At 36.1% G+C, this 62,736-nt stretch overlaps 5 protein-coding genes and 4 long non-coding RNA genes across 14 annotated transcripts; 5 read left to right on the plus strand and 4 right to left on the minus strand.

The window, feature by feature from the left end:
- Nucleotides 1-5,381: 5,381 nt before the first annotated feature.
- Nucleotides 5,382-6,856, minus strand: LOC118438811. Its single transcript, XR_004837074.1, has 4 exons — nucleotides 6,655-6,856; nucleotides 6,484-6,572; nucleotides 5,790-5,869; nucleotides 5,382-5,657 (listed from the first exon to the last, which is right to left on the minus strand). It is a non-coding gene; the product is annotated as an uncharacterized LOC118438811 (long non-coding RNA).
- A 2,609-nt stretch (nucleotides 6,857-9,465) lies between these two features.
- Nucleotides 9,466-11,393, plus strand: LOC118438796. The gene is made up of 2 exons (XM_035859546.1): nucleotides 9,466-9,648; nucleotides 10,306-11,393. The coding sequence occupies exons 1-2, from the start codon at nucleotides 9,562-9,564 to the stop codon at nucleotides 11,005-11,007; spliced, it is 789 nt and encodes a 262-aa protein (XP_035715439.1). The 5' UTR covers nucleotides 9,466-9,561; the 3' UTR covers nucleotides 11,008-11,393.
- Nucleotides 11,394-15,995: 4,602 nt separating this feature from the next.
- Nucleotides 15,996-19,300, plus strand: LOC118438815. Its single transcript, XR_004837076.1, has 2 exons — nucleotides 15,996-19,039; nucleotides 19,135-19,300. It is a non-coding gene; the product is annotated as an uncharacterized LOC118438815 (long non-coding RNA).
- A 90-nt stretch (nucleotides 19,301-19,390) lies between these two features.
- Nucleotides 19,391-29,113, minus strand: LOC110859571. Its single transcript, XR_002548876.2, has 5 exons — nucleotides 28,840-29,113; nucleotides 27,339-27,435; nucleotides 26,431-26,510; nucleotides 21,164-26,298; nucleotides 19,391-21,068 (listed from the first exon to the last, which is right to left on the minus strand). It is a non-coding gene; the product is annotated as an uncharacterized LOC110859571 (long non-coding RNA).
- A 694-nt stretch (nucleotides 29,114-29,807) lies between these two features.
- LOC118438789 lies at nucleotides 29,808-32,185 on the plus strand. The gene is made up of 2 exons (XR_004837064.1): nucleotides 29,808-30,059; nucleotides 30,948-32,185. It is a non-coding gene; the product is annotated as an uncharacterized LOC118438789 (long non-coding RNA).
- A 10,800-nt stretch (nucleotides 32,186-42,985) lies between these two features.
- Nucleotides 42,986-47,020, plus strand: LOC118438757. The gene is made up of 9 exons (XM_035859480.1): nucleotides 42,986-43,499; nucleotides 44,032-44,081; nucleotides 44,197-44,329; nucleotides 44,895-44,928; nucleotides 45,154-45,345; nucleotides 45,925-46,095; nucleotides 46,169-46,334; nucleotides 46,431-46,443; nucleotides 46,756-47,020. The coding sequence occupies exons 1-9, from the start codon at nucleotides 43,417-43,419 to the stop codon at nucleotides 47,018-47,020; spliced, it is 1,107 nt and encodes a 368-aa protein (XP_035715373.1). The 5' UTR covers nucleotides 42,986-43,416.
- Nucleotides 46,486-52,157, minus strand: LOC110859527 (gastrula zinc finger protein XlCGF26.1). Of its 5 annotated transcripts, XM_035859530.1 has the most exons (8): nucleotides 51,928-52,155; nucleotides 51,838-51,860; nucleotides 51,523-51,755; nucleotides 50,998-51,285; nucleotides 50,464-50,738; nucleotides 49,650-50,037; nucleotides 48,797-49,162; nucleotides 46,486-47,781 (listed from the first exon to the last, which is right to left on the minus strand). In XM_035859530.1, the coding sequence occupies exons 3-8, from the start codon at nucleotides 51,740-51,742 to the stop codon at nucleotides 47,489-47,491; spliced, it is 1,830 nt and encodes a 609-aa protein (XP_035715423.1). In that variant the 5' UTR covers nucleotides 51,743-51,755; nucleotides 51,838-51,860; nucleotides 51,928-52,155; the 3' UTR covers nucleotides 46,486-47,488. The 5 variants fall into 5 exon arrangements, with proteins under 5 accessions (XP_035715423.1, XP_021964182.2, XP_035715422.1 ...); XM_022108490.2 differs by having other exon boundaries at nucleotides 51,838-52,157; XM_035859529.1 differs by lacking the exon at nucleotides 51,838-51,860.
- Nucleotides 52,158-52,760: 603 nt separating this feature from the next.
- On the plus strand, nucleotides 52,761-55,253 carry LOC110859562. The gene is made up of 4 exons (XM_022108530.2): nucleotides 52,761-53,116; nucleotides 53,552-53,648; nucleotides 53,727-53,818; nucleotides 54,628-55,253. The coding sequence occupies exons 1-4, from the start codon at nucleotides 53,042-53,044 to the stop codon at nucleotides 54,856-54,858; spliced, it is 495 nt and encodes a 164-aa protein (XP_021964222.1). The 5' UTR covers nucleotides 52,761-53,041; the 3' UTR covers nucleotides 54,859-55,253.
- Nucleotides 55,254-55,365: 112 nt separating this feature from the next.
- LOC118438812 lies at nucleotides 55,366-59,036 on the minus strand. 2 transcript variants are annotated; one of them, XM_035859573.1, is made up of 4 exons: nucleotides 58,820-59,036; nucleotides 57,654-58,160; nucleotides 56,866-57,063; nucleotides 55,366-56,166 (listed from the first exon to the last, which is right to left on the minus strand). In XM_035859573.1, the coding sequence occupies exons 2-4, from the start codon at nucleotides 58,150-58,152 to the stop codon at nucleotides 55,817-55,819; spliced, it is 1,047 nt and encodes a 348-aa protein (XP_035715466.1). In that variant the 5' UTR covers nucleotides 58,153-58,160; nucleotides 58,820-59,036; the 3' UTR covers nucleotides 55,366-55,816. The 2 variants fall into 2 exon arrangements, with proteins under 2 accessions (XP_035715466.1, XP_035715465.1); XM_035859572.1 differs by having other exon boundaries at nucleotides 56,821-57,063.
- Between the last annotated feature and the right edge of the window lie 3,700 nt (nucleotides 59,037-62,736).

Raw genomic sequence — 62,736 nt, forward strand, 5'->3', positions numbered from 1 at the left:
GGGTCCCACCAAAGATAACGATAGTTTGTCTTCACGATTTTTTTATGGAGGATTACCTTTGTTCCTCATGTTCCCCGTGTAAAATCAACGTCGCAATTCCTAGTCGATGGAGCAAAATAAATAAGGCCTCAATTCCGATTTTTTTAAAGAAAACAAAAATCCATAATCAATCATAACTGGTACGCAGGTTGAAACTCTTCAAAATCACTATCTATCCACTCATGTTGAAATATACATACTTTCTGATCAGTTCGGGCTTGTTATTATGTACCAAGGAGAAGGAAAATTTTCAGAAGCTAAAATCCTTGCGATGAAACAATCGATATGTAAAGAGAAATGTGAAGAAGAGTAACAGAGAAAGATACCATTACCCTTTGCAGAGTTTTAAGCTTCGATAAAAAAGCAAAAAACAGTTGCAAATAGATAAACGCAAAGAAATAAATTCTTCGTTATACGCATTAGACGAAAATCCTCATTCCAATTTATGCTATATACATGACTGGAGATACACGCATTGTAGGAGATTCGAATTCGATTGCTTGAACGTCAAATTTGGAACATATAGCTAGTGCTCGGCGCGAGACGAGACTATCTCGAAAATTTCGAGACGAGACGAGATACGAGACGAGACGAGACCAACTTTTTCGTCTCGAAAGATTTCTGGACGAGACGAGATCGAGACGAGACCAACGCCATCTCGTCTCGACAAATCTCGGTCGAGACGAGACCAACGCCATCTCGTCTCGACAAATCTCGGTCGAGACTAGACGTCTCGATACATCAAAAATTTAGAAATTTAGCAGCAAATTCTCCGTCCTCTAGCCTTCTGCAAGGAGCGAGCAGCTTGGGGAAATGCAGTATCCTTCAAAAATTTTTTTAGAGACAATAGATAAAACGAATAATTATGATCAAAACTTTAACCAGTTTGCAAATATCCTGATTTTTACGTAAAAGACACTCAAATATGACACTAACTATATAACTCCAATTATAAATTGTATATACTGCGGGTAACGATTCCTTCGTATCCATAGCCCAAGTATTCTATGTATATGTAGTAACATAAGCTATGACGGTTACGAGTCATTCAGGTATTTCATGTTAACCTTCGTAAGCTCGTAACTACGTTCATAAGCCTGTGAAGATCAGCTTACGAACCAAAAATTTGACTTACTGGGTAAAAATCATATACAAGAGATATTGGTACGTATTGTCAAAAGCTCGTAAGGTTAGTAAGTTTACGTGTTTACGTACTAACGAAAATTGACGTGAAATGACTCAATGCAAGCGTCGTAAAATTTTGTCGTCCCGTTACTAGCTTACGATTAAGATTTATCCTTTATTTTTTTGTGTAAACTACTAGTATGTAGTTTACTATATAAGGAATACAAGGCCAATTATTAATATTCTAAATATTTGCAGTTTGTGTATTTGTATTTTGTAATTATCTGAAGAATACAAAAGATATTTTGAAAAACATGGATGAATGTCGAGACATCTCGTCTCGTCTCGACCGAGACGAGAATCGAGACGAGACGAGATGACAAAATCGTCATCTCGTCTCGTCTCGATTACTTCGTCTCGAGTCACTTTCGAGACGAGACAAGGCAATCTCGTCTCGTCTCGTCTCGTGCCGAGCACTACATATAGCGTTCGTTTTGAACATAACAAAGCCAGTGAGATGAACTAAATTCACATCGGGAAAGTTGCCCAAAAAAGGAGGTCTCTGACGGGAAAGAGGCGAGCACCTATGAAAGCATCGAGATTTCTGCAATCGAGATGAAAAATTTGTTAGGACATTTGACAAAATTTTATTACAAGTGTGGACTTTATGTGTAAGACTTCAGTGTCAGATTTGAACACGATAATGCTCGAGAAATGGATTTTAAAGCCGACCCTAAAAGAAAATTGACCCCGCGGAAAGACACGATTGATTTTTCTATTTAGCAGACATAGTATAATTGTATTATTTACAAATAAAGGTACAAATACATAATCTATTCTTTCAAAATAGCGACTTTTCAGGCACCTTTTAATTTTTTCTTACCTTTCAGCGTTATCGATACATATAAAAAATACGGAACATATTTCCCTCTGCTAAATATGAAATACAAAATACCTGTTTTGTAAATATTGGTCAAATACGAAATATATATTTTGAATACATACAAAATACATTTTCAAGTACAACACAACTTTTTAAAAACTTATATTTCACCAGAAAATTTAACAAAAGCCAATTATGTGTAAATGTTGAAATCGTTAAAATATATGTCCAATGAATAAAAATTTTGTGGTCACATTTACACGAATGAAATTATATCACGAATTTTACAGAATTTCCATACATATCTATCCCCAATTTCCAAATTCAGGTTTCACATTCCCTCATAATATCCTAATCTGACAAACTAACATGAATTTTATCAGGCAAATTTACAGGAAGAAAATATACAAAAAGCAAGCCATGAGTAGAATTGAAATCAACAGATTCAACCCCTATGCAGAATTCGCTCATAAAGCTACCACGGAAACATGCTATCTGAATCAAAATAAATAAACCGTTGCCAAGCGAGCCATCTCGAACAGGGAAGAGGAAGGAACCGGGCAAATAAATACTTTTAAAACCAACACCACTATCGAGAATTTGTGGCTAAAGCTGCCGCATAGTTGCAAACGTACTTTTTCGCCAGAAAGGAAACGTTGCCAGGGTAGCTCAAGAAGGAAAGAAGAAAGACACAACCAATTACTTCGACTTTTCCGGAATGGAAGCAAACGAGTTTAACCTACCAATCTTCTTTAGGGAAACCGGCGACGCCGGACTCACTTAAATAATTAAACGGTTTAAGTCAGCAAGTGAAAAATGGACAACCCATGGGCCCTTGATTTTTGGACAGAGATCACTGACCTCACAACAGACCCATACACAAATTGTGTCGTTTTAGTAGCTTGAATTTTCTTACGATGAAAATGATGAAATCGGTTCGTACTTTAATTCAGGAGGACGTAATTAATTGACAGCCAAGAAATCGCATCACAAAATGTAATCCAGTAAGAGCTGATGTAACTCAACTCTTTGCAAATGACTGAAGCCTGGTCGTATTTTAGAATGACATAGAAAGCTACACCATTTTTATGCCATCGTTCAAGGGAAGTAATGTCTGAACAAAGATAATTTGACGAAAATATATATCCGCCCCTTGCTAATTACATACTATTAAAAAATTGTTGTCATCAATCTGATCTGGTCAATGTACGGTTAAAAGTTCCTGCATAGGTCGCATATTTAAAGCGAAGCACATACATAATCTTACATGAAAACGAGCAATTAAGCAAGTTCCAAGTATTTCTTTCGGATAAGTGATCTTGGCAATCATGGTAATTACTTCGAATTAAGAAGGGTCTTCAGAGCAGGATTTTCAGAAAAGGTTGAATAAAATTAATAAACTCATTTAAATATAATTGACTCTCACAAGTTAAAAATTTCCTATTTTCGTCAGGAATTGGCCGGAAATTTCAGAACTAAATTCAGATTGACTCAATTAACGTGAGTGTCTATTTTGCTTTATAAATCTTTCCTACTAAATATCGCTAATATTTTTTTCTGTTTTTAAATTTAGCCTTCAAATTTTAGTCCTTTGTATTCTAATGATTACAACTAATTATTAGCATTAAATGCAGACTAAATATATCACCAGCTGCAAAAATACATGCCCGAGGACGTACAGTGTCGGACAGATGTCTACGTCCACATAGTCGCGTCAATTTCATTTTCAAATTGTCACTGAACTACTGAACCAATTTTCATCATTGATATATCAAATTCTCACAAATTTAACGTAATTTCATAAAACATATGAGTTATTTCTGAAAATTCTGGGAAAACTGAGAATCATAGTGCAGAGCGAGAGAGGATGAAATTTGAGCGGACAAAAGTGTACGTCCACTTCACTTTAATTGTCAACAACAAAAATCTCTCCAATTTATAAAATCAGGTAACTTAATAAATCTATCAATAACATATGCCGCATTAATTTTTAAATAATTTTCTTCCAGAAAAATATGATGGCGTCGACACGCAAGGAAATTCCTATCGCTATTCGAGATCTTGTCATTCAGGACTGGAAGGGTGGACAAAAAGGGGGCTGTCGCAGAGACAAATATGGACCAAGTATAAATTAGCAAGGACAACCATCCAGACAATCATTAAGAACTTTAAAGCTAATGGTTCAGTCCAAAACAAGGTCAGAAGTGGTCGAAAACCCATTTTGGCTCACCGAGAAGTACGCCACGTGCTCAACAAAGTCAACGTTACACCCTCACTTAGTGCTCCAAAGCTATCTACCGAGATCAAGGAGATGTTCGGCAAACAGGTTAGTCCTATGACCATCCAAAGAACACTGAATAAGGGAAATTTGAAATCCCACAGAGCAGTCCGGAAGCCTCTTATTGTACCGAGGAATGCAACCAAACGAGTGAAGTTTGCCAGAGACCACATTTCCAATCCACAAACATTCTGGGACATATTTTATGGACTGACGAGTCAAAGTTCAATGTCTTTGGGTCAGATGGGCGTCGTAGAGTGTGGAGATATCCAAAAGAAGCTTTGAATCCAAAAAATCTCAACCCCACAGTTAAGCACGGCGGCGGGTCGGTAATGGTGTGGGGATGCATGGCTTCAAGTGGGGCAGGAAAAATGGAATTTATTGACGGAATTATGGACCAATACAAGTACCAGGGAATACTTGACCGTAATATCCAGGAATCTGTTCGAAAACTTGGACTTGGACGACGATTTGCCTTCCAACAAGACAACGATCCGAAACACTCTGCCAAGTCCACCATGGAATACTTCAAGAAAAAAAAATTCCGAAGCTAGAATGGCCTCCCCAATCTCCAGACTTGAATCCCATTGAGCATCTGTGCGACCACATTGAAAGAGAAATAAGAAAACAATCTTTTTCAGGAATTCCGGGCCTTAAATCCAGAATTCGTGAAGTTTGGGAAACCATTTCTGAAGATGTGACCAAGAATTTGGTAAACTCAATGACTCGACGCCTTGAAGCCGTCCTTAAAGCGAACGGAGGCCCAACCAAATATTAAAAATTAATTGTTATAACATTCCTTATAAATTACAGTTTTTTTTGTATGTTTTCTCTGACTGGACGTTGACTTTTGTCCATCCAATTGTTTTCATTTTGAATTAAAATACATCTCTGGCCTAAAATAAATTTTTTAGCGGAAAACTAATAATGTGCTATGAAATTACGTTAAATTTGTGAGAATTTGATATATCAATGATGAAAATTGGTTCAGTAGTTCAGTGACAATTTGAAAATGAAATTGACGCGACTATGTGGACGTAGACATCTGTCCGACACTGTATACATTTTGATTATTTGACCGCAGATATTTTTGTGCAGGCTAAAATTAAGAATTTAAAATTGAAACGATACTAAAAGTTATGACTGATTTTTAGTACGGCTAATTTTTTTTAACGTTAGCTAATCACATTAATGGAATAAATACGTGTAAAAAATAATGATGGCCTTAAAATTCAGTTCCCACGCTGTCCAATCGTTGAAATATTTTCGGACGACAAACCGATTTTTCGTGTAAAGGACGCACTGATTTTCTTGAAGGGGTTCCATCCATATCTGTTAATGACAAAGCATATTTACAACCGTGTGAAATAAAATTTTCAATATGTATTTATCAATAAATCTGCGAAAAATATTTAAATGTAGTCAAAATCCAAAAATAAAAATATTTCGTTAGAAAATATGTACCTGCCAAGATCCATTAAATATAAAAATGGGTCGATTTTAAGGGATTGCCAGACTCATCTTCAGTTCTTAACGACGCTTTTCTAAAAATAAATCAAACAATGCGTTGGTCAAAAACCCATGGAAATATTGAAAACTACTTAATAACTATACTGTAAATAAAGTTGCGTAAAATTAGCCGCATGAAGGCAAATTTTGCCGAAGGGTGAGCCAAAATTCAACAATTTTAAATAAATTTTAAATTTCCTACTACGAATTCTACACAACCAGTTGTTTCATTCCCAATTTTAGTCATACTTGTGCACATTTTACTACATATAATTCAACCAAAACAACTTAACGGCAAGATTAGTTTATTATAAAAACGAATATTTTTCAAACATAAATATGTGGACGAATTTTTACTTCATGCAATAGTCTTTTTAATGAACTTGTAAAATGACAATCAAGATTTTACAACAATTTACATACTTCTAATTCCGTGAGTCTTGGTTAAAAAATCTCCATTTTCTACTCTATGTAACGTGCCCCACTTTGCTATGAATATTTTAGTTAAACACGTAACTGTATTTTATCACAAATTTCCTATAATCTTTATTTGCTAAATTACGCTGAATAATTACGTAAACTCATCAACAAACCTTTAATAAGTTTCTTTTTAGCATAAAAATTGTTTCCGTAAAAATTAAATACTTACGATTTTCCGCTAATCTCCCAACCAATTAATAATGACGTAAGGAAGACGAATAATTAGCGAGTAGATTGAAGAATTGTGAATTTCGACGCCTACATAAATACAAAAACCAATTTACATTTACAATCAATTGAATACTACATAGACAAACGGAATCAAAGGAAAGTTCCTTACGTGAAGTCATCATTTTTGCAATATATTTTTTGCAAGCCCCCAAAAACGCCGTACTTAAATAAGATGATCGATATCAAACGCAGCGGGTCTTGTACTGGATCACATTCCAATTATAATACCCTCTCCCCCCCAACTGATCCAATTTAAATTAATCTTATTCCATTAAAATCTTAGTTTTAAAAATCACAAAGCACTGATTAAAGTATGTAAAATGGGAAACGATACTGTGAGCAACACGAGATATGTAAATGATATCAGGTAATCAACTCTGTGCAAGGGGCCGTTCATGAATAACTTCAGTACTTTTTCCCTTATAGAATTTTGCTCTCTTCATCGCTTTAAACCCATGCAAGTAATTGACAACATGTGAACAAGGCAACCCAATCTTTACCAAATCGTGACATCATATCTGCGCGGCCCACAACGGCGACATAAAGTCAAAATCAGAAGGAAAAAGTTATTTATATCCGCTCCCAATCTTCTCGATTCAAAGTGTACAGAAATGCGAATGTGCATATTTACACATATGTATCGCGTCTAGGAAATGATGCAAATTCGCAAATTTTGGCACTTTCGGAATAAAAATTCGGAAAGTCAAATACGTCGGCTTTACTTATGAAAACCCATTCGACAATAAATTGATTTTTTAAATTTTAGTTAAAAATTAAACTTTCTAGAACTTTCTTTGAACTTTCTAGAAGTGCTAAATTCTGAAAAATGTTTCATTTACATGACATTATATACTGAACAGTCGTGCTACACATTTATGTATTTGATTTGATTTGATTTATTCACATCAAGCTTGATTTATAAAAATCTTGTTACGCTTGACGGCTAACACAAAAAAGTTTTACACAAATGTTTGTCACATGTATAAGAATTCGAGTGATAATAATATAATTTATAATTGTGACTTAGTCATAAAGAGCAGAATTAAAATTATATGTACATATATTTTAGGATAATAAAGTAGAGATAAATTCATAATCATAATTTAAGAACAAGGTTTTAAGATTTGTTTTAAAAAGTTTGAAGTTTTGTGTTTCCTTTAATTCAGTAGATAACCTATTCCATGCAATAGTAGTTGTGAAATGAAGACTTTTAGAACTCATGCTATCAGGATAAATTGTGTTTTATCCAAGTTTAATATCATTCCATTTTTGTCCATCCACTCAAGTATTGCAAGTAGGTCGGATTTGAGTTTATGAATAAGAGAGGGGAGCATATGTACCGCTCCCGCGATAACTAGCTGAGTATCGTCGATTTGGAATTTACACGAGAGTAGCTCAATCTTGGATTCATCATTAATAATAGTACTCGTCTCCAACATCTTACACTTCACATACGATTTGTAGATAATTGCTACACCGCCTCCTGATCCAGTTCTGTCTTTACGGATTATTTCATAACATTTAGGTGTCCTATTATTAATGGTGTTTGGTGATTAAAATGTATAGATGAGTTTCCTAGTCACTGTGTGTCCATGTGACTTCCAGGGTCGGAGTTTCTGGTTCTTCGCTGCTTTTGTGTTGGAAATTGAATTCCGGACGCGTGATCATCTGCCGGTTGCTTATGTGAGCTACGAGATCTTGTTTGTACTGGAGTCCTGGAGTTTTGTTTGAGTTCTTGTTGTTTCCTTGTGAGATCTTTTTTGACAGATATTTTGTCGAATTGGACTAATCCCTTTAGATTCTTGCAATTGTCCAGAGCTAACTGTCTTTCCGTTGCGCTACTAAAGCGTAGCCTGACCGGTCGTAGAGATGATGTGGTGAGCTGTCCTATCCTTTCATCAAGTTTAAGAGAGGTGTAAGAAGTGGGGTAGATGATTTTAAGAAGGTCCGTGAGAAGTTTTTGTCCGTCATTTGTTTCAGGGATCCCCATCACCACCAAATTATTTAGTTTTCGGATTTTTCTAATCTCCTCGTCGTATTTTTCTTCAAATTTCTGGAAATCGCTTTTAACCTCGTTTTGGAACGACGTAAGGCTCTCTTGCATAGCTATCTGGTTTTCAACAAGTTTTTCTTTCTCCGCCTCCATATTATCCAGTCGTTTCATAATGTGCGATTGTGTGTCTTTGACATCCTTGAATTGTTTCAGCATGGTTTTATAGATAAGGTCGAGATCTATCTTTTTAGGCGATGAGTGGGGGGAGGTTTGGCGATCTGGGCTTGTGGTCGGCATGATTACCAGTCGATGTGGGCCTGTTTCACAATATAAATTCTGTGCCAGTATCTTTTGACCAACATATTTGGAAGAGACGGGTCCTCTCAAAGGCAGGACATATACTTTAAGTAAGAGAACTTACTTTTGGTGAAGACTGTAATGGTGAGAAATGAAATTTTCCGTCCTCCTCCTTCTTTTTGTCGATTTATGTCGAATTATGATGAGTATGGCTATTAATTTTGTATTACAAATGATCAGGAAGGTTGGGGCTTTAAAACAATGTAAACGGTAATACTGTAGTTGCAGTTTAAAATTCTTAAAAATTATTTAAAACGGGAGAGCTAAGATTTAATGTGTTGCTCTTTACAACCCAGCTGCATATGTATCACCATTCCGGGTAGCATCATAAACATACATTTGCACTAGGGGCACTAATGATTTATATCCGTTGATTAAAGAGTGTTATCATGTTTTAGCAAAGCCACGCGTGGAGCCGGAGTTGATCTTGTTCTGAATTTTCTCCGGGTTTGGATTTCTGTGAGAGATTTGTCCCATGTGTAAAAGATGCTCAATTTTTTTCATACCACGCTATTCTCCACATGGAAGTAGATCGATAATCATGGATTCCCAGCTGCTGCTCATTTCCTAAATAATTTTTGTGACATTGGAGATACATATTTCATAGAAAATTTTACCATATTTTTATTTAAAAAATTGTCAACATCTCGTAATTGTCGTGTTATCATGTCAATCGTCATACTTGGTCGTGTAAGTGTGGAAAATATCTCAGATCCAGTGGAACCCGCACTGGACTTAAACTCCAATGTAGAGGTAAGCCGTTGTACATTACATTTGCATTTAATTATTTCCTAAAATTTCCAATATTTCCTGTTTAGTTTTGCTATTTGTGTATGTATGAAGAAACTGTTAAGATGTTTTCAGTTTTTAAACGTTGTAGGTATGTATTCACATTAACCTTTCAAAAATTGATGTAAACACATACATATTTGCACAAACTACCATAAATTTCATGTATTTCATAACTCGAACTTAATTCGGCTCGTAAATTTTGCAGAAATATATTTTTTACAGTTTGAGGATTCACGTCAACTTCGTAATATAACTGTAAACCTTTCACAACGCTGGAATGTTGCCGATTATTTTTTTGCTAAACATGCGAAGTAGCAGTAATCTTTCATAATATCAACTGTATATTTTTCAAAGTAGAATTTTTGTTTCTCATCTGAATTTCAAAGTTATTGTTTATTGTTTTTAAAATTCATCGCGTTTCTCGCAATCGCAACTTCGCATGTTGTGAAATACTTGGAAATACGATGCTTTCCATGTTTGAGGCGCTTACGTGAATTTCCACCAGACATTTTGTTGCACATGCATTAAAAGATTATTATGATAATTAATATGGAAATATCAAATTTTAACGGTTTTGATAAATATTAACCAGAATAATTTCTACATATTTATTTCTAGGATGCGCATCCCGAGATTGACTACTATCTCGTACAATTTGACGAAGGCCCCACCCCCCTCCAATTCTACTCGAACCTCTTCTCCTACACTTTCCGCACCCGGAACACAACTTGTGGCTTCCTAAAAGGCTTCTTCGCCACCTTAGCGACCATACCGTTCATGTGCTACGCTTTAATCGCTTCTATCGGCCAAAACCTGCGTGGAATCCCGATGTACTGCGAGGGCGAAGGTTCCTCCATCCTGACCCAAGTTTGCTTCACGATTCCACTAATTTTCCCCGTCCTCCTCACAATTCTGGACTATTTGATGTTTCAAACTTTTCGAAAACTACATGAGACTGAGGAACCTTTCTTTAACGAAAAAACGAGCATCATATTTCGTAGAGTGGCTCAATTTTTGCAAATTTGTCTGCTCTTAATGGCGCTCGGGGGTGTGGGGGTAGTTTCCCTGATTATATTTCGTACCTTGTCCTACTTCTGGGTTTTTGAGGGGGTCGATTTCTGCTACACGGGGGAGATCTTTTGGTGGAAAGTGGGGGCAGAAGGGGTGCTTTGGTTGGGATGTATTTTGGGAATTTGTGGCGTGCTAGCCGGACACAAGATGATTGATCGCAGTGACGATGTGGTGGACTGGATGGGTGTGCCGATTGATATGTTTGAACGGGAGGGGGAAAGAAGGGAGTGGCGGAGACGCGGGAGGTGATGGACAAGCCTACTTTAATAGTCTGAAAAAAATATGAAACGTTACCTAACAGATTGTTTTATATTCTGTCCCAAAAACTTAACAAACTCAGAAAATTTTCATTTGAATTGAGGCAGATTGCGAAATTATGAAATTTAGCTAAATACAAATTTCTCATTAATTTGAAATGATAGTGGAAATTGCAAAGTTCAGTATTATTGTGTCATTCTTAAGCGGAATGGAAATAATTTAAACTAGTTTTTTAAAGTCATCTGTTTTTAAGTAATTGTAAATCGTGCCAATCTTTGTCAAAACGCCGGAACAAAAAATCCCACATAAATTTAAACATACTTCTAAAATTGAATGTATTATAATTTTATATAAAATTCATATACTTATATATTCATATATTCATACATATGCATTTTATTCATATATTTGACATTACATTCATCTATTTACATACATTTACCCAACGTAATTTCAGGAAAGCTTGCTGTAAAAACTTAGAATTCCAATGGAACAAGTGTTTTAGAACATTTGCCAAATTTCACAAATTAATTTGTGTCATTTTCTGGGTTACTAAACTTTTTGGTTTAAAATGGTCGAATTTCTTGCCGCTATGTTTTATATTTTCTTTGGAGAAAAATTAACTCGATTGCAGATCTCATGATTGCAGAAAATTATTAATTTTCTTTGGAACAAAATATTATTTTCTTGTGCGCAATAAATTTTACCCTAAAACTATTTTGTCAAAGAGTATGTAAATAAGATACGAAATATAACGTTACCATAGTAATCCCATTGTGCATAGAACATATTTTTACCCACAATCGGGAAGAATTCTAAGAATGACGCAATATTGCGAAGAAATGAATATGCATTTAGTAAAGTAGTTATTTCTGTATGTCCACGATACATCTTTCCAAACACCGCATAGTTGGTAAGATCTGTTGCGAAGGGCCTATTTTGATGAATATCTGCACATAGACAATTAAATATTAAGCGGGTTTGCATTTTTTGAGGTGTTCTGGTAGTTAATATTTTCGTCGTGGTGTTCTCCCCTGTCACAATATTTCTTGGCGACACCTCCCTAACTAAATTCCTGGCCTGGTCACATAAAAATTAACCTCATTTATTTTTAATTATTACCACTATAAATTTTAACATGTTCTTACTAACTTACAACATTGTAAGTTAGAGACCTCCATTTGGTCTCCCAACGTACGCTTATATATTTCGACCAAAATATCGACAATCGGTCACAAATTTAATTAGTATGGAATTAGCAAATAACAATCTCAGCCAGTGCGCAGGTTTGGCAAAGATATTTGCATTTAAAAAGGGGAATAGCGCCCCAAGGCTGGCAAACTTCCCAGGTGAAACATTTAAAGGATTTTATGCATAAATTTGGCTGGTTTTTATGTAGAGAATTGGTTGGATTTTATGCAGAAAAATTTATGCCGAAACAATTTGTGCATAAAATGTGCAGAATCATGCATAATTATGCAGAATATACCTGTCAGAAGTCTTATGCAGAATCGTTCATACTTTTTCTGCACAAACCATTTGTCCGGGCAGTTGTGTCGAATTATGTCAAATTCGACACACCATTTTCACCCGGGTTTACAGTTTCCCAATTTTTTCTGTGCATTTTTCTCGCTTCGGATGCAAATAACTTTGCCAAACCTGTGCATTGGCAGAGGGTTCTGTTTGCTAATTTCATGCAAATTATATTTGCGATCGATTTGCACCAGTTTGTTTCATTTCGTGAGCATACGATGGAAAGCCTCCATTGTTAGTTCATTTGCCAAGAATTGAACTTAAACTAAATCCAGTCATTGGGTTAGGTAAGCGTATGAAGGCGAACATCCTATGGATATAGTTCGCGGAACAGGATAAAACTGTGTTAGGTTAGGTTAATATTATTTCATAATTGACATTCCCAACTAAATCTCTGACTCATAAGGATGGGGCCATCCATAAATTACGTAACGCAAAAATCATCATTTTTTAGACCCCCCCTCCCCCCTCGTAACGGCATCGTAACGCTTCTAGACTACCCCCCTCCCCCTTCGTAACGTAACGTAAATTTGATTTCACCGCAGGTAATTTCTTTAACAGTAACTTGCAAAATTTTCATTTGTTCCAGGTTGTGTAGACAAATGTCGCTTTTATTGCTTCAATTTCTTTTAAATTGCTAGATAAATTAGAATTTTGTGAATTTCTTGTTCAAGAACAACGAAATCATATTCGACATCATCATATAAGAAATGGAAATTGTAAATCTTACAGGTCTCTCAACGTTTACCAAGACTCACAATGGAACCTTTTGTCAAGTTGCACCCGGAAAACTATCGTACGACCATTAATAGATGAGTACAATTCTTGACAACCATCATGGCGCCTAAGTGACCTCGTTGGGGCTCAGGTGATCGGCAAATTCGATCAAATTCTCATCTTAAAGGTAAGGCTCAATTAATCGTGAAACTTACGTCACACCATCGCCCTCCGAGGTCACTGTGGAGGAATAATGGTTCACAAGTAGGCAAGAATTTTGCTCTTCTTTTAATGTGAGCACCATAATGAAAAACGTATTTACATGCGTACACTGAAACCTTCGGGATGACATGAGTTCAATTCGATTTTTAATCGCGTTTATGAAATGCGTTACGTAACAAATTTGTTATACCCCCCTCCCCCTACATAACAATTCGTAACGCTCTTCCCATGACCCCCCCTCCCCCCCTTTTGCGTTACGTAATTGATGGACGGCCCCGATGTGCAAATATCATTAACTTATAATCGTTTTGTATTACTATTTAGACGATCATAACTTTTTTGACTAATTAGTTAACTATCTGAAACTACTTATTTTTGACATAGAGTTTTTTGGTTTATTATTTTGGGACTTGCAACCCTTTATTTTCATTTATGTTATAACAATAATACTACAAAAACCGGGGACATAATTCGCATACATAACATAAATCCTTAAAATATGTTGTAAATCCTTTGCAGCCAGAATACATACGAAAATTAGTACATGATATGAGAAGTCCTAAAATATTTAGAGTTACCTTTCTATATACACATATTCCAGTTTTTGTAAATTCAAGCATTTTTGTCTTATCATTATTGCACCCTTAGAAATAATGTTACCAGTTTGAAACACAAGTGAACTCTGAATTCTGTATTTATAGTAGGCTACAAATATGCAAAATCCAGTAAAAACTGTTCCCCGTCTCAAGTTAGCGTTATGGACTTTGTATAGTTTACTTAATTTAGGATTGAAACTGAATTTACTTTGCATAGAGTCACATTATTTTTACTTGTGTACTATTTCATGCTGCAAATCAGCTTATTAAAATATGTTTGTCATTCCAATAATTTCGAATGCCTAATTTACACACTTTTTATTAAAGTTTATGTAGATTTCTACGTCAACTATTAAACTTGGAGTTAAATTAAAACTTTCAATAATTAATAATCCAATACCTCGCTAAAACACTAATTTTTCTATTTAGCAAAATTTTAAACCATGATTTAAACCATAAAGCCATTACCTATTGCGAGACCTTTAGTACCTACATATGTGTAAATACTCAACAGGTGCTCTTAAATAGTTGCAAAAGACCATGATTACCAGAACATGTTGCAAAAACAGATTTAATGCGTATAACAATATACTTTTTGTTTAAAATACTTATCTACGTAAGTAGGAAGTTCACGATATACTTGCATAAATGAAAAATGGGGCAAAATCTCATTTGGTCTGTCGCTTATTTATTTAATTTATACTGAACACGATCAGCCAACATCTTGTAGACAATGTTTGTGATAAGTATTACAGGAAAAATTATGTCGTGTCATTTAAGTTAAGGCCAATTTAGCCTGTATCTTTCCCGAGGGGATTCCTGACCATTATTCAAAAAAACGACCAACACAGACAACAAAATTAACGACAGACTAAACCTATCCAAAAAACTTACAAAAATATTGGGTATGGAGAATTTCAACAATGTCCAGTATTTTATTTACCTAATCATTCGCTTTTCTCAGAATAATATATTTTTGTGAAACATGCAGCTCTGTATACACATACTCGGATTGATATTCATTTTTATGGAGTTGGGCTAGCTCTAAGCCCAAATGGGCAGGCAATTCCACACATTCCTTGTCCAAATCTTGTACCATTACGATATACGGAAAATTCATTATTTTATCATTGTATACACTCTTCCTGATGACATGAAAATAAACCAAGCACGAACAGCTATCCCGCAATTAAATATAAATATTTAGTAGAGAATTTATCACAGGGATAAAATAGACGACAGCAGTATAACAAAGTATTCTATGATATAAATCTGTAGCCAGGGAGTTTCAATACCATGAAACAAAAACACCCAGTTACATTACAATGATGGGCACTACTTATTTGAATTAAGTTTAAAGCACTCTAAGACATTTAAGCGTTTAGGACGCACTTATGCCAATTCGCCAAAGGTATGCGAGTGAAGTTCTATAAATTTTGCTTATTGCTTTCAAAAATATAGGGTGGATCGTTTCGGCGGTATCGGTAGAATACCCTGACGGTTTGAGCCGCGTTAGCTGCGCCATTGGGTTTGATCGAGGATAGAGGATCGAACCTGATCGCTTCAATGGTCAGAAATGCTTTCTCAGATTTTGACAATGACGCTCTGCGCTTAATAAATTTTCCAAATCAAGAACCATTTTAATTGCAGAATACGTTTTTTGTCAATATGGTAATTTAGATACGATACTTATTAATCTTAAATTCATTTAAGACACATGCAAATACATTAAAAACACAAAAGATGGAATTTTTTTTCTTCCGCTCCCCTTGAGGAACCCGCATCGGGGTAACTTGAGGATACTTTTACCCTTCTCGCTACCCGAATCCTCACCAAAACTGGATAGTCCTACCCCATCACCGAGAACAAGGAAGAGTAAACTAACTTTAGGACCACAGCCTTTAGCTCGTTTGAACAACGATGAACGTGATCCCGTGTATTTAGGGCTACCAGAGTTTTCTAAACTTCTAGATGATTGATTTTAAATTTTAATCGTCAGGAAGTAAACCAGCTGAACCTATGAAAGACAAAAATTCCAAAGTTCCTCAACGTCCAGACCAGAACCATCAGGGACTTCACCCTCGGATCAACCGATTTCCTCGCGAACATCCACCCCAAACACCATTTGAGACTTGCCCATTGCCTGTTGTTCTGCGTGAACATCTGAACTATCAGTAACCAAATTGGGCTGGTACAATTCTCTTTACGAATTTGCCATCACTCTTCCTCCAACTCTTTCAGTAATGATATGTACAAATAATAGTGACACACATCATTTTCCTTTGATTCAGCCTGATACATAAATCTCTTGTGGGCTTGTGGTGTGTGGGTAGTCGAAATAACCTGTGGTTGTGCCATTGTTCTTGGCTCCACTTACCCACCCATATCTCCTCCTTTTCCATCCATCACAGGGGCAGATGCTAATATATATTTCAGCCTCCCATCATCAATATAGCTATACCATCTCGTTGGAGTTCTTTCAATAATTCTGACTTATGTATATAACTCGGGCCCACCATCTTAACACTAAACTTTTTGCTACTCTCGGGCACCCTAACCTCAATTCAATTTATAATGCGTCCTGGTTACTAAGTGATGTTGGCCTTAACCTAACTAATACTCATCCTACTTATTTCCACGATTTCATGGCTAAATATCATCAATTAGTTAATCTCAATCTGAAAATAGTTTGGGTTTTTCTCTTATCCTTGTTTTGTTCTTATTCCTTTTATTAAAATTGGGTTCTTCATCAACAACTTATTTTCCTTCAGACGCGGGAAATAAAATGACGTTTAATTTGTATCTCAGAGTTATCCGGACATATACAAAGTACAGAATACATTTCATCCTGGTGAATTTGCTATACAAAATTTGCTTTTCAAAACGTTAATAGAACTATAGACTGCGTATTTTAAATACAGCCAAAATACGTTTTCAAGTCTACAATAAATAACAAAAACCGCTTGTTGCACCATAAAATTAGACCACCAAGCCCAATGTTAAGATATGCATATGTAGTGTATTTATCTAGATTAAATTGAATGATTTTGGGATTTCTTTCAATGTAATAGATTGCAATAAAATAAATAAAGAAAATTCAACGCTAGCACACGTTTCTTGTTTGTCTCCCGGCTTGATGAATGAGTTTCATCACTAATGCATAAATTCTTAACTTGACGAATGCTCAAACTAGTTTGCATCTTAATTTTCCTCACTTTGATACATTTCAATACATTTTATTCTGCATACCAATGATGGTGGCAATTGAAGTACACACATCTGTATGTCCTGTATGTACTTCAAGACCCTATTTTTTAATTGTAGAATATATGTAGAATTATGCACAACTTGACCGCCAAAATTTCATTGTTCATTGGGCTTGAGAAGTATAAAAGAAGAGGCCTATACCGCCAATTATTCATTTACATTAACAGTTTCACACCTCAAAGCACGTATCGCACCTTCAGTAAACCTTCACAAACATGGCGACTACACAGGGAGACGACAAATCTGCGGGCCCTCATTGTGAAACAAAAAGGCGATATTGTGAGACTTGTCATCAGGCCCCGATTTAGGGGCGGGCAACCCGGGCAGCTGCCCGGGGCGCCAAACCCCGGAGGGGTGCCGGTAGGCGCCCCGGAGGGGTGCCGGTAGGCGCCCCGGTTTACACTAGATATAATTGAATTTTCCTGTTGTAAATTTTGAAATTATTTTGCTTGGAGTTTTTATTTTTATCAAGTTTGGACAACTCGTTGCGACAGTTCTGGTGTGTTGAGGCACCACTGCAATTTTTGAAACGCGCAGCTTCTAAATTTTCACCCATGCTCTAAATAGAGGGATTTTATGCAGAAATTTGGCTGGGTTTTACGCAGAGAATTGGCTGGATTTTGTACAGAAAAAATGTATGCCGAAACAATTTATGCACAAAATGTGCAAAATTATGCATAATTGTACTAAACCTTTCTGCAGAATCATTCATACATAGTTTTTCTGCACAAACCATTCTTCCGGCCAATTGTGTAGAATTATTTCAATTCGACATACATACGATTTTCACTAGGGATGGAATAAATTTTACATTTTTACATTTTACGAGAATTTTAAAACTAAATCGGAGGGTTAGTGATAAAAAATTGCTTAGGAAAAATTACACTGAGGATGAATTTCGGGATATTTCTAAATTAGGTAAAAACGTTACCTAGTTAAAACTGCTCATTGAAATCTAGAAGAATACAGGAAAACTTTAAATTTTTGTAATTTGAAAATAAAACGCAAAAAAATAAAAAATCTTAAATAAACATGTCCCCAAGGGTCAGTGAGTCAGCGGACGGAGCGGATGTGCGCTTCGCGCACATCCGCTCGGCTTGGTTTGACCTGCATATGAGGTCAGCGTTAGACTTACCTGGCCTCTGGGGAGGTGGGAAAGTATGGTTTTAACTCGAAATAAACCGGGGAGGCCCAAATATATGAGTTGTATTTGAGAAATAAGCTTTTAAGTTGAATCTGTGGCCTACAAATATTGATCTGCTCAATATTACGCAAATTTTAAGCTATTCCACATTAAAACTGCTGGAGAGTAAAAAGTTTGCTATCTCATTGTATATGTCCATTCTAATAAGACCTGCGTAAAAATATTTTGCGCAATTATTTGATTGAGAAAAAAGTCACGTGCGAGCGCCGAAGGCGCGAGCGGCTATGGGCGCCTAATTTCTTTGCCCAGGTAAGATTTTGGGGTAGATCGGGGCCTGCTTGTCATACAACTTTCGTAAGTACATCATATTTACCTAGGACAGTGAAGAAAAGAAACGACTAGAGAAGAAGGTCGAGCAAAATTGCGAGACCTTCCACAAGATATTAAAGCGCCGAAATCAAGAGTTGTTTCGTGGAATGACCAACAGTAGCCGTGACCAACTGCTGCTGTTGGGTCACATCGCAGCTATTTACTTCCAATTAAGGTAAGAACAGTTATTTTTTATTCTGTATTATTTTACTTTATTGTTGCAACAAAATCGATTGGATATATAATTTCAATTTAAATTATTTCTTACAGTTCCCCACCTGCAGCAGCCCTGAGAATTCCCCAGCCAAGCAGCCCAGAACCCAACAACCATAATGCGTAATAGCGTATTATGTAAGAGTAATAATATATTATGTAAAGATGAAATGAAATTTTGTCCAGTCTTGAAAGATTGAAATAAATTTGGTTAAATTATGAATTTTTGATTTTTTACTCGACGGAATCTATTTATTTCATCAGCATTATATAAATATCCAATGATAATGTCAATTCAACCTGCAGCATTGACTTTTCGGCAATCGAACTGAAAGATTTGTGGGAATACCTGGTAAAGGTCTTTCAACGAAATAGACGATGTAGTTTATCCTAAGAATTCCATCATTGCAGATATATACACAGAGGTGGGAAGTAAAATGACACTTAATTCATTTATCAGGGTTATCCGGACATATACAGAGTACAGAAAACATTTCATCCTGGTGAATTCTCTACGCAAAATACATGTTTTGTAAAAATGTTGATAGAACTATCAAATGGGTATTATAAATACATGTAAAATACGTTTTCAAATATACAATAAATAACAAAAACCGCTTGTTGCACCATAAAATTAAGCAACATATAATTCTGTTAGTTTTTGAAATTGCTAAATACATATGTAAAGGGTTTATTTCTGACGAACGACGTAAAAATGTTGTAATTTCGTTTATAATTAATTCCAATAAGTGAATGAAATTCAAAGTTTTCACATTTTGTCTTAACTTCGAAATACAGGTATTACTTCTTGTGTAGTGTCTGTAGTGTGTGTTAGTGTCTTCTAGATAATGTAGTGTTTGTAATCTTATTATTTTATTTCACATAAATTTTGTCAGGAGAATCGGTAGAAAAGAAAATATATAAACAGCAGCTCATAAGATGCATGAAAATACAAAATGAAAATAAACAGTTATGACTCGGGAATCAATTTCTGAATGCGTTGCTATGAAACTGTACCGTCCTTTTAAGGAAACAAATCGAACCTCGGATACGAAGAAAAATGACTATTTCCCAGAGAACCTTTTTTCATTACTCAAAATTAGTTAAAACAAATACGTGGAAAAATTATGACGATCATTTTGGGTATCAATGTTCTTAACCTGAAGTAATGATATGATGACCACATTATCAACCAGTAGGTTGGTTTTGGAGGCCTGGTGTTTCAAACTAATTTGCGAGCATACACTGTCGCATATACTGTATTTATTGGAAGAAACTAAAGCAACAAGTTTGTCAATTTTTGGTTTCCAATAAACAAATAGAGGCTTGTGCTGCTTTGCTTAGAACTCTTATTCTGCACCCTTGCAACACATCAATTCTTCAACTTCAATGGTTTCTTAGAAACGTATTTTAAGTTTCTGCAGTGATACCATAACAGATTTATTCAATCTTAAAACCAATCAAACTATGTAAAAGAACTGGAGTGACCCTAGCAAGTAAATACGACCGTATCGCCGAGATATGAATTTAGGAGTGCAAAAAGTTTCGAGAGGCCGCAACAATATTTTTAATACCGATACCATACATACATGCTTTCTTAAACGCTCTTAAAAATAGTTCTCAAATTTCTTATTAATTCGGAAAATTTCCAAGCTTACTACATACGTATAAAAATTAACTAGAACCATAATGTTTCCGTACAAAATAACGTGACTCAGCCCTCCATTGATAGGGTGGCCCACTTGTGAGTTCTTCGAAACAAGTCGGGACGTAAAATCTGGGACTTCAGTGTCAGATTCGAGCACAATAAGGCACCAGAGATGGATTTCATATACCAAAAGTCGATCCCAAAAGGAGGAAACGGAGTCCCAAGTCCCAAAGACCTGCAGAATTGACTATTGTGTAGTCGAGATGAAAAATTTTCCGAAGTCGTCCAATATTTGAATTTTATCCAATAATTTGAATTATTCCACGAAGGAGTTTTATCCTAACTATTGAAAAAATATTTAGACGAGGAGAATTATGGCACTTAATTTGTAACTCGGAGTACTAATAAATTTTCCATATAAATTATCATAGTCTTTACCAGAGGTGTTGGCGATGAGTAGCTTGCGAAACTAAAGATAGTTTTGGCTAGCTCCGCAAGAACCGAGAACATTGGCAAATAACACGAGAGAGAGGACGACTTTTTGAGTCAGTGACAATCAAGATATACGTTAAGTAAGAATATATCCTTAGGTAAAGTTCCCTTGTACGGAGTAGTTAGAGAATAAATAAATAGGTAAGTACAACCCCGCAAACATAGTTGCAGATTGTACATAAATTGGCATTATGCATAATCGGCGGATAATTGGAGATTACATATTGGTGTACCGTAGTGTAAAACGGCAACACAGGGCATCTGGGCCATAATCCGTCACTTTTCTGTAATCCTTACCCACAACAACTTAAAGTCCCAAACCACCCCCCAGAAAAGGGAAACGTGAATTGACATTAGGTCATCAGCACTCGGCACCACCAGAAGCGTGGATTAACGGCCAAAGATAACGATAGCTTGTCTTCACGACCTTTTTATGGAGGACTGCCTGCGTTTCCCATGTAAAATCAATATAGCAATTCCTAGTCGATGGAGTAAAGTGAATAGGCCTCCTCTGGAAGAAAACAAAAATCCATAATCAGAACTGGTAAACATGCATATTTTATCCAGAAAAAGTAGGTCGCACAAGGACCCGTAACAATTCGGTTCTGTTTCAAATATTCCGTTTAACTTAAGGTACTCATTTGCAATACAAAGGTAAATAAGTTGAAAAAGACTTCAAACTAAAAATTAAAAAATCTAATTTTGCGAGTATGCGTTTCGACGCAAAAGCTGCACCTGTTGATAAATCCTTTCACCATTCACGGTTTCCAATTGATTGGAATTTGCGTATGTTACGTATATTTTTATGAAAAACAAAAAATCGCTAAACTCGCTAAAATACATATCTGATGAATACACATTTTGTGGCAACATTTACGCGAATGAAATTATATCACACATTTTAAAGAATTTGCATATATATCCCCAATTTCCAAATCCAAGTTGCACGTTACCTCATGATTTCCCTAATCTGACAAATTTACACGAATTTTGTCAGGCATATTGGCAGAACAAGATCAAAATACACAAAAAGGAACTCGTGAGAAGAATCAACAAATTCAACAAGCATACATAAATCTAGATAAAGAACATAAATCTTAAACCGCTGGGCCTCCTAAATAAAATTATGCATGTACAATTCCGGGCTGTTTTTTTCGGATTTTACTCCTATTGCTCGGACATAAGTTATAATTTTTTCACTTCGTTTTTTGACACTAATTTGCGAGCATACTCTGTCGAATAAATTGCAGTCTAAACTAATTTACCGACGTATCGGTATTTCACCACCGAGTGGTGAAATCAAGAAAGTATCCCTGACGAATACTTATGTAGCTTCCAGGGAAAATTCTATAGATACAGTAACGATAAGTTGACGTGAATACCCCACACGAAATATGTATCTAAAAATTTGAACCTTGAAAATGTACTTATAGAAAACCCATCTTCCTATTAATTGTTAAAATATTCAAATGAAACGGATAAAAACTGATCACTTAAATTATTATGATAACTTGACGTGAAAACCACGATTAATACCATGACTAACATACATCTGCAAATTATATAAAAAAATGTGAACCAAATTATGTACTGTCAATACAATGTAATAATAGCGAAATTTAGTATTTAAAACCAGTTTATGAAAATTCAAATATTAAAAATAAGTGAGTTCATCAGAACGAATCGTCAGGGACGACGATTTATGTAGAGGGTTGTGGAGTGTCGTGGACCAGCATTTCTGGTCCATAATGTCTCTCCTCTCAATACCGACCCAACCCAGAAATGGAGCTGGCTTGAAAGCCAAAGTTTATCCAACAAAACTAGTAAGCAAAGAAGAAATCATCATCGAGAAGACCCGGATTATAATTCTACAGGTGATTGCAGTTAGCCAAGATAGGTTAGTTAACGATAAATAAGTTAGTTTAATTATAGACACGAATGAATATTGAATAGCTGAAGGTTTTAAATTAAGGAAGATCATTATTATTATTTAAAAAGAGGGAAAAAACTCTCAATATGAGTGTATGTGGTGTGTTCTTCTAAACTCATTATGAGTCGAAAATAATTTGATGCCTAATTTGCAAATTACCATTTAGCAAACAGGAAAATTATGTCCAAGCTAAAAATTGTTAAATTTTCAACTTTTATAGCGTGTGAATCGTAGTATATATGTATAGTGTTTTAAATCTATCTTTCATGCAGCGTAACAACATTCTTATCCAATACATATGTTTTTGGACACAGAATCATGTAACTCTCGAGGAAGGAATCCTACCAAAAAGAAAATTAAATTTCTCCAAACCAAACACATCTACTGCTCCTACTATCGGTACTTTTCCAAATTCAAACAACGAGTATCTTACATATCTCCTCTTCATGCATAACCGAAATCCATGGAAAGTTAACTTTCCACATAAAATGGGCAGGAATAATGAGAGACATGAAACGAAAAAACTCTGCCATCTCCCACTTGAGGAAATTTTATGCATGGAATACATTCCAATTTAGTTCCTCGCGTTACAAAAATCAGTCCGGATTCAAGACACAAAAATACATAAATACTGCATTTGTATATTTCACTCGAAATAATTCAACAAGTGTGAAAAACATTCTGGTACAGGAATGGTGGTCTCAACCTCAGAATTGGAAAAGCATAAATACTCATTTTGCCAGAAAATGCAAAAAAAATAAATAAACGCAACAAAAATTCGATTGATTCCCCAAATGAATTTTGTGACGACTCAACCACGTACGTATGATTATTAACCAAACAATCAAACCTTCCTTTCTCCATTAATTGGATATAGTTACTTCCATTATGATACATATGCATAATTTAAAGAATGATCAGCAATAGGTTGTGAGTCGTTAAGGACGAGATATTGTAAGAAAAGGATGAGATAAAAATATGTAGTCGCGATACTTCTGTAAGTAGTCAGATTCGAACATAAATGTAGCCAAACTTACTAAAGCAATTAATTACAATAAGCAATTATACCGAAAAACTTTGCCCAACCATATTTTTAGGGCTTCTGTTGACAACTGCACCGTGTCCAAAAAGAACGCCGAAGTTTTTTATTACGATATAGGGAGTGGGAGTACCCCTGTTACTCAACAATTTCAAGAAGAAACGACTAAAATTGACTCTAATTGTAATACGACATCGGATTCCGTTCAAGGATCTTTCTCCTACCAGAAGGGAATTACCACAGGGACCAAACTGAATGCAATTCAAAGTTCTACCATTGGGCACGCAGCAAACAGCCCCAGCTTACCTCTCCTGTTCAAATCCCCGTACTACTGGGCACAAACATTTTATTCTTTAACTGTACATACAAAAATTGTCCAGCTACCAAAATACTGCATAAATACTTCTACAAGTTTTCAATATTGAAAAACAATGGCTTTCATACAGTCGGAGGTAACTGAAACCCTGCCTAATTACGCCACGTTGTCCAGCTCATGGGAGGAATAGGTTCATTACGAATGCTCACACTATACCGGGTCTGTCTGTGTCTCAATTTCAGAAGATTTCATGCATTTACATTTTGCATAAAATTCACAGTGACGAATTGAATGTTAAAAACTTTAAGATGGATTAAGTACTAAATAAATATTATTTTGCATGGCGCAAGGCCGATAATTAATTCCATTACCAATCTTCTTCACTTGTCAAGTCGAAATTGCAACTTGTAGGAAATAATCGCACTGGAAGCGAAGCTGACACAATGCATCGAAAATCGCGATAAGAAGACTGAATTTATAAAGATTTGAAAGCTAAGAATTAAATTCTCGATTTGCTTCAAAATATTCTAGTACTTGTACGTAGCATCCAAAAACAGTCCCATCCGCTATAAATTACTTCGTTTAACAATATGTTAGATATATGTTCATTTATAATTTAATTGCATTCTACACATTTTTAACAACACGAGCCAAGCAGTTAGTTGCATCATCCGAATACACTGCTGACAGTTCAGCCATTAACAGCAACAGTAGTAGCCCAAGCGATAAGGGAAGCCAAAACCCAGGCCTTCGCTCAATCAACTTGTTTCTCCCATAAGTAAATAAGTCAACATAATTAAATCCATAAAGCAATGTAATTAAACAAATCCAGTGAAATCAGGGTTCTTTGCATAGCTTAGCCTACTATTTTTTCTAAGCGTCAAAACTTTGATTGTTTGAAGCAATTCCTGACATAATTCTGAAATTCCCTTTATTCATATAGTTGAAACACTTAGTCGCTACAATTGGCTAAATGCTCTAGTCAAAAGCTTTGCGCCTGCAGAGATACTCTTACTGCCGATCCATTGCAGGTCACCTATTACAAACACGAGCCTTATAATGAACAAGATCTTCAAAATGAAAAATACGAAATGCACATGTTTGTATCTATCTCCTCTTCTAATTTTTGCCTCTCGGGTGACGTAAAGCATTGCCAAGCTTATTTACATATTAGAGCAAATTTTAAACTTGCTTTTCCCCGAACTTTCAAATGCGGTGCCAAATCGAATTTCAGTAAAGTTTGCATACACATTAAGAAACGCATTTAATTCTACATGTTACTCTAATCAGTTACAAATTTCCTACGTATTTTCGGAAGGAAGTGCTCAGAAATTTCAGAAATTAATTTCATGGTCATGACTTTCTATTTTTCTTCATGAATAAGCACTACATCCTTGCCAACGCAATATCGCTAAATAGCATTTGTTTTTAAATTGAGCCTACAAATTATTTTGTATCCTAACTACCAATTAATTGCCACTAATTTTTGCAGACTAAATATGATACCAGCTGCAAAAATACGTGACTGAAGACGTATGTATAAAGTTTTATTATTTGATCACAGAAATTTTCGGGCAGATTATAATTAAGAACTTAACGTTAAAACTGTACTAAAAATTATGACTGATTTTTAGTACGCCTAATTATGTTTCTGACGTTAATTAACGACATTAACTAAACACGTGTAAAAAATAATGATAGCCTTAAAATACGGTTCCCACGCTGTCCAAATGTTTTCAGACTAGAAACTGGTTTTTGGTTCCGGACGCACTGATTTTCTTGAAGGGGTTCCACGTCTGTTAATAACAAAGCATATTTACATTCGTAATACGAATTTCGTATGTAATAAAATTTTTAATATGTATTTATCAATAAATGTGCGAAAAATAGTAACATTCCAAAAATAAAAATATTTCGTCACAAAATACCTCCCAAAATCCATCAAAACGAGAAATGGGACGAGTTGAAGGGATTGCCCAATTCATCTTCAGTTCTTATCGACGCATTTCTACCAATAAATAAAACAATTCACTGGTCAACAACCCATGGAAGTATTCAAAAATTAACTATACTGTAAATCAAGTTAACGATGCCAATTTTACTCATATGTACTTGTGCACATTTTGCTTAAAGTGAACCAAAACGACAAGGTTCATTTATTATGACAATGTATATATGTACATATATTCTTTAAATATGCACAAATATTTTTACTTCATGCAATAGTTTTTTAAATGAACTTGCAAAATAACAATCAAGATTTTACATTAAGCTTTCAAATAAATTTTTGCAATTTACATACTACCGTGAGTCATGGTTACACTCTTAAAAAAATCAATAACCGTTGGTATTGATAAAAAAATTAATATAATTAAAAATATATAATAATATATAAAAATATATAATATATAATATAATATAATTAAAAATATTGTTAAAAAAATTAATACTAATTAGTATTGAAACAATTACTATGAAGTATAATTTAAATACCCGTTGTATACCAATATGGTATTAAAAGGTAATACAACCCTACTAATTGGTTTTAATTTTTTTCAATTCAACACCAGATCAATACCAAGGCGGTAGAGTCACGTATCAATACCGTTTGGCTTTTTCAATACCAAGTTTCTAAGAGTGAAAATCTTTATTTGCACCAACCCGTGCCCCACTTTGCTTTACATACCTACATAGTTGAATTAAATAACTTCATTTTATCGCTAATTTCTCATAATCTTTGTTTGCTTAATGACGCCTTCTAATTACGCAAACTCTTCAACATTTAAAAAATATTTAATTTCTTGCATTAAAAGTTCCCATAAAAATTTGTACTTACAATTTCCATTATTGTTGAAATCAATTACGTAATAATTACGTAAGGAAGACGACGAATTGGAATCGCGAGTAGCTTGAACATTTGTGAATTTCGACGCCTAAACACAAAGATTATTTAGAATTTTAAAATAAATTTAGTACTACATATGTAGACAAACTTAAATCGGAGGAAAGTTATGGATTGTCCGGTGAAAGATAGTGTCAAGGTTCCCCTTACTTTTTCAATCACTTAAAAACTAATTTTGGATAAGTAATAGAGCACCAAATTTAGCAAATTTGATAAGCTTTCTAAAACTGAAAACATAATTTGATTATCTCTTTTGGTTAAAAAATGACAGCACAAACTTTAGATGACGTGGAAAAATTAATTTGCCACTCGTGCGAAAAACTGATTTTTTCGGATCGGAAAAAGGCTCGTGACCACTTAATCCGTCAAGGGATGCACCCGACAAAATTCATCCCACACTAGACATATCTAAGGATCGTGAAAATGCAAAATTTAAAATTTGGCCTTGTCGGCCTGTCCGCCAGAGGACCAAAATACTGACTAGAAACGTGAAAAAATTTTTCTGAAAATATCGCAACAGATCCGTGAGGGTTGCGCCCAGACGACTAAAAATTTCAAAAACCTAACGTCCCAAAATCAAGGCCAATATAATAGGCTTCAAAACTTGCAACACTAAAACCTCGCCAAAATACAACGAAGATAAAAAAGACGTATCTAAAACAATTTTTGGAAAACTTTTTGAGAAACTGTTAAAATAGGCTCCAAGAAGTTTCTTGTCATGGATGATGAGAACTACTGCTCCGTTGACCTCGAATCGTCAATCCTGTAAAGTTCTACTCATGTAGAAGTAAAAATGACGTTTGTTCGAAATATTAATTCAAAACCAAGCAAAATTTCGAATGAAGTACATAAGATGGCCGGAAATCGATAAAAATGGGAATGTCTCAAATCCATTCGCTTCCACCAAGATTATGCACTCTGAACTTTATTTGAAAGAGTGTATCATCAAGACATAGACCCCCTCTATCCAAAACAAACGCGTTTTGTTTTGGCCGGACATGGCTACGTGCCATAGCACCAAAATAGTGACAGAGTACTTTCGAGGAAAAAAAAGTTGATTTCGTCAATAAGAAAGATAGCACCCCAAAAGTACCTCAGTGTCGACCCAGTGAAAGATTTTGGGCATAAATTGAGAAATAATACTCATGAAAAAATTACACCAAATAATTTCAAAAAATTTCGACGGGTTATGGAGAAATTAGTCATATGCGTCAGTAAAACGAGTGGCAAAGCGCTCGTGAGGGGTCCTCGACAAAGTTGTCTCTCCACCGGTACGGAAGGGGTATCTCAACCACTGAAGGGTTGAAAAACTTTGGTATGTTCATCGTTCGTCTCCCACCAAAGTTTCGTTGGATTTTATTCACGCATGTATTTTCTGCAGGTCAAACTAGCTTGACACTTAACTTCACCGGAGAGTCCATACTTATGTAGATACCTGAGCGTTATAAATCATCGGTTTTGCAATTTATTTTTTTTCATTTTTTGCAAACTCTAATCACCCAAAAGTTAAATGGGCTGATCGATATCTAAAGTATTGGGCCTTGTACCTGATCACATTGCAATTATAATACCTTCTCCTCCCCCACACTAATCCAATTTGAATTAATCTTATACCAGTAAAAATACCAGTAAAAACTTACTTTAAAAAAATTACTTACAAAGCACTGATTAAAGTATGTAAAATGGGAAACGATAAATACTGTCGCCAAAACCAGATATGCATGTAAATGAAACCATTTAATCAACTGTGTTCAAGGGGCCGTCCATTAATAACTTTCTTACTTTTCTCCCATAGAATTTTGCTCTCTTCATCGCTTTAAACCCATAAGCCCAATTTCTTCCAAATAACAACGTCACGTCTGAGCGGCCCACTGCGACATCAAGTCAAAACCAGAAGGAAAAAGTTATTTATATCCCCTCCCAATCTTCTCGATTCAAAGTGCACAGAAATGCGAATGTGCATGTTTACACATATTTATGTATGTATCGAGTCTAGAAAATGATGCAACTTCGCAAATTTTGGCACTTTCCGAATAAAAATTCGGAAAGTCATATACGTCGGCTTTACTTATTAAAACCCATTCGCCATTAAATTGATTTTTTAAATTTTAGTTAAAAATTAGACCCTTTCTAGAAGTGCCAAATTCTGACAAATGTTTCATTTACATGACATTAATGAAAAGCAGTGCTATTCATGAATCATCATTCCGGTAGCATTATAAACATACATTTGCACTCGGGCCACTAATGATTTAAGTAGATCCGTTGCGTTGATAAAAGAGTTTGCTCATGTTTTAGCAAAGCCACATGTAGAGCCGGAGTTGATCTTGTTCTGAATTTTCTCCGGGTTCGGATTTCTGCGAGAGATTTGTCCAACGTGTAAAAGCTGCTCACTTCTTTTCATACCACGCCATTCTCCATATGGAAGTAGATCAATCGATAATCATGCATTCCCAGCTGCTGTACATTTCCTAAATAATTTTGTGACATTGTACATATGCATTTCATAAAAAATTTGGCCATAGTTTTATCTGGAAAATTTAAACAACTCATAATTGTCGTGTTATTATGTCAATTGTCATACTTGGCCGAGTAAGCGTGGAAAATATCTCTGATCCAGTGGAGCCCGCACTGGACGTAAACTCCAATGTAGAGGTAAACCTAATTATTCACTAAAATATTCCTTATTTCCTATTTAGTTTTGCTATTTATGCATGAAGGAACGATTTAGATTTTTTCAGTTTTTAAATTTTGCCGATATTCACGTCAACTTTTCAAAAATTTATGTACATGTATGTATGTATACACAATCGAACATATTTAAATTTCATTTATTTCGTAACTCAAACTTAGATAATTTGTCTCGTAAATTTAGCAAAAATATATTTTTACAGTTAAAGGATTCACGTCAACTTCATAATGACTGTAAACCTCACTCGCAATTTTGCCAATTATGCTTATTTTTTGCTAATCGTGCAAAACAACAGTCATCTTTGATAATGTAAACGGCATATTTTTCGCCAATTCATCGTCTAGTAGAATTTTTGTTTCTCGTCTAATTTTCAGAGTAAAACGTTCTTGTTTTTAAAATTCGTCGCATGTCTCACAACTTCGCATGTTATGAAACACACATGTGTGAAACAAAAGTGTGTCAAATCAACACGGCCGGTGTCAATATATGACCTACATAACCGCCTTGGTTAAAATGTTGATTCCGAGTTATGATGATTTTTATACCGGTAGTTATAAATGTTATGTATAACCGGACGGAATCATTTCACTACCATCCGGAATCACAATCGTAACCAAGGCGGTTAAGGCATATGTATATTGACACCGGGAATGTTGATTTGACAAATTTTTGTTTTCAGTGTACTTGTACGACTCTTGCCATGTTTGAGACGCTTTGTTTGAGACGCTTTGACACCAGACACTTTTTTGCACATGCATTAAATTAGCGATAAATTTATTAATTAAGATGGAAATATTAGATTTTAACAGTTACGATAAATATTAACCAGAATAATTCCTACATATTTCTAGGACCCGCATCCCGAGATTGACTACTACCTCGTCCAACTTGACCCAGCTCCCACCCCCCAGATCTACACGGACCTCTTCTCGTACACTTTCCGCACCCGGAACGCCACTTGTGGCTTCCTAAAACGCTTCCTCGCCGCCTTAACCACGCCACCCAGTACTCCGATTGTGTAAAGAACATATTTTTACCTACAAACGGAAAGCAGTTTGAGAATGACGCAAAATTACCAAGAAATGAATATCGTCGTACTAATTCTTAAAAGACCTAAGTGCAGTCGATGCTTAATTGATGAAAGACCGAAGTGTTCAGAAAAAAAGTAAAAAATGACCTACGTGCAAGTATGTATTTACGTATGGCTAAATCGCGCGATATATGAAATATCGTTTTGGCAAGATATAGCCATATGTAAGTAAATACATACTTGCACTTAGGTCTTTTTTACTTCTTCCTGTACACTTAGGTCGTTTCTGAATTAAGCATCGACTGCACTTGGGTCGTTTCTGAATTAAGCATCGACTGCACTTGGGTCATTTCTGAATTAAGCATCGACTGCACTTAGGTTTTTTATGAATTAGTAGGACGATATGCATTTAGTAAAGTAGTGGAGGTGATAATTTTTTATGTTCACTATACTTATGTCCAAACATCGCATGTGTAGTTGCGCAGATCTGTTACGAAGGGCCGTTTTTGATGAATATCTGGACATTATCAACTAAATATTACGTGGGTTTTAAATTTTTTGAGATGTTCTGGTAGTCAATTCTTTCAACGTGGTATTCTACGTTGTCACAATATTTCTCGGCGGCACCTCGCTAACCATTTTCTTCTCCCAGTAATTCCGTAAAATGCAACATCGCGTAAATACATAGCTCACTCTCCACTGCACGCCTTCCCATTCCATCAGGTTATCCTTCAGATAATACCAACTACGACCATCACTACTAGCCCAGCAGGATGACGAGTTCGTTATTTGGCCACAGATTGGCGTCAAATCATACTGCAAACCGTCATGATTTCCACAGGCGTACGCTGTATCCGTCAAATTGTGCTTTTCATACGTGGCAATGTCATCGGCTTCATATTTGACACGATCACGGCATGAAATTGGCTGGACAACCCTGTGCATAAATTCATCTCCTCCACAGCATTCTTTAAATTTTTGAATATTTTCCACGTCCATATCAAGCTGACAGCTGTCCCGATTTTTATAACTGGAACAATCCAATCCTACTTTTCTAGTGACGCCAAAAAAAGTGACGTTCATTTCAAATTGTCTCGCACATTTTACCGTTTGTGTATTGTTTATCTGGTAGATCCCAATCTTATCTGCGTAAGACTGACAGCCCCATTGCTCAATTTCGGTAGGAGATACTTTCTTCGAAATTTTAACTATGGAGTCTGTCAGCGATTTAATATGCATGGAAAGGCGATGGATTCGGTTATGGTGCTCGGACAACTTTTCTCGATTTTTCGTTGCTCCATCTTTACCGCAGCAAGTTTTGAACTCGGCTTCGTTAATCGGCTTGACGTCAAAATGGCACCAGGTTGGTGACTAGATCTGCGGGCACTTGCCATTAATTGCACATGCGATGGTTTTTTCATCAGAGTTACACCTCCAGTAATCTCGCATCTCTAGGGAGGAAAGCAGTAGAATTTAGTAGTTACTCAAATACAGGGTGGTTTAAATGTCAGGTTACAATGGAAAATTTTTCAATGGGAAAAATTCGTAAATTTCCATTAGTCACGGATTTGGGATTGAGATTTCTATTAATTTTTATCAAAACTTATGGAACACTGATGACAAAATTCTTAAAATATTCAATTTCGGAGGCAAAAATTCGGTAACTAATGGAAGTTTTCGAATTTTGTCCATTAAAAAAATTTCCATTTTAACCACCCTATACATTACATGTTCAACTATGTCGACCAGGGCGATTATACGATTGAAGGAATTATCTAATTTATAAACTTCGAAATTTTTAATTACCATCTCTTCCAAAGAAAAAGCAATCGACGGCTCGATTCTCGGGAGTCTCATTTTTTGTTTATTTCTCGGTGACATTTCTGAAATTATAGATATACAATTTTTAATGTATTCCGACGACATTATAATCTATACCCATGGATGTGACACCGAAATTATAAAATCCTCGTTAGTAGCCTGCTTCGATAAAATGTGCACCTGGTTTGATGCTAACAAAATGGTTGCAACTTCGACAAAACCAAGTTCATGATATTTTGTAAACAACACGACTCTGTACCAACTAATATTACCCCATTTATTGTACAAAACCATACAATTGAACGGGTCAATAGCTTTAAGTATCTCGGTATCCTACTCGACCCAGCGCTGAACTTTAACTTACATTTTGACTCAGTTTACAAGAAATTGTGCGGTAGAGTTAAATTCCTATATGGTGTCAAGAGATACTTAAATGTACAGGCCTTAAAAGCTATGGTAAATGTATGTATTTTGGGAGGAGGGCTCCTCTTGTTGGAGGAGCCCAATGCTCAGATCATCCATCAGATCTATTGCATATCCTCTTACTTACACCGTATGACAGTGGCTATCTAGTTGCTCAGGTATAATCCCCATATCTATTGATGAGATATGGGGATCGAGAAACCATTTAAGGATAGTAAGACAGGAAGAGACGCCGGCTTGCCGTAAGCACCACCACTCACCCCTGCACTTACGGGGCCAGTCCCACTCCGCCTATCCTCTACCCACCACTGCCTATTCAATCTTAATGTATGCCCCTTTGGACGCGAATACTGCCACGGAAAGGCAGCATGCTCAGTCCACTCTACTGAGTGTCCAGCTACAAAAAAGCTATGGTAAATGCACACCTACACTCTCTTACCGACTACTGCCTTGACATTTGGGCCATACATAACGACACTAAACTGGACACCTTACAAGCAAAAATTGATAAATTTCTTTGTATTTATTTTTACTCGAGAGTTGCGAAGAAAACAAAAAAGAGTACAAGTGTTTCCTTCTCGAGCATGCGCAACTCGGCTGAAATGACACGGATTCGTGATAACTGTAACTTTTTGACATTAAGTGAGAGACTGAAGTTGGTAACTCTTAAAAATGCTTATAAGAGATGGTCTCTAGGCAAGCTTTCTTTTTCCGACAGTAGAGTTTCCTCGAATTTATCCATGCCGAAGCTTGACCCTATTGTGCACAGGACTGAGTCCCGTAAGTGGGCCCTCACATATCGCACCTACAAATTATGGAACGCCCTCCCAAAAACCTGGACATTCAAAGACATGACTTACTCAACGTTTTGTGACTCTGTTAAAGATTATATTTTAAGTCTTCGTGAAACAGTGTAAAAGCAACTGTATGTATTATTTAGTTTATAGTTATAGAAACATTGTATTAGTACATATATTCAAATTTTATTTGAGATTGTCGCTGGGTGTCCAGGGCTGAAAACCAGCACTTGTGCTGACGCTCGTACGACACCATTAATAAAAACTTCAATCAATCAATCAATCAATCAATCAAGACGATTAAATTAGCTGCTTTTAAATTATAGCAAATCTGTCATGAATTCGAAACCAGTTTGTATTAACTGATATTTGTTGACAGTTGAATAAATGATTGCATACTGATATATACTGATATATATTGATTGCACCTGGCTAACATTGAAGACGGGCTGAAATTTAAATCCAATCCATCCGGTTGACTTCGCAATCGTCATACCCACTCATCCATGGAGGAGTTGGTAGTTTGGGAATGATAAAAAGCTGAGTGCATGTAAAGCGTGTTGATTTAATCCGTCCCAATTTTTCCTTAAATATGTACTTGAAGACTTGTAACTCAAAACGGATGAAAACTTGGGCTCTTCAGTTAAATGTTGTGAGGCTCATGATTAGGATAAGACTGAGCTTCATTCTACACATGGTAAATTTTAAAAAAATATATCAACTTGTTCGAAATTTATGTTTAAATATTATTTGAGCCCAAAATTCCATACTCAGGACGAAATAAATCAAGACCTATTACAAGAGCACAAGGCGAATAATGGCTATTCAAAATTACCGAGATGGTCGCAATTAGCCGTATCTGGGTATAAACTACATAATAATATAAATCATACATAGATTTAAATTGGATAAAATACTTCTTGACCTTGCATATTTATTTATTTATCGGTAGATATACAAACATTAAGATATTTCAAAAATTCACCTTGACAGCGTTTAAACGAGGAGTTGAAATACCTCAAGTAGTGTCCCTCCGCACAGTCGCATAATCCATCTTGGCATATCGTATTCTTCCCAGTACACGGGTCGAAACATTTCGAAACTCCTTTTAAGCAAGTTAAAAATATACCTGCGTTAGTTACTGCTGGCCCTGCGATTATTAGGATCTGACCCGTAGCCAAAATAAAGACGCGGGAATTTTCTTCTCTATGCATAACTGATATTGGGCTAAATTTTATACTTAGAGAACATGTATTTACATAGAAGACTGTCCTTTGAGACAAATTTGGTCCAAAGTTTCGTATAAATGATTCCACCAATATTTATAGTTTTTGTGTTGCGTGTATAAAGTATCGTGCCATGTACATATTGCCAGATTTGCAGATTATACACGTATTAAGTATTGTTCGCTAATTTTTGATTTATTTAGTATTGGTAAATACGAAATTACAGGATAAAGTTTATAACGTATCTATTTATATAAATGCACGATATGCTGGGTCACGAATGACTTGAATTATGAATTTCCCTCTGCATATTCGTTTAGTTCCAGATTTTGTAGAAAACTATAACGAAATGAAAACGGTCCGAATACTGTTTCCCTTGAGCTACATATATCCCCGATTAACGTACAACCTTAAAATTAACTTAACATTACGTACATGACAATTTATATATATTAAGGTTTTATTGATTAGGATAAAGCATTTCACGTCAGCTTTCGCAAGCCTATAAACACGATATTAGCAGGGATGGGCAATCCCAACAATTTCGATGGATTACGGATTACAGATTAATTAATTTAAAAATTTACATGGGATTACTGGATTGGGATTACTTCGTTCCTGAAATAATGTGGATTACTTGTTGGATTACTGGGATAAATTAATGACGTGGATTACGGATTACGGATTACAGTAATCAGATTACGGATTATTATCTGAATTACAAAAATCAATATTTATGTATTAAGGGGTGAAGAGAAGCGAAATCCCTTTATGGAAAAGTGTTGTCCGCCGGTCTGTATCCACAATAACTTTAGAACGGTTTCGAATTTCAACATGCAGTTTTCGCCAACGGGTTTCTAATTTTTGAGGTATGGATGAGTGAGTAAATGGGAATTGTAGGTCATAAGGTCACGGCGCCACGGTGAAGACGCCACGGGTCAAACTTGTCGAATTTTTTGTTTTGGACATAGTTTCGGGCGAGGGTACAAAAATCTTCATCGTTTTGACGTGACATGACCGAGTGACCGTGTCGACGACGCCAAACTTGAAAATGTCGAGTTTTTGTCTTGATACTTTTAGACGTAGTTTTAGGCGGGAATTTCAAAAATTAAATCTAGACATAGTTTTGGCATGCCATGACCGCATGACTGTCTCACTCCACCCCTTTGCTACATTTCGTTTGCAACGGTTTATTCTGAATAGCGTCACTTAATTTCATGATGATGATTAGCTCAAAAAACAAGAGCTTTGAATGATTCATCCGACAGTCGGTTTCTTAGGGCAGACAACAATGTATTGTAGTAAATAGACCCCTCTTAATTGTTCCAAAATTCTCTTTACTTTGCACCTCTGCTGAAGAATCCAGAAGGTAGTTTCAGCATTCAAGTTCAGCAAGTGACTCAGACTCTGGAGAAGTTGCAAGATGGAGCTGTCATGCGGTTGACAGGAGCAAAGTAATCCAACAAAGTAATCCGTAATCTGATTACATTTTCCAATCTCGTAAATTGGGGATTACGGATGACACATAATTCCAAGACCTAGCTAGGATTACGGACTACGGATTACTTTAAACTGTGAATTTTTCGTGGATTATTGGATTACGGATTACATTCAATGTAATCTGATTACTTAATCTGATTAAAGTAATCCTGGGATTGCCCATCCCTGCATATTAGGTTACGAAGGTCAGCCCAAGACATGCATTTCTTGTCCCCACCTAAGATTAAGTATGTAAAGTTCGTAGGTAGGTCGTACAAAACAAATGTAGTTTCGTAGTATTTGTCCCAAGTAAATAAATCAAGTAAGTAGTCATGACTGCATTGCAGGCTTACGAAGGCTGACGTGAAATGGCTCATGTAGCAAATTTTTGTAACCAGCCCGTCACGCAATTACCTACGTCAAAACATCACTTTACATGGCTCAACCGGTATGGGCGGAACACTTGGAAAATATTGTACAGAAATTATGTACATTTGGGATGAGTAGGACACGCACCTGGGGACAAATATTTCTTTGTACAATTTTTGATCCATACAAATTCGTCGTTTAATATGACGAGATGATAATGCAATATCTCCCTACATTGTTTCATTAACTCGCGGCTATAAAACCTATTTTTTTTCCTTTGCGAACTATTCTTCCTTGAAAAAATTAGCACGAAAAAAGCATCGATACTTGTTTCTATTTCTATGTATTAAACAATTATTTATTTAATTTCTTAGAAATGATAAAGGTTATGCAATTATGTAAAAAAAATTATATATTAAAATGAAACTAGTATAATATTTATATTCCATAAAGCATTTTACTAGAATTCGAACGTTTGGACTTTTTAGCGTTTCAATTTTTTTTTGGAAACCTACATAAGACTGAGGAACCTTTTTTAACGAGCAAACGAGCATCATATTTCGTAGGGTGGCCTTATTTTTGCAAATTTGTCTGCTCTTCATGGCCGATTTTTATTTCAATTTTTCAGATTATCAGCGTCTTGGATTATTTCCGATTTACACAAAGGAAAAAATTAATCTTCGTTTCCCCCCTTCATGTATACATGCACAGCGGAAAATAATTGTGACAAAATTAGCCCGATTTAAATTTCGAATTTGTTTGAGGTACAAAATATTGTGAGATTTTCCATCAGCTAAAACAGAGTTATTTAACTCTTTTGTGGAAACTCCGGTCGATGACCCAATTAATCCTGAGATGAAGTTATGTAAACGAAAATCGATTTGTTATGTGAGTGAATTCTAATTTGTTGACGGGACATATTTTCATACATTCATTTAGGGCTCGCAAAGGGCTTCGGGTTGGCCCGGACCGGACCGAAATCCGACGGTTCGTTCCCGGATTGGGCCATCCGCCAATCCGGACCGAAAGTTTCGGTCCGGTCCTCGGTCCGGTTTCGGATCAGCTTTTCAAGGACCGGACCGGACCGCCGGTTTTCGGTCCGCCCGAATTTTTTGGCGCGCAAGAAAATTTTAATACTTTGACCTAAGATTTTTGAATTTTTTCAGCTAAACTCATGAATTTTCAGTGTATTCATATTCTATGTTACATAGATTTCAAAAGTTCTCCACATGATCCATTGGAATTACGTTTTCTAGGTTTTAAAGTTTTTACGCTCCTTGATTTTGGGAGGATTTTATAAATTCCTACTCTTGGTAATGTATTTTTAAAATTAAAAAAAGGTACAAAATGAGCCAAAAGTGCAAGTCTTGTTCGCATCGATTTCACCGAATTGCACATAAAAAATTACAAATTCAGTTTTGGGTGGGGGGATCAATATAGCATAGCTGTTTTTGAATTATATGCAACCACCCCCCCTTCAAAAATCGGGAAAAGAAATTGTCAAAAATGAGAAGGTCAATGTACACTCGGTACAAAAAGAAATACATGCCAACTTGCATTTGACATTTGACTTCCCTCATGAGTATGGACATTTTGATGCATCAAGACTTTCAAAATTCGAAAATTGGCGGTTTTTCGACCTACATATAAATCGTTAAAAAAGTGACCTTAGCGGTCATTTTGCGGCTGACAACCTGATGCCAGATTTTTCTCCTTCAGAAGTGTTACATTTTCAGCTTTTGTTGTCCGCTGCAAAATGACCGCTACCATGACTTTTTTGGGGTCAAAGTTTCTGAGGGAGGGGGCTAATATGGCAAGAGCCGTAGCAAGCTTATGAAAGCTTATGAAATAATGATGTAGATAATTGCAATTTTGGAAGTTATTAAAATAGCCTCAAATCCCGCCAAATTTAAAACTGAATTTATAATGAAGATATCCCATCTAATTAAATCTGAAACATTTGGCATTCTGGTTGTATATACCTACTTGTACCATATATGTCTTACGCATAGTTACATAAGACATTTATGCATAATTCGTGTATAAATCTCAATGCACTATTTACACATATACTATATGTGGTCATTTGAATACTGTACTATGGGTGTTTATACTATAATGATATATTTTTCGGTCCGCCCGGATTGACCGGTCCGGTCCTGGTCCGGTCCCGGTCCGGTCCTGGTCCGGTCCCGGTCCGGTCCTGGTCCGGTCCCGGTCCGGTCCTGGTCCGGTCCCGGTCCGGTTCTGGGCCGAGCGGAAATTTTTCGGTCCGGTTTCGGATTGGTGGTTTCGGTTATCGATTTCGATTATCTCGATCCGTTCTCCTGATATCCTGCTGACAGACAGACGGACAGACAGACAGACAGACAGACAGACAGACAGACAAAGTCTTCACATAAAGTAGCTGAAGCTACTTAATAAGCATTACTTTGTCTCACCAGTAATTAAATGAGCGAACAAAGTAATTTTGGAACGCAATTGGTAACGAGAATGCTGGGTCCCTGTGGCTCTCAATGCAAATTGCCCCATAGAGGAGACAAAGAAGGAAGCGGAGCAACGGTTGCATGCATGAATTTTCTGCATGAGTCTCACTTCGCTTGCACGTGACTTTCACGTACGCTTTCCATCAATCTCAAATTAAATGTCTTTGTATATTTGCAGTGTGCAAGTAAATTGAGTGAGTGAGCAGTATACATAACTCATCAATAGTGGTTATCATGATAAGTGATCTTGATAAACACTATTAATTAATTATTTTAGTTTGAGAAACTCCACCCACAGCGAGTGGCATATCAATTCGAATGTATTTTTGACGCTGAATCCGAATCCGTCAATAGCTTGGCGTTAATTGTAGAAGGTAACGGGGTTTATGGAACTTAACGGGAGCGTGAAGCGTGGGAATTTAAATAGTTAGCTATGCAGTTACTCCCACGCGACGCGAATTTAAGTAATTAGCTATTCAACTACTCCCACAGGGGGAAATCAAATTGTAGTTTGACCAGGTTAATTAAAACGCAGTATGACTTTGGCAAACACTCACTCTGATGTATGTATGTGGTATGACAAAGTCTCCACTGCGAATTATTTAAAGTATAGTATGACGGATTTTTCGCTTTGGGCACACCCCCCACTAGAACCCGGCCCATGGCCGGGCTATACGCTAGTTCATAATGAATATACATACATATGTATGCAAATACATATGTCCCATCAACAAATTAGAGTTCACTCACATAACGAATCGATTTTCCTTTGCATAAATTCCTCTTAGGATTAATTAGGTCATCGACCGGAGTTTAAAGAGTGCCTTGCAGTTCATAGTGAGCGTTTCATAGTCATGTCTTTCATAGTTTTCATTTCATAGTACATGCGTTTCATAGTTGTTTTTTACATAGTTATTTGTTAATTTTCATAGTCATGCACTACATAGTCAATTTTTTACATAGTGGAAATGTTACATAGTGGGGATGTTACATAGGATATGTTTAAAATAGTCGCAATCTTTCATAGGCCCTTAAAATTTCTAAATCTATAATTGAACATCATAAATTAATTTAGAGTAGCGGATCATTTTTAACCAATGGTTGGTTCAAATCTCTTATCACTTCGGAGGAAGGGAAAAACCCAAGTACCAATAAATATCTTACACCACATGCAAAATATCGAATTCAAATTTGCCATAAAGTTTTAACTTCTGGTTTATTTAAATTTTGTTATTTTAACTTTGGTATGCTTATGCTATGCAATTATTATAATATCTACTTATTTTATTATGCCTGAGAGCGTGTATCATGCCGTTTTATCATGACTGTCTGTGGTTATCGGATCTCAAGCTTTAGAATCTGAGGGACATCACACTGAACACCTAATTACCATACCCCGGAAAAATATTTTTTTATCCTACCCTACTCATGTTGAGCTCAACACGAGTAGGGTAGGATAAAAAAATATTTGTCCGGGGTATGCTAATTACTTAGTACATGCTTTACTTTTGTACATGAATATCAAAGAATCCTTAGCATACTCATGGAAAAAATAATTCTGCAAAATCATTGCAGTGCACAATGTCGCAATCCAGATTGGGCTACAGTGTCGGACAGATGTCTACGTCCACATAGTCGCGTCAATTTCATTTTCAAATTGTCACTGAACTACTGAACCAATTTTCATCATTGATATATCAAATTCTCACAAATTTAACTTAATTTCATAGCACATTATTAGTTTTCCGCTAAAAAATTTATTTTAGGCCAGAGATGTATTTTAATTCAAAATGAAAACAATTGGATGGACAAAAGTCAACGTCCAGTCAGAGAAAACATACAAAAAAAACTGTAATTTATAAGGAATGTTATAACAATTAATTTTTAATATTTGGTTGAGCCTCCGTTCGCTTTAAGGACGGCTTCAAGGCGTCGAGTCATTGAGTTTACCAAATTCTTGGTCACATCTTCAGAAATGGTTTCCCAAACTTCACGAATTCTGGATTTAAGGCCCGGAATTCCTGAAAAAGATTGTTTTCTTATTTCTCTTTCAATGTGGTCGCACAGATGCTCAATGGGATTCAAGTCTGGAGATTGGGGAGGCCATTCTAGCTTCGGAATTTTTTTTTCTTGAAGTATTCCATGGTGGACTTGGCAGAGTGTTTCGGATCGTTGTCTTGTTGGAAGGCAAATCGTCGTCCAAGTCCAAGTTTTCGAACAGATTCCTGGATATTACGGTCAAGTATTCCCTGGTACTTGTATTGGTCCATAATTCCGTCAATAAATTCCATTTTTCCTGCCCCACTTGAAGCCATGCATCCCCACACCATTACCGACCCGCCGCCGTGCTTAACTGTGGGGTTGAGATTTTTTGGATTCAAAGCTTCTTTTGGATATCTCCACACTCTACGACGCCCATCTGACCCAAAGACATTGAACTTTGACTCGTCAGTCCATAAAATATGTCCCAGAATGTTTGTGGATTGGAAATGTGGTCTCTGGCAAACTTCACTCGTTTGGTTGCATTCCTCGGTACAATAAGAGGCTTCCGGACTGCTCTGTGGGATTTCAAATTTCCCTTATTCAGTGTTCTTTGGATGGTCATAGGACTAACCTGTTTGCCGAACATCTCCTTGATCTCGGTAGATAGCTTTGGAGCACTAAGTGAGGGTGTAACGTTGACTTTGTTGAGCACGTGGCGTACTTCTCGGTGAGCCAAAATGGGTTTTCGACCACTTCTGACCTTGTTTTGGACTGAACCATTAGCTTTAAAGTTCTTAATGATTGTCTGGATGGTTGTCCTTGCTAATTTATACTTGGTCCATATTTGTCTCTGCGACAGCCCCCTTTTTGTCCACCCTTCCAGTCCTGAATGACAAGATCTCGAATAGCGATAGGAATTTCCTTGCGTGTCGACGCCATCATATTTTTCTGGAAGAAAATTATTTAAAAATTAATGCGGCATATGTTATTGATAGATTTATTAAGTTACCTGATTTTATAAATTGGAGAGATTTTTGTTGTTGACAATTAAAGTGAAGTGGACGTACACTTTTGTCCGCTCAAATTTCATCCTCTCTCGCTCTGCACTATGATTCTCAGTTTTCCCAGAATTTTCAGAAATAACTCATATGTTTTATGAAATTACGTTAAATTTGTGAGAATTTGATATATCAATGATGAAAATTGGTTCAGTAGTTCAGTGACAATTTGAAAATGAAATTGACGCGACTATGTGGACGTAGACATCTGTCCGACACTGTATGTAACAGTGGTATCAATACTATGTAGTGAAATCACTATTAAAGTTATTCACTATGAAAGAGACTGTACTATTGAAGTAACGACTATTTAAAGACATACTATGTAAAAGCCGACTATGAAAAAACGAACTATGAAAAGCCTTTGCTATGAAAACGAAACTATGAAAAGAATGACTATGAAACAATGACTATGAACTGCCTGGCACCGGAGTTTAAATACACAAAAAATAGTTATTGGTATGTCATTTATCTCCATTAATTGCAATTTGCATTAATTTGCACTTTCTCATCAAATCACTTCCTACATAGGTGCCATGGGTCAGCTGGTTTTTATTTGATTATAAATCGTTGGAATGGATTCATCTCTTCCATACCATTTTAAACCAGAGGACAGGAAAGTGTGCAAATTACGGAATTTCTGCAAATATGGAGCTTGCAAAATATCAAATACTTTTTGCACTAGTTGTGCTTGCGACATGTGAGAAATTTCCATCTCAACATCATGAGAGGTAATATAGTAAATATATTATAAACCTAGATTTTGCACCTTAACGTGCCATAATATGAGGGTTTTGAGTTAGAATTGTTCTGTCTCAACTTCCCCTTCTTCTATATGTTCAAATCGCGATTTTGAAACGTATTCATCTCCGTGGGTGTTTTCCAATATGAAGATTTTAATTATCGATTTTTAGGTTTACAAAATTACGACTATTCAATTTTGATTTTTTTCTTCCCTGCGGAAATATATATGACATAGATGAAAAATAATAAGTAAAAACGAAATATTTTCTCATTTTAAGAAAAAAATCAAAATTCTAGAGTTCTAACTTTGTAAACGTAAAAATTATCGATTTTTAGTTGCATTCAAATCTTCATACTGGAAAAACCTCACGAAGATGAGGTTTCAAAATCCCCATTAGAATACAAGGAAGATGGGTTAGTTGAGACATAACAATTCAAATTGAAAACCCGCATACAGCTGCACCTTAACAAGACAAAATGTTACAGCAATTAATTATGTATGTATATTATTTGGCTTAGGGAAAGCGTAATTTGGAGTAGAATCCCATTTGGGAATGAAACAGACAATGGTAAGTCCACCTATATGTACATACACAACCAAGTTAATTAATTAAAATGACGCTGTTTTGGTTCACTGAAAATTAATCTAAATTAAAAACTTAAAATTCTAAATATGTCTGACAGAAATAGTTCGCTACAAGCCCTCCCATGCTTTATCTGTCATCCCGCCGAACCGAATTTTTCAAGGGTCCAGTGGAAAATTGGAGATAACAGACAACTGTGAAGGGGAATCATGGCTTATATCCGCCTATCCAAGGTATTATTTCAAGGACTTGCGTATTTAAGTTTGTATTACTTGCTTCTATTTAATCAGAATTTCGTTTTTCCCATCCAAAAATATTTTTCTAAAGTGTGAGAAGTAAGATATATCAACGAATTGAGGTTGCATTATATTTTATAAAAAACAAATGAAACGAAAGGAAACAAATGTTTCATCAATACTATGCGGTTTTTTTGTTTTGTTTTTGTTTCGTCTCAACCTCGAAATTTAATTTTTGCTTTGTTTTTGGAAATATAAAATCGAAAACAAACTCTGAAACAAAACAGAAAAAACAAAACATTGCCAACCGTAATTTGAATACTGTTCGAATTTGACCGTGTTACCTAATACATACCTATTTATTAGTTAGGTATACTTGATTTGAGAATTAGATAGGTCTCACAATGCGAGGTGTGAAGTGTAACCCTCCGATTTGGGTGACATTTCGAAATCACGTGGTCCATGTCAATACCACCAACGTTTCTTCAGGAAGTATGTGCGATGGTCAGAATTTGTCAAAATGTATCTAAATGCAATCTGTTTGTATTATCTACTTAAAAAGGAAGGACGACTGCGTTGAGACTTCCCCGAGTCAGGTAAGTGCCCGAGGTGAACTAAATTAAATACTTGTCTACAAAATGTATTTAATATCTAAATATGGATAAATAAATACATTTTGTACACTGTGTGTAAAAAGTGATAGGATTCAACTCGTTTTCAGTATTTCCAAAAATCAGCATATCTGACTGAAAATTATTTGTTGTGCATGATTCATTCTCATTATTAAAACTTCATATTTTCATATTTTTTCCCTCTCACAGTATGATTCCCTCCCGACATACACCGTCTGCTTTGACCCTACACTCAAACAAACGTTGTACTCCGTGGGAAAGGTCTATGGAAACGGTGGATTACCTCGCGTTGGCGCTAGACATTTTGAGGAGGCGAGGTCACTTTTTGATTTTAAGTGGAAAGACATGTACAAAAACCAAAGGAGAAAGTTGAAAGATTCGGTAAGAACGTGTTAAGGTGAAATAGCATTCTGGCTGATGCGGGTTTAGAGTTTGAATTGTTGTGTCTCAACTTTCCCCTCCTCCATGTATTCAAATGGTGATTTTGAAACCTGTTCATCACCGTTCGTTTTTTTACAATATGGAGATATTAATGCACCTAAAAATCCGTAATTTTTAGGCTTACAAAGTTAGGAGATAAAAATTTTGATTTTTTTCTTCAATGAGGAAATATTTCATTTTTATTGTTTATTTTTCATCTATTTCATATTTGTCTTCTGGTTGAAGAAAAAAATCAAAATTTTTATCTCCTAACTTTGTAAGCCTAAAAATTATCGATTTTTAGGTGCATTAATATATTCATATTGAAAAAAAACTAACGGCGATGAACAGGTTTCAAAATCGCCATTCGAATAAATGGAAGAAGGGAAAGATGAGACACAATAATTCAAACTCAAACCCCGCATACAATGCCACGTTAAGGTCAATGTATCTACATGTATTTACATATGTATGTATGCATGTTAGTATATAAATATATGTTTGCTTCTTGATAAATTTGGTATTTCCTTTTTGTCCAAGGTTGGTGCAACAAACTACGCCAGATTCTTTCCAGAAGAACAACAATATGCCTATTCTTGTGGACACTTATTTGCGAGGGGTGACGTCAATACGCGCGTTGGCCAGGCGGCAACCATGTTTCATCTTAACGTCGCGCCACAGCAGGGAATACTAAACGCAGGAAATTGGAAGGTATGAATATTTTTGAAAGTAATTTTATCAAGTTTGCCACTTAGCGTTATATATCTAAATATTACTCACGAAGATTATCGAAAACGACGTCAGAGATTTCCTAGGTCCCAATACCGGCTTGTTGAAAGTGTGGACCGGTACGTTTGGTTTACTCCAGTTACCCCATGACGACGGACGTCTTGTCGACATGTACTTGGGACAAGGTGTCCCAGGTACGATCCCCGTTCCCAAGTATTTAGGTTGTTTATTATAAATTTATTGTAAATTAATTGGACCAATTTTTTAACCAATTTAATTGGTTACAAAATTGAATTTGTCATGCCGTCGAGACTAAGACTGCTCCAGTGAGTAATAATTTGAAGTTAATTGGTTGTAAATTACAGTAATAGATTTACTAAAAATTACATATTGTATTGCGAATCTTCGGGGTTGATTTTTTCATTATACGAATTCCTTTATATAAATTTACTCTATTATTTAAAAATTTAATCATAAATATTATGTAGACTCTCTAATAACAAGTTATCTACTTTAGATTACTACACAATCGATTTTAATCTCCACGTGGTCATATATTTATTGCTACCTTGATGAATTTATTTACATATAAATTATAACAATTATAACAAGAGTACATATTGTTTTAAATTAATCTCCAAGATTCTTTTGGAAGTTGGTGTACGACATTCCATCAACCAAGGGCGTGGTAATTATTCAATTCAACAATCCCCACGCGACCCCTGCAGAGATAGCTGTGGAGAGAATACAATGCACTGACATGTGCGATCGCGTCCCTTGGTTAACAATTACACAACCCCAGAGGGACAACATCCTCCACGGGTACACGTATTGTTGCAATGTGGACGAATTTAAACAGATTGTGGGATATCCGAGCGAACTTCCAGCAATTATCACTAATTATTGAGCAGTGATGTGACATTTCTTTTAAACTGGGTCTAATTGTGTATCTTGATTTATGCAAATCATGTTTCTTACATACCGAAAATATAATATTGATATTTTTAAATAACTAAATAACTATCAATATTTGTCAAAAACGCGGAACAACATGTCCAACATATCTTTAAAGCTTTTTCAAAATTGATTTATCATAATTCATAATTTATAATTTTATATAAATTGCATTTCTACACAAAATTCAAGTAATAAATATTTAAATGCCAAATTACATGTAAATACATATTTAAATACTGAATCGGCTCAGAATACATACGTACACTTTTTGAAAATAAACATGTTACCTCATTTTAAATACGTAAATGTTTATAACAACAAGAAATACAAGAATTTCACATAAATACGTTAATACTTTTCAAACAGCTCAGCATTTTAAGAACAAATTAGCAAGACTTTAATGAACAATATCATAAAATTAACTTGGTTGCGTAATATCACTTTCTCCATCTTCCAAACTGTTCGAGACCATTTCGCACGATTCCGATGATTCCTGGGGAACATCCAATTCTTCATTTTGCTCATCTTTCCTTTCCACTTTATACGTTTTCGGTTTACAATTCGACCTCGGTTTCCAATTTGGATTCGAATGACCGCGCTCATGTCGGATCATGTGACCCCGCACTTTGAACGCTTGCCCGCAAATGGAGCAAACATGTGCCCGCTCCTCGGTATGGACCGTTCTCATGTGACACCGTAAATGGTTGTAGTCTACAAGTTATTTGGAAAGTATATTAATTGCTTACGTATGCCATTACATATTCTTGCAAAATTAAAAATTACACAGTTCACGCAGACCTTGGTAACCTTCTAAAACCCGAGCAAACTTTCACACAATTTTGGAAACGCTTTTCTAATGAATATTGGCTCATAAATTTATGTAAACTTAGCAAAATTAAGGGTGTGTTTTTGTTTTATGATTTCTAGAATTTTATAAAGTTAGCAATGATTGCGTGAAGTGCTTCAACGAACGGAACGATAAATCATGCCCAAAAACAGCACATTTTTAACCACTTTTCGCCTCTGGGAATTTATTTTAAAATTTTGGAGGACAAATTTGGTCGTTGCCAATCTTAAAGATGTATGTACACTCTAGATTTTGACACTTTTTTAAGGATAGCTTTTGAATTTATAAAACTCCCATAAAAATTAGAACTCGTCCAAACTGATTTGAAAAACTCAACGCCATTTCCATTAATCAACTCATAAACTACAAATTTAGCGTCCAGAAATTTGAAATAAATTACCACAGGGTGAAATGAATAAAAATGTGTTGATTTTGGTGATGACTCATCACCAAAACAGTTTTTGACCACAAGTTTTTGAATTAGGAGATCTCAACTTGAGATCTCCTAATTCAAAAACTGTCAAAATCTGGAGTTCATACATATTATTGTGACAAATGTTTCCGGAATTGTAGAATAAATTTCCGGAGCCTGAGCCGAGACCTGCCGTGAAGAGGTCAAAATCTTTACAACGAGTTTACCAGGGAGAAAATCGTATGTCGAATTTGGCATAATTCTACACAATTGGCCGTAACAATCGTTTGTGCAGAAAAAGTATGAACGATTCTGCATAAAATTTCTGACAGGTATCTTTATTCTGCAGAAAGATTTAGCAGAATTATGCACAATTCTGCATATTTTGTGCACAAATTGTTTCGGCATAAATTTTTCTGCATAAAATCCAGCCAAATTTATGCATAAAATCCCTTAAATGTACCAACCTTTCAAAATTTTTCCGCACTTGTCACACCCCACTTTGCGCTGTTCTTCCGTCATGTGCCTCTTCCGCACGTGGTTTCGAAGGAGCACTTCTAGCAGATACGATTTCCCGCAGCCTTCCTCCGTACACACGAATTTTGGCGGGACGACGTAAATCTTGTCGGGGTCAAGGGGTTCGAGAACGGGTTCTTCTTCCTCGTCCAGCGGACCGTGACGCGTGCGAGATTTAAATTCATAATTCGGATTGGCATGCAGCGCCACGTGGGTTTTCAGTTGATGTGCAAATGCAAATTTATGGCCGCATATGGGACAAATGAAGGGACGATCTTGATGCATCCGCTTTTTGTGGAAGTGTAGGGATAATCGACCTGTAAAAATATGCATCAATTCACGCAGGTCTTGGGAACTTTGTAAAACCCGTAAATTCTGTAAACTTATAAACGTTTACAAATTTTTGCAAATATTTACACCGGAAATTAGCCTAACAATGTCTGTAAATTATGTAGTTTAGAAATGTACTCTGAGCACTCTTTATTTTGCAGTTTGGAAAATTTGTTTAAAAAATTTATGCAGTTTGGAAATTTCCAGTGATTAAGAATTGCCTAATTATTGCCTAATTATGCCTATTCACGCCGTCCTTTGCAACTTTTTAAAATACATAATTACATATTCTAGACTAATTTTACACAATTAGAATGACGTCTTGATTTGAGTGAGTTTATACAAAAACTGTATGCAAATTTTCCCCAGAAATATTTGCAAAATTTTGTAAAATCTGTAGATTTGCAAAGTTACCAAAAACTGCGTGAATATCTTTCCACCTCAATAATTAATTGTTCTAATTCTTTTCCATACCTGAAAATATCCCGTGACAAATATCACACTGTCTCCGAGCATCCTTATGCATTTTATTGACATGGCTTTGCACGCGTCTCTCCTGTTTGAACGTTTCCGAGCAGCCTTCCACCGGACAAGGATATGTCGCTCTATCCGTGTGATGCGTCTTCTCGTGGCTCTTCATCGAATCCTTCCCCCGGAATCCTTTTCCGCACGTGGCGCACAAAAAGGGTCGTTCACCCGTGTGGTGACGCACGTGTTCGGAATACTTCCGCCGAAAATTGCTCCCATAGGAGCAGTGGTCACACTGGAACTTGAATCCGACACGTGGCGTCTTCTTCTTCTTCTTCCCAATCCGTTTTTTCGGTCGGGGGGTCCTTTTAGTCGCAACGGAATCGCTGATATTCTGTAAAATTAAAGTAATTTTTTAATGTTTCTTTCTTCTACAAAACCCAGATTATTTGGCCCGAGTCAGGGTGTTATTAAGAATTAAAGTGGGTATGCCCCATAAAAGTTTTTCATTTTCGCAAACATTGAACTTAATTCATAATTTTGCAAGTGCTACGTTTGTGCAAAATTTCAAGTTGATTGGAAAAGTTTTACGTTTTTCGCTTTTTACAAGGGGCCGTCCATAAATTACGTAACGCAAGAGGAGGGACGGGGGTCTAAGGCTCCAATGATATCGTGCCTATGTTACACATGGGGGTTTAAAAAATCGCCATTTTTGCGTTACGTAGTTTATGGACGGCCCCTAATCGATAGACAGACATACAGATAACCAGTAGGGAAGCCCTGACTCGCGCTAGAAGGGGTTTAATTACTTAATACGAACCATCACGTTGTGTGATGCAAGTTGTTCCAGAGTTAGTTTGGGGCCTAGTCGAAGGTACGGGTTGGGAAGATCTACTTCCGGTTGGGAGGAAGGGATAATCACGATCTTTTTAGTTTTGGGGGGAATTTTCTTCTTCTTTTTTGCACTGGGAATGTAGTAACAATCCGATCCGGTTTCTTCGTCCTCTTTAAGCGTGAAAAGGTCATCCTGTGGATCATAGTTGTCGTCGTAATCCATATCATCCACATTTTTGGGCGACTTCTCTCCAACCGCATCTAAATATTTATAAACATTGTACACGCTTTAAAATAGTGTTTCCTTTTTATGCAGTCTGAATTCTAAATTAAGTATCCCCAGGGCATAATGCCCTACGAAATCTGGAGTACACTTTACTTAATTTAGAATTCAGAGTGCAATCAGTCAGTTTACTGCTGAAAAGGGTTGAATTTGCAGTTTTTAAGTGTATTTAACGTTGTATCGAACATAAATTTATGTAGAGCACGAGTATTTTTTTTAGTAATAAATTATTTAGACCTGCTACCACCAGATAATCCTCCTCGTCCCCAGTATTCTCCTCAAAGTCGCCGCATTCTTCAAATAAAACCCCCTCAGACATGCCGTCATCTTCCGGATTAATCTCAAGAAATTCCAAAGGCTCAAACTTGACTTGAATTTCGTCAAATTCGTCACTCTTCTTGACATTATCTAATCTTTCAGAATCCATAGAAGTGGAAATATTTTGTAGATTTAGATTTTTGCGGACTCCGCTCGTCGATTTTTTTGCAACGCCTGGCCGCCCTGACGATTTTGTGGGTCTACGATCTACATTTCGCACAATTTCCCTTGTAAAAAACGGTACAACTTTTTATTCTATAAACGCCACAAATAGCTCGACTTATCCTTAATTTTGGTACAAAATTTTTACAAAATTTTGACCAGAAGTCAAACCCTGAGGAAAACGTTTTGTATCCCAATTTTTCTACACTTTTTCTAAGATTTAGATCGCTTTCGCCAAACTTTTTCGCTAATAATTGACAAATCTAGTTAGCTAGAACTTACCCTCTTCATTTTCCAATTGAATTATCGAATCCTTTACGATATCAGCGGGATCGTTGCCCTTTAACAGTTCAATCCTCGTCCACGTGACAAGTTGTTGGACCACACGTTCCAAAGCGGCCACCCGTTCGGCCAAGTTTCCTAATTTATTATTCTCCTCTTCTTTTCCATCCCGATCAGGACGAGATCTCAGCAGTGCCCTGCTTTTGGCACGTGTCGACATGTCGAATAAATACCTAAATTAAAAAATCAAATCAAATCAATTATTCGGTTCTTTCCTGCAATTCAACGTGTTTTAATATTCAACTAGATTAATACTTGAGATCGGGACACAATTCACTCTGAAAGGAATTTAATTTATCTACGGTAAATATTTTATGAATGATTTTAAACATGTAATTTTTTTACCAGCCAAAAAATCCGTGTAAAATATTGTACGCACAGCTGACTGCAAGCCGAGTTTTGCAGCAATTCTACCGCTACACGAGGAATGAGTGAACAAAGTGGATGCTCGTCGTCATGCTTTCCAGTTCTGCATGGAAAACAACTGCATGTAAATTGTTGTTGTTCCTCCTGCTGCGTTTATATTTAAACCCCGTTTCACGTTTCTGGAGTTTATCACATTTAAATAGACAAATTCTGATTTCAGAATACATTTACGTGCATTTCATTCATCTGAAATCGTTTATATGTAATAAGCGGATGCAAAATATTTACATGTTCTTAAACATTATTACGCTTTCCAATAAAATCACTGCCCATCAGCCAATTCCAAGAAAAGTATCAATATCTTCCACATACACACCTTTAAATAACTAAATATCCAATATTGCTTTGCGATTTGGTTTTTAAACCGGTTCTCCCAACTAATTCTTCGTATACATATTCCAAGAATTAGCAAAAAACAGCTCTGCCCCCCTCCCTCGTGCATACCTGTTACATACATACGTGAATATGAAGTCTTTCTTCTCGTTTACTTACGGAGAAACAAATTGCATGCATGCCTTAAAGCAAAATCTTATCCACCATGAAGAATCTAAGTTGAACAAAAAGCACGTACTTAAGGTTGTTGTTCGTATTGCCAGGTAATAATACGTCATCCACTAAACTGGATACAGTGTTTGGGCTGAGCATGTATCCAACAATGCCTTCATAGCTTCTTCCATATGTACATATGTAAGTTCTTGTATGTAGTTTCTCGACAATGCAAAAGTTCAGCCTGCATAGATACATATGTACATAATTTTTTGCCAGGAATCCATCTATCGTGGGAGCCACAGCAGACACACAAAAACAAACAAACATCATCTCCACCATTCATAAATAAAAGATCACTTCAACAGTTATATTGTTTTATCAAATAAATACGCCAACAATTAAATAAAATTCAGACGACGGAATACCGTACATATTTTTTGTGCTTTAATACTCACAAACGTACTAATAATTTCTAACGTCTTCTCTCGTTTTTTTTGGAAAATACTTACATAAACAGAATTTGTACCCGATTCGGAAGGAAGTAATGGGGGGACGAACGTGTTGCTGTGGGAATTGCACGGTGGGACAGGGGACTCTAACCATCGCAATTTTGAATATTGTAAGTTGAAAAGTATTACTTAATCAGTGTACTCACGTCAATCTTCGCATATTCAGAATATGCAGTTAAAGTAGTTACATATTTACATAATTTGCGATGTTTTGAGAAATTTGCAAAAATTTTAAATCGTTAAATTTTTGTCACAAGTATGCCCACTAAATAATTCAAGTCTATGTTTTAAATAAATACTTCAAAAACTTATCTTTATCATGATTAAGGGAAATTATGACAGTCCATGGAAATAAAATAAATGTTTTTGGAAACGTGTAGAAAAGAATTGCCAAATGTTATTTTGCGAATCCCTTCACGACACAAATTTTTCCAGCTTCCCAAGTTTGCTAAATGAGTTGAGATGAGAAATACCTAATACGTTTTCGTTAGTACGCACAATCAATATCTTACGAAAACAAGTCCACTAATATTCTCTATTTCTAGCTTGGTGGAATCTTTTCCATTATTCGAAATTCGATCGGAGTTAATGAAATGATCAATAATCCGGATCAGATTAAGGATTTTTCCTTTCAGAAATATCGTACGTCCATAAACATTCTTTATGCAAAAATTACAAATTATGCAACTTTTCACCAAAACAAATTTCGCGTTTTTTTAGAAAATCAATACATTGCATTTGCCGGCATCCAACTCTTTGTGGGGGTCGTGTACCTGATTTTGTCCGGCTGCATGGTGCAAGGTTATCGCAGCGTGAGTGTCTTTTTGATTTCCATACACTCGGAAAATTTCACTCTTGAAAAGAGTGGTACCCTATTGAAACGTAAATGCACTCTGACAATTGGGACGCAAACCATGTTCAACCCAGATTATTTTTTAACCACGTTAGATACAGAGATGGGCAATCTGATTACTGTAATCCGTAATCTACCTCATTAATTTATCCAAGTAATCCACATTATTTCAGGAGCGAAGTAATCCCATGATAATTTTTAAATTAATTAATCTGTAATCCGTAATCCATCGAAAGCGTTGGGATTTCCGATTCCTGGTACATTGTTTGAAACAGCAAATCATTAAAAGCAATATTAAGTTCTTGGCGCAGTAACGCTAAACGACACAAATTTCGTTGGAACTTCTAGCGTTTTCACCAAGTTGTGCCCCCCCCCACAATGAAAAAAGCCAAATTAAAAATTAATTAAATCAATCAAAAAAACGCCAAAAATGCTAAATTCTTCGCATCGGCGATACTTCTGGAATAAATGTTGCTTGTAATAAGTTACTGTTTCAAACTAATATGGTTAAAAAATAATCTGGGTTGAACATGGTTTGCGTCCCCATTGTGAGTTCTGTATTAAGTAAACTATATTAAATTTAGACCAAAATTTTATTTTGATCAAGTTACAACGTTACATACTCTGAATTTAGCATAGTTTACTTAATATGACCTTTACTTACGTTTCAAAAGGGTTGCGTAATTTTTTAGAGTGTGCAAAGAATTTGCATAATCTTATCCGAATTTTCGTAATTTTCGTGTTTTTGAATTTTTCGAATTTTCGTAGCGGGATCACCACTGGATCATGCCTTGGTTGGTGTGGAGCGTAATTTCTCTCGCTCTCTTTTCATTCGGAGTTGTCGGCGTCTTCTTCTTCATGGCATTTCGTATGCAATTTTTGGCGGGAGTGTTCATTGTGGTCACGTGCGCGGTTTGCATAGCAGTTCAGACTTATTTCGTCCTTGTGGTGAAACACTTCGTGGATGAATTGAAGGGTGGCGATTGTGAGGCAACGTAAAGGTCTTAATTGGTATTAAATATTTATGCAGTGTTGTAAATAGAAAATGTGTACATAACTATTTAGAGTTCTCTTATATCAAAATTTTACATAGTAATAATGCGAATTTTTGATTTGTCGTAATTAAGTAATTACCTTGAGATTAATTTTAGGATGAACAAAGTAATTAAGGTTACCACGTAATTAAAGTCAATCAACGATTATCTTTACTCTCTTGTTACAAGTAATTAAGAGTTTTCCTTGTAAATAAATAATTAATCAAATAATTAATGAAGGACTTCAGTATTTATTTGAAGATCGTGAAGATTAATTTTGTTAATTGTCTAGATTACCTGGGCCAATTATTCGTTTTGTGTTAGCTTGAGTTCATGAAATATACAGATTCATAAACATTGCGTCAGTCGTTAATTGAAATTCTTTAACACAGTTATTAACTGTTTTGCGAAAATCTGCGAAAATCCAACAATATGCAGTAGATTAAATAAAACGCTTTACGTTAGTATTACATAAATTGTACATAAATTTATATTTCAATTATGTTTGCAAAATGTACATATATTGACTTATTTGAAAAAACCAATCTACATACGTGAAATAATTGTAGGTATGTAACAATCTGTCATCGATGGGCCAATTATATTATCCAATTACAATCCAATCCAATTCTAATTTTCACGAGTTTCTACAGATTTTTTGAAGAAATTAAGTTTTTAGCGCAGTCTAATTCACGATTTTTTAAAAATGACGTAACTGGGCTCCGATAAAAAGTTAATTTCTTAAAAAAAACTGTAATTTCTAATGACAATTGTATTCTTCATGTAGATTCTCAACTTTTTTCATATCTAAGGGCCCTCCAAACCCAAACAATTGGATTACTGTAATTGGATAATGCAATTGGCCCATGTAATATGCAATTTGTGCTAAAGCAGGTTTAAGCACTTCAATTTGCAACCTCGTTTCAGAAGATGGTACATGCTGAATCCCCATTGTTGGTGTGATTTCGTGGACATTTTTTAATAAGCAAGCCATACGCATGGATGTCATACTCATCTTGCACTATCCAATATTCTCCCGCGCCTGTAACCGAATCGGGCACAACTTTCACGGCTGCTGGATTCACACGATTTTGCAACACCACTTTGTAAGTGTCCCCATCATGCTCAAATTCCGTTGCGTAGCGTTCCGCAACGTTTATGTCGGGCGTAGAGTAAATGCCGCGACCAAAAAGGAAGCGTTGTCCTCGGCAAAGAAGAAACCCGTTTTCAGCAATTGAACCAACGTTATCCTTGTTAGTTCCGTGGTAAGATACTGTAACGTATGTAATTAGTAGGTCAAAGATCAATAATTCTTACTGACAATGCGATGGTGTGAAGTATAACCCTCGGATTTGACTGAAATTTTAAATTAAGTGGTCTAAGTTAATATAACCAACGTTTCTTGAGGCACTTTGTGCGATTGTTGGAATTTGTCAAAATATTCGACGTCAAAGTTGACAAAGAGCGATTCCTACCAAGCGGAGGAAGCAAACCCTATTCGCTTAAGAGGGGAAAATGACAAACTTTTCAACTTTACCCTCGAATATTTTGCTAATTCCTACCATAGCACAAACTACCTCAAGAACCTTTGCTTGTTTGTATTGACTTCGATCACAAGCAGAAAATCTGTAATTTTAATTGTACGTAGTATTCTGTAATGTTAAAATTTCGGTTAATTCAGAGAATTACACTTCACACCATTGCATTGCAAGCCACGATATGAAAGTGTATGTATGCAGCAAAACGTGTTCCTACTTTTCAAAAAAGTGAAATTCTTTTTAAGAGTACACCACGGGTTCTCTACTCATGCTAAACTTAAAAAGACATATGTACACAGGCGACCCATATACATCATAACCACTCATCCACCTTTTTGATAACATAATATATACATGTGCACGTTCCCACCCAAAATAGAACTACACACCTGCCCATTCACCCGGCACTGGGTCACAAATATCTCTCCTCTTACCACCCAATCCTAGCCAAACATTGTCTCCAAACCGATCTATCACTTTAAAGGCGTGTCTCGTCCATCCAATCGGTCTTTTGTACTCGCACGGTCCTCGCATAAAGGTCAGCCCATCATCATTAAGTTTGCCAAAGTCGTAATCAAATCTGGGATCACGCAGATTTTCGTCAATATACTTGATCGGATCTTCACTCCCACCTGCCCAATTAAATTAATTCCTCTGTGTATTTATTCATAATTTTTTGATATGTAAAGGGTGTTGAATAAATTCGTCCCGATTTTTTCCACACATCTGAAAACTTTTAACTCAAATATGGTGCAAATTTGGGTTCTTCCCGTGAATGTCGAGGTACTACTGATTACGATTTGTCTTAATTCTACGCTTGGTAAAAATTTAAAAATACAGGGTGGTTAAAATCGAAAATTCCACGCTACAATGAAAAATTTTTCGATGGGAAAAATTCGTAAATTTCCATCGGTTGCCGAAATTTTGTCTCTAAAATTCGACATTTCAAGAATTTCGTCATCATGCTCCACCAGTTTTGCTAATAATTTTATAAAAATCTCAAGCAAAATTCTCGTAACTAATGGAGATTTAGAGATCGGAACTGATGAAAAAATTATTAAACTTTTTCCCATTGACAAATTTTCTATTGTAGCGTGACATTTTAACCACCCTGTACATATTTGCTTGTTTGAAGGCCATATGTAGATACGGAAATGTGGTTTGAGCCTAAATCGGCCGCATATGGACGAATTAAATCAACACCCTGTAGTTCGAATCTAACCTCGTAAATCCAGTACGCAATGAATGACTGAACCATTCACAATATTGTAGTCAGACATACGCCTGCAATCTTCCAAAACTTGGCCGGCATAAAGAAGTCTTCCCAAATGAATTTCACCCTTACGATGCATCATTTTCCTCACATCTCTAATCGTGTCTTCCCGATTCAAACCACTGAGCAGGATATATTTTCTTCCAAGTTGCTCGAGTATTGTGGTCAACGCTCTCGGATTTGCGATGGAAATGGCGTCGACTTCATCACAAGCTTTTTTCTTGTCATAAAATACATCTTTGTCGGTTTTTTGTAGGGAGGCGTCTCGTACCTCGGTTGGAACTGGTCCGCGCATTAGAAGAGTTTGAGGGTTGAAGTTAATGCCGTTAAAACTTCTTGGCACCGCGTCATTGTTCTTTTCGTCTTTTTGCCTGTTTAATTCATCCTGGCTTACAAAGTCGACAGATGTAATGGCACGTAATGCCGAGTGGACAAGGGTGTCTGTCATTATTATTTCTGCAAAAATTGAAACAAATTTAGTAGGATTGTACATCATTTTAAGGCTTGTATTGGTTTATTTTTACATATAGCGTGGTTAAAATGTGAAATGAGAAATTTTGCAAAGGGATAAGTCCCTAAAAGTCCCATTAGTTACAAGATTTGGGATTGAGATTTGTATTAATTATTATCAAAACTGGTGGAACAATGATACAAAATCCTTAAAATGTTGAATTTCAGAGACAGAATTTTGGTAACCAATGGAGATTTACGAGTTTTTTTCACTGAAAAATTTTCCATTCTAGGGTGACATTTAAACCACCCTGTAAATATATTAGCACGATGTGGAATTGAAAATTGGGTAACCATCATTATTTTTTGTTCAATGTTTACGACTGGAGAGTAATTGCATACATAGATATTAACGGAATTGAATAAATTTCGTAGGAGGAAATACATTTTCTTAATAACTAAATAATGTACTTATGACAATAATACGAACAAAATTGCTGATGAAACTTCCTTAGCGGTTAATCTAATCCGCTACCAAGCAATAATTGTGGTAACAGGAACAGATAAACACACAAATTTCAAAGATTGCAAGACACATCTATGAAATAGCAATAAAATCAGGCATGTGTAAATTAAATTCATAATTAGGTAGTTTCTCTACTTACACGACAAATCAAGCAATTTTTAATCTTGTCGGTTCGTCGAGTAAAATACTTTGGTAATATAAATCTTGCCAAAAAACGCTGCAGTGAATTTATTAATCCCCACTTAACTTCAGTTTTACAGATAAAATTTCCAAGTTTCGCAGAAATATTTGTTGCTTATCGTCCCACGAGCAGGGTTCGGCTGAAGTCCGCCAGCTCCTCCACGAATAGTAAAATCTGCGTCGTTGATTGGGCTAATCAGTTCCAATAAAATTATGTATGTATGTACCATGTCTATATTTTTATATTAACAAGGAATGAGCAGTTCAACAGTGTTGTTGACCCCGAGTATTCAGTTTATCATATACATACTTGATGCAAAATGTTTGTGGAGATAACTAATCTCGGAAGGATTTTGCGCTTCCCATGACTCAAGTTATGCAAACAAGTGCTTGCATATTTGCATAACTTGAGCGCTTAACCCACGGTTATCATTGATTTGCTCATTTGAATCGGTAAATTTATCATGGCAGGTGCCAAATCCATCCTTGTTTTGCCGAGATTAGTTATTTAACTCCACAAATATATAGGTAGTTTGAAAAATTGAACTGTTTAGGTTATTAAGACTGTTAAATTGTATGCCATTTACACGTCTGTGTATAAAAAGATGAACTATGGAGCATTACGACTCTGCAAAATTGTCAGTTTAAAATTCGCATGCAGAAAAATCGGGGGCATACATAATTTTGCAAATCTCCATCATTGATGCATACATATTTACATAATAACCTGCAATCAAGGTGTTTTTGGTAAGGTCGTCTATCACCAATTCGGTAAAAATAGTCACATTGGACCTCAACCGCTACTGACGGAGATACCCGACCACTACTTTAAAATGAGTTCCCTTCGAAATGTTTTTCATTTTTGTAGGTTGAATATACTCGTCCTGAGCATTATATATGTATACAATAATCCTTTATGTAAAATTTACATTGTAAATACAGAAATACATACGTGGTGAAACAAACAACCATACATACATATGTATGTATCTATACTTGAATAAACATCTAAATAAGAAGAAAACTAATTATCCCCGTCAAATTACGGATGGATGTTTACCAAAAAATATTACAAATGATTACATGTTATAATAAGACTGATTCAGTATTTAAATATGCATAGTATGCATGCCCGCACTTGTTTTAGGTGTACGTATTCATGCCATGTTATCTTGGAATGACATTTTTATGTGGGTTAGGCCTCCGCTGTTTAACTAACAGTTCCCTTACTCGGTTCAAAATTCACCTAAATAACATTAATTTGAAACCTACTTACATACGTGACAATAAAGACGAACGGGTTCTTCGTAAATAAACGGGAAATCGGAACACTCTAGTTTACCAAAGTCGATCATAAGGCCTGTTTATATAGAGTCTTGTGATATAAAGACCTCACTCTTATATTAATGCCTTCTGCCCATGGGTCTGTGTACACTTCAAATTTAGAAATTTGGAGAATTGGATAGACATTTATCGTAGAAAAATAGGACGAGGACTTAACTACATATACAAATTTTAAAAATGTTGTCCCTGAATGCCACCGCATTTTGTACAACTTTTCAAATTCTTACCTTAAATTCGCACCTGATCACGTCCAACTCTTCTGAATCTAATCTTTGTAGCTTTCTTAAACGAGACTATCTTGAAACCGCAACTATCACAATATTTTCTAATTCGTCCCTCAACCCCGAAAACATTTGGAACATTCGTGTCAAAAAATTTTCGCCATTTTCACAAACTTATTTCGTAACTGTTGAAAATCTTGGAGAAGTTTTAAACCTCCTGCAGAAAGTTGATGTGTCTCATAAAATCGGTCATAATTTCGTATTTCGATTAGAGTTTATTCCTGCGAATCTCGATTTTGCAATGTTGTTCAAATTTAACGCAAATATTTACTTTTATCTGACACGTTCTCACGATTTGTACGAACTCTGTTATTTCTGCGAAACTGCGCTTATCCACGTGGAGGGGTTAATCTTATCTGAAAACTGGAAGCGACCCCTTAACTTTAAGGGATGGCCGATTCATACTGAAGGACACCCGAACGACTTGTGCCAAGCCGAATTTCGTTTCATGAATTGCCATTTTACATACCGATTTTATTCCGCGGCACAGAAAAAGTTCAACTTTACGTTCTCCTGGATATTCAGCTATGGTCAAATGTTGGTCCATCTTCGGGGAGGTACGCATGCCTGTTCACGTTCATTTATTCAATATATTTTGAATTACTTAATTATTCATTTATTATTTAGTAAATACTTCGAAGCTTTCCATTGAACAAATACCAGTATTAAATTAATACTTACTCATTTCATGGTCATAAAGAATGAATGAATAATTTTGCTTATTATTTGTGTTTTAAATTATGCTTAATGCTTGAAGTGTATTACGAAATTCATTAAATAACTAATAAGGCCAATTTGAGATAAAAGTAATAAAAATCGAATAGTGAATGAATACTCAATTTCAACACCAAAAAGAAATAAGCAAACAATTTTTCATTAACAATTTTTCATTATTTCAAAGTTTCAACTTGAACTAAGAAATATTTTTTGATCAGGTATGGCTGCCCAGGTTCCCCACGCGACCACTTACTTGACCCGGATGAGCTGGAGAATTGCTTATAAACAAGTCTCTAAAAATTCGGCGCCCTTCCTCCATCCAGCCGACCCTTATTATCTTCTCTACTGCGAAGACAATTTGATCTTCCAGACGACCTCGTGGACGTATTGGCTTGCCCCGTTCAGCCGGGAAGTTTGGTTCTCCTTGCTAATTTGCATCCTTCTAACGGCCCTCACAACATGGCATCTCTTAAAAAAGACAACATTCCTGGAAAATTTGATGAACTGTGTCGCCCTAACTTTTCGTCAAGGGGTATCCCGAGATTTTAGCGGTTTCCACCTTTTCCTAACCTTCGTCATGCTCGTTTCCGCCAATTTATACGAATCCATCATAACTAGTGAACTGGTCGTCAGTCCAAAACCACATGTCGCCGACCTAAAAGAACTCTTCGTGTCCAGAGGCTACAGAATTTTCTGGCCGGTCATTGACCCCTTAAGGATGAAGGGGAGCCCAGCCCTGAACGAATTTCGGAGCGGATTCGCCCGCTACAATTTAACCCACCTGGTCGACGAGCGCCTTAAGGGGTTTGACTTGCCCCGAAAGTGGCCGGGGGATGATTTGCTTGACAAGTTCGAAACTTTTAAAAATCCCGCCAACAATCTTGTCACCGATGTCTGGGGGAATAGCATGGGGTATAAAGAGATCGAGTATAATGGTATCGTCACCGGGAAGTTTTGTCACATCGGGAAGGACAAGTTTTTCGATCGGGTCTTATCAAATTATGTTAAGGGCCATGGCTTCGAACAGATTTTGAACTGGCTAAATTGGGCGAGGCAGGCGGGGATTGTTAAATTTTGGCGGGATGGGCGTGACGATACTGATACGAGGAAGAACTTGAAGGGGCATTATGTCCGGTGGAAGAAGGCCGGGCTGACGAAAGGGAAGTGGGCGGGTGGCAGGGTTAAGGCGGATTGGGAGGGGATGGGGCTAAATGAGAAAGTGGGGCAGTTATTTGGTATTTGTGGGGTAATTCTAGTCACGGCGGGGTTAGCATTTATGGCAGAAAGGTTGCGGACTGTGACTTATATTCAACAGGTATAAATTATTAAGTAGCTTCAGCTACTTTATGTGAAGACTTTGTCTGTCTGTCTGTCTGTCTGTCTGTCTGTCTGTCTGTCTGTCTGTCTGTCCGTCTGTCTGTCAGCAGGATAGAAGGAGAACGGATCGAGATAATCGAAATCGGTTTTCGCCATCATACATAGGACCCCAGGGGGAGGATCCTATCAACTTTTGGGGGCAACCGGACCACACCCC

Source organism: Folsomia candida, unplaced genomic scaffold, assembly GCF_002217175.1.
Source record: "Folsomia candida strain VU population unplaced genomic scaffold, ASM221717v1 Fcan01_Sc026, whole genome shotgun sequence".
NCBI lineage: Eukaryota > Metazoa > Arthropoda > Collembola > Entomobryomorpha > Isotomidae > Folsomia > Folsomia candida.

Coding starts and splice junctions, on each gene's coding strand:
- LOC110859527 (XM_022108490.2), bottom strand. CDS start 51,914: ATGTTTAAAATCATTCATAAAATATTTACCGTAGATAAATTAAATTCC. Junction 50,739..50,997: donor GGATTATCTGGTGGTAGCAG/GTCTAAATAATT, acceptor ATAAATATTTAG/ATGCGGTTGGAGAGAAGTCG. Junction 49,163..49,649: donor TTGTCACGGGATATTTTCAG/GTATGGAAAAGA, acceptor ATATTTTTACAG/GTCGATTATCCCTACACTTC.
- LOC118438796 (XM_035859546.1), top strand. CDS start 9,562: ATGTCAATCGTCATACTTGGTCGTGTAAGTGTGGAAAATATCTCAGAT. Junction 9,649..10,305: donor ACTTAAACTCCAATGTAGAG/GTAAGCCGTTGT, acceptor ATTTATTTCTAG/GATGCGCATCCCGAGATTGA.
- LOC118438812 (XM_035859572.1), bottom strand. CDS start 58,152: ATGACAGACACCCTTGTCCACTCGGCATTACGTGCCATTACATCTGTC. Junction 57,064..57,653: donor TTGCGTACTGGATTTACGAG/GTTAGATTCGAA, acceptor TTAATTGGGCAG/GTGGGAGTGAAGATCCGATC. Junction 56,167..56,820: donor AGTGCCGGGTGAATGGGCAG/GTGTGTAGTTCT, acceptor CATACGTTACAG/TATCTTACCACGGAACTAAC.
- LOC118438757 (XM_035859480.1), top strand. CDS start 43,417: ATGGAGCTTGCAAAATATCAAATACTTTTTGCACTAGTTGTGCTTGCG. Junction 43,500..44,031: donor CCATCTCAACATCATGAGAG/GTAATATAGTAA, acceptor TATTTGGCTTAG/GGAAAGCGTAATTTGGAGTA. Junction 45,346..45,924: donor GGAGAAAGTTGAAAGATTCG/GTAAGAACGTGT, acceptor TTTTTGTCCAAG/GTTGGTGCAACAAACTACGC.
- LOC110859562 (XM_022108530.2), top strand. CDS start 53,042: ATGGGGGGACGAACGTGTTGCTGTGGGAATTGCACGGTGGGACAGGGG. Junction 53,649..53,726: donor TTTTTCCTTTCAGAAATATC/GTACGTCCATAA, acceptor GCGTTTTTTTAG/AAAATCAATACATTGCATTT. Junction 53,819..54,627: donor TGGTGCAAGGTTATCGCAGC/GTGAGTGTCTTT, acceptor GAATTTTCGTAG/CGGGATCACCACTGGATCAT.